This window comes from Pelobates fuscus, chromosome 2, assembly GCF_036172605.1.
Source record: "Pelobates fuscus isolate aPelFus1 chromosome 2, aPelFus1.pri, whole genome shotgun sequence".
Classification (NCBI taxonomy): Eukaryota; Metazoa; Chordata; class Amphibia; order Anura; family Pelobatidae; genus Pelobates; species Pelobates fuscus.
The window spans coordinates 28,357,470-28,418,417 of NC_086318.1; the positions used below are offsets into that span (position 1 = coordinate 28,357,470).

A 60,948-nucleotide genomic window follows, 5' to 3' on the forward strand; every position below is an offset into this window, starting at 1 on the left:
TAGGCAGAAATGTTATCTGTGCTTGTAACTTCGCCAACAAATCTCGTCCTAGAAGTTGGACTGGACATTCAGGCATGTAAAGGAACTGATGTTTTACTACGTGGCCTCCCAGTGTACAGAGTCGACTTTTAAGAACCGGTTTAGCAGCACTCCTTCCAGTTGCTCCTATTATGGTGATAGTTCTTCCTGAAGGAGGAGCGACTAGGTTAGTCACCACAGAATGTTCAGCACCAGTGTCGATCATGAAATAACTCCTTTTTCCCCCTATTGCTACATCGACCATAGGCTCCACTCGGCCAAGGGGGATGGAGCCCGGTTGGCATCAATAGTCCTCCATGACAGTGTCAGCCAAACCCACAAAGTCCCTATCTTCTCTGTCTCTGGGTCTCTGCGCTGCTGGGTAATACCTATCCCCATTAACGCTTCCTCTATTATTCCCACCATTTCCTCCAGGGCCTCCTCTTCCTCTCGCTCTGCCTCTTGTTCTATCTCTCTCATGTTGTTCCCTCTGTGGACACTCACTTCTCCAATGCCCTTCTTCCCTACAATACGCGCATTGGTTCCTACTTAAAGGCTCCCTATTCCACTTATTCTCGCTTTTCTCAGTTCCCCTATATACTTCCTTTTCCCTTCTATCTACACCCGCGATAGCTACTGCTAACATATCTGCTTTCCTTCTCATCTTTTGCTCTTCTTTCTTTTTCGTCTCTGTCTCCCTATTCATATATAACTTATTCGCTATCTCCATTAATTGAGTTATAGACATCCCTACAAACCCTTCTAACTTTTGTAACTTTCTCTTTATATCTCCGTAGGCCTGGCTGACAAAGGCAGAGTTAACCATCCGGGAATTTTTAGGAGCCTCTGGATTAAAGGGGGTATACAACCGGTATGCCTCCAATAATCGATCATAAAAGGCACTGGGCGACTCATCACATTTCTGCAATACCTCAGCCGTCTTTGACATATTGATCGCCTTTTTCCCTCCGACTTTCATGCCAGCAATAATGGCGTCCCTGTAAGCTTTTAGATGGGCCATGTCTGTGCCATTGACATTCCAATTCGGATAATGGGCTGCGGCCCATGCTGCCGGGTTGACCTGATTTTGAGTACGGGCCACTTCTTCAAGCGCTTTAATTGCCGCCTGATTTATCCATGTTCTTTCCTCGTTATTGAACAATGTCATAAGCAATTGCTGGCAATCAGCCCAAGTGGGATTATGTGTCTGGATTATGGAGGTAATCAAATCTGTCATGGCTTGAGGTTTATCAGTGTAGGAGGAGTTATGGGTCTTCCAGTTGAATAAATCAGTTGTGGTAAAGGGAACATAAACAAATACGGGATCAGCGTGATGTAACTGGCCCTCACCGTTAATATGTGTCTGCCCGGTGTCAGTCGGAGAGGCATTTGATAATAAGGGTGATAATGAGGGTACCGGTCAGTTGTCGGGTTAGTATGGGGCTTCGTTGAGGGATGTCAGTTATGGGTTCCGGTCGAGGGGTAGTAAGACGAGGGGAAGGGGACGCTTTTTCTCAACTGAAGGGAAGATCAGTAAGTAGAATATTCCGGGCCTGGCTGGGAGGAGCCTGACCAGGAACTAGAAATGACGCCAAATCTGGATAGGTGGGGTTAATAGGGGTAGGTACCGGAAGGGGAGGGTTTAAAACAAGTGGGCTAGACTCTGAGCTAGAGGAGGGGGTAGGTGGAGACAACGGAGCAAGGGGAGTAGTGTTACCAACAGCACTTCCTCTTCCACTTCCTGTAGAGGAGGAGTAAGGGGGCGGCATGGGGATCTCTGACTCAGGGGGCGTGTCCAGAATGGGCGTGATCACGGCCTTAGTGGACAACCGAGTTCTGGCCACCATGAGGCGACATTGCTCCTTGTGGCATACCCTGATCCATTTTGGCAAGTCATTTACGGCCCGCTTCCAACAATCAATATACGGAAACTGGCCGTAAAGTTCAGGCCTACCCGATACAGCCATGTGTATGCGCTGCACCAGATTAGTATCAAAACTACCACGTGGTGGCCATGCAGTCACCAAAGTAGGCCATTCCCTACTACATAAAGTAGTCAGGCGTGTTGGAGACATCTTTACTCCAAAATCATGTACATTATATCCCTTCTTAAAGTTTTTTAACATACATTCTAAGGGATCAATAATCTTTGAATCCGACGCACCCATACTTAGCAACGGAGCGTCGTCTCCAACAGAAGCAAACAAACACACTTCCAACAGTCACACTCGTTCCCCTTGGCAACAGCACCACGTGGTACAGTTACTAGGCCAAACGCACACAACAAAACATACAGGGAATTCCCGTACACACACAGCTGTTACACCAGTCACTAAATAACTAATACTGTACCTTTTGGCGAAACTATACAATCACCCACGTTATAATTCTCAATACTTAAATTACCCATCCATAACACACCCTAGTAACATTGTCTTTACAAACAGTAGTTATAGTACGGTTAGCATTGGTTAGAGTACAATTTTAAAGTCACAGTTCAATTAGTAGTGGTTATGGTGTTAACATACAACATAAACGACAGTTATTAGTAGTTATTTACAGTATCAGTAATTATAATACATGGTTATGGTACCGTGCGCTATGATACAGTTACACACTATTCACACTCTCGCTAGACGACAGAGCTCACGCTATCTAGCAAGATATACACTCTACTACAATAATCTATAACACATTTACAATTTCCCAACTAATCTATTGGCCAGTACCTCGATGGACTACCTAAAACTATTTACATCCGTTTTGGTTAGCCGTCGCTGCCCAAGCACCACATATAGTGCACCTACCAAGCGTAAATCTGCCAAAATACAAACCCCGGACCCGCGTCAGGAGTACTCTTCAGACGAAGAGCAGGGCCCTGCCCAGTCCATGATGAGTGGCAAGCTGACGCTTCTGAATCGGACTATGACACATGGGGCTCGGACGAGAAGTCTGTCTCTGCTTTCATGCTGGAGACCCTCCTGGGTGCGGCCCAGACAGGAGGTATCGAGGACACTGTGAACGCAGAACCTCCTCTTGACTCAGACACCATTTTGGACCCCTCAGGTCAGGCGATGTTCGACCCCCGCAACATACAACATCCCAGATCGGGTGACTGGTCACCTCCAGAACACCTTTCCAGGTTCATGCACCTGTGGCTCCGCAAACCTCTGGAGAAAGAGGTCCGCAGCCGACTCAGGTCTGAATGCCCACGCCCTTCCCTGCTGGATAAGGTCGCTCAGATCCCAGAATTTGACAAGGTTATGACAACCTTCATGATGCGCAGCGGAAGAGACCCTCTGTGAGGAACTGACTCTGCTGGGTTTCCAACCCTGGTTTACATGCTGCTAAACCTCTTCCTTACCAGTACACCAGCCTGCCTTTTGCAAATGTACCTGAGATCTGGTAACCTTGACTCTACAGCATTGGTATCAGTGACAAGTCTCTTCAGCTGTGTCTGGTCATGTGTCTGGTTCTTGGCCTATAAAAGCCACTTCCTGTCTCTGTACCTTTGCCAGATTATTGTGGTTCCTGTACTCTCTAATCAAGCTTGTTCCTGTTTCTCCTACCTGTTGCTGATTTTGGACCGTTTTGACTTTGCTGCTTCTCCTTCCCACTGACCTCGGCTTGCCTCACTACGATTATCATCTCTCTGTTCCAGTCTCCCATCTCTGCTTAAGACCAGAAGGCCACTCAAGGCTCAGGGGCTCAACCACCTGGGTAACGAGTGGCTACCTCTGGCAGAAAACATTGCTGATCTGGCTACTGGACTCCAAAACTTTGTAACATCAATATCATTACACCCTCGCAGAGGGGTAGAGAAAGGCCTATGGGGTGCCCAAGATAATCTGCTGGATTCCGTAGGCCCCCTGGCTCGCATTATGTATCTGGCGGATGATGCGTACGCCAAAGCCGACTCCTTCTCCACCGAGGACATCAGGGAATGGGCACACGACGTCCGTGAGTGGGCACAACGTTGTTTTTTTTCATCGGAAACACCAATGTTACACTCTCTCTTCGGAGAGACGAAAAGCAGCGTTGTACCATATTAACGGTAAATTGGCAGACCCTGGTACAAAGGAGATTGGGCCCCAGGCACAAGGGAAACTTTTCGGTGAACCGTTCCTCAAGGAACTAAACAAACACGTTAACGTCTTCACCTCCCTTAATAAAGCGCAGTCCTCAATGTGCAGAGTTTTCAGGAGCAACCCTATCAGAGGGGGTTTTGGAAGGGCTGTCCGGCAACGGGGCCGTGCCGCCAGCCGATTTTGGCCTTCAGGCCCCCATACTCAACCAACACCATTTTACCCAACAAGAGACTACTGGCAGCGACCCTTTTCCAGAGGCTCGGATAGAGGCCATGGACCCCGCGGTCGCGGAACTTCCCGCCTTGCTGCAGGTAAGGACCCATATTCCTCCGTTGTTACCATGCACCCGCACTGCGGGCCGTATTTCACTTTTTTTTTCCAGAATTGGGCCGCCCTATGCACAGACACATGGATCCTACAAACAGTACAGGGATATATCATAGACCTAGTGGGGACCCCATTTCAGGAACGCAGACTACGCCAACATACTCACCTGGCAGTATCCCTACTGGGATCTCTGGGCTTCGTGGTGAATCAACAGAAATCGGAGCAGACCCCTGCCCAGACGATACAATTCCTCGGCTTCGAGATCAACTCGACAACATGCACTCTGAGACTACCAGCCCTGAAGATCGCAGCCATTCGCAAGGAGATTCGCAGAATTCTCCGTCTTGACTCCATCCCTCTATGCAACCTGGCCAGGATTGTGGGACTCCTCTCTGCTTCCATTCAAGCCATATTTCCGGGTCCCCTCTACTACAGGGCCATGCAACGTCTCAAGGCGAAATACCTACGCCACAGACCTACCTACGACCAACCCGTCCCGGTGACGACGAAGGTTCGCGAAGAGCTATCATGGTGGCTGGACAGCATGCAAGCCTGGAACGGCAAGGCCATTTTCGGAGACACCCCAGATTTCGTTCTGGAATCAGACGCCAGCTTGTGGGGATGGGGTGCCACCAACGGAACCATCTCCACGGGAGGAACATGGACGGCGCAGGAGCTCTCCTTGCACATCAATTGCCTCGAACTCCTGGTGGGATCCTTCGCGATCCGCAGTCTAGTCCGGGACAGATCCAACTGCTGCATCCTCCTACGGATGGACAATGTCTCCGCAGTCCAGTACATCAATCGCCTGGGAGGCGCTCGCTCACGCCTGCTGTCGGATATCATGAGGGACATCTTCGACTATTGCTTCCCTCGCAACATCACGCTGTAAGCGGAATACTTACCGGGAGAAATCAACCTCACAGCCGACTGGTTCTCTCGCCACTGGAGATACATCAGCGACTGGAAGCTAAACTCGAGAATCTTCAGGGCCCTGGCAGCCCGAAGGGGTCCCTTTCATCTGGATCTGTTTGCCTCTCGCAACAATCACCAGACCCCGGAGTTCTTCAGCTGGCTCCCGGACCCGGGGAGCAAGGCGACAGATGCATTTCTCCAACAATGGCCGGTGACAGGAGCCTACGCCTTTCCCCTATTCTCCATGATTGCGAGAACACTACACCAGATGCGGACGCAACAGATCAAACTGGTTCTCATAACACCCTTGTGGCAGAGCCAACCATGGTTCCCGGACCTCCTGGCCTCCTCCTACATGCATCCTCTCCTCCTACCATCCTTCCCGGACCTGCTCACGGATCCCAAAGGGTATCTCCACCTGCTCCTCCTGGAAGACCACCACTCCTGGTGGCTTGGTCTCTTTCCGGGGTTCCTGGCGAGTCAGCGGACTATCGCAGACTGCTAGGGACCTCTTATGGGACTCATGGGCCCCGGGAACTAGACGCTGTTACCTTTCAGCTTGGGCCTCCTGGTCTACTTGGTGCATGGAATGGGACTCCGATCCATTTACAGCACCTATTCCCATGATTCTTAGTTTTCTTTCCTCCTTGTTCTCATCTGGACGCTCTTACCGTTCTATCAACGTCATTCGCTCGGCGATTTCGGCAGCCCATACCTCCACCGCCCCCCGGCCCCCAGATACCCTCACCTATGGGATGTGGGACTGGTTCTCCGTTTTTTCAGGTATTGGCTTCCGAATGACCGCCTCTCCCTACGCCAACTATCCGCTAAGTTCGCTTTTCTACTTTGTCTAGTGTCTTTCCGACGGGTTTTGGATGTTCGGGCCTTCGATGTTGACGCCTTCGAGGTGGCCCCTGAAGGGATCACTTTCCACATTTCTCGTCGCACTAAGTCGGGTTCGACGTCGGTCTTTTACCCCTTTTTTTCCAGACGACCCGCAGCTCTGTGTCGTGTCCACCCTCCACAGGTATGTTTCCGTTACCTCCTCACTCCGTCCCTCTACGTCGGGTCAACTCCTAGTCTCCTACGTGCGCCCTCACGCCCCAGTCTCGGTCACCACACTGGCCCGATGGATCTGCTGGATCCTTTCCCTCGCAGGTATAAACCCCGCTTTCGGCGCCCACTCCAGCCTTCCTGGCAGGGGCGTCCCTTTCGGTTATTCTCCGAACGGCGGACTGGTCCAGGGAATCTACTTTCCGTACCTTTTATTTTCGCACTCCCCCTTCGGCGGGGACGTCTCTCCTTCAGCGTTAAAATTGCAAAATAGGAAGCCTCCTGTCATGTTATAAGATTGAAGATTATGCTAACTTTAGTGTACTAATAATCTTAATTTTAATAAGGACAGGAGGCGAGTATTTTCCCTCCCTTCTGTTCCCTACCCTGACTCCTCGGGGGAGTGGATCTCAAGGTGACGGATATGGGGTTTTATTCTAGTAGTCTCTCCATTATCAGGAAATATTCGGAATCTCTTACATCTCTCACCCTATTATTGCCACCTAGGCGCTCAGTTTTGTTGTACTACATGATTGCACCTAACACACATTTAGTCACTGGCCAGTTTACACTCGGTTTGTAATGATTTAACTTGCATCATTCTGTTAAGGCCCACAGGCGTGAACAGTTACGGTTCATTACCTAACCTATTTTATACTGTCCTTTCAGTGTAACCCTTTTCAGGACCTCCACTGGTTGCTGGTTTGTTAACCTCACGACTCCGTAGGATGGGATGAAGGCTTCGTTTGGTCTTACCTCCAACCTCGTTTACCAAGACTCTCCTCAAGTTCAGCTCGCCAGAGACCGCAGTTACAGTTTCGTTGAGTTTCTGGATGTTCGAGCTCAGTCTGGATTTGAATGTCGCTACAAGAAAGAGGAAGTGTACAGGCAGCATGACCCTTATATACTATGCTGCTCAATGATCTATTTGTTACTCTTTACGTTTTTTCTTTACTGCTGTGGAGTTTAGTAAAGAGAGTTAATGCAAAATACTCGCCCCCTGTCCTTATTAAAATTAAGATTATTAGTACACTAAAGTTAGCATAATCTTCAATTTTATATATTTGTAGATTAGGTGAATTGTTGCCAAGGTGAGTCTTATACGTTGATCACACTGGAGAGATGTGATAGTGTAACTGTTGGTTCACAACACTAAATATTGTTGTTTTTGTCTTTTTTCATTTGGTTACCAACAAAAATAGCCTCAAGCTGATTTTTGATTTTTATCTTTGAAATCAACAGACTATTTCCAGTTTTCTTTAGATTGCACGCTGCCAAAGTTTGTATACATTTCAGTGACTTAAGGTAATGGTAGCATTCAATCTACTTTTTTTTTCTCTCTCCATCGTCTTTGATTTTGCTGTTTTATTATGCTTTTTATTGTATTTAACACTTTTTAAAGGGAGTATAGGGAAAACAGATAATTTCACATATTTTATATTTCCTTGGGTCAAGGTTGGGTGAACAATAGAATGATAATGATTATGCTGTGTTGTTTTTTTAATTTATACTCTCAAGGTGGGGTGAGTGACAATATATAATTTTGCATTTTCTATTTGCTCTATTTGGTTATCCTCAAGGGGTTAAATATTTATGGTTTTCGTAAGGTTATAGTAAATAATGTTATACTGTTATGAGGATGTATTCCTTAGTACATATTAATACTGGTTGCATTTTGCTCATATTTGTGTTTGCAATGTTTTAGATGATCACTTGTGAATCCAGATGGTAATACTGAGACAAGGATGATAATCAAACCACTAGTGATTTGCATAATGTAACACTGCGCACTTTCTGTGCTAAGAATCTTTTAATTTCCGGAAGCCAAGGGCCTATCGAAAACGTATTAAACGTCCTCAAGGGCTCAAACACAAACCCACTCCAGCTATACAACTTTCAATAAACGTGCACAAACACCTTCACTCAGATCCCCACTCCAAACAATAAACTGTGTTTCTCCCTTGTGTGGTCTCTTTAATACACTGTGTAAGTGAACAGCAAATTAACTGCTGTTGGTGTGAAAATACACCAGGTGTCATGGTGGGCAGAGGTCAGGGGCCTAACAGCTCAAAGTAAGCAAGGCCAGGGTTAAATTATAAATATATGTGGTTGTCAAGTCATTTGTGTCTCAGTAAAACACATACCGGTAATCATTTAAACCACGCATAATAAAAATACTGTATTTCTTTGAGAGGGCTCATTTTCTTTTTGAGTCATTCGCCCTCTAGGTGGGGACTGTATGAAATTGCTATGCCAAACTGCAATATTGTATATAACTTTCTGTGTATGTGACTGGTTTACAAGTTGGGGTCATTTCCTTGATAACAGTGTGATAAGGATCAAAGCTTTCAATTGCATTTTACAACATCCAGCTAAAACAAAAGCTTACATCCCTCCAGCAGTTCTCCTGCCAACCTGTTTTAACATCTAGGTGTAGCCATGGAAGTGTGTGTGTTTTCCCAAGCAATTCTGTCCAATGTACCAAGAAATCTAACCAACTGGTCACTTCTTTCACATTGTTACAGTATAGCTGGAGGGAAGTGATCAAAGGAAAAGACTTGTGTAAAGACAGAACTCTCTGGAGAAAGAGGGCAGGATAAACCACTTTTGGGAGGGAAAAGGAATTCTGGGACTTGTAGTTTATCACTCCAAGAATCAGTCTTTAAAAGGACAACATCCAAGGAAGGCTCTCTCTCTCTGTGTCTCTTTGGAGAGGACAGCGCAGCAAGCAGGGCCATGGTGAACTGATAGAGTCTGTCCCAGATTACTACCAAGATGAAGGCGCAAGGGGAAGACCTCCATTTAAATGATTAAGTATTGCCCTTTTATTGTGAATCTTTTGATTATGTACTGGATATAATGTATAATGTGTATATCCTTTTAAAATCTAACAGTATCATAAATTAATATTTACAATACATTTTATTATACACTTGTGTTTGTGTCTTATTTGTCACACATTCCCTAAAAGAATATTCTTGTAAGAGGGTCATAATTTCTTACACATCTATGCATCCCCGCATCTCTTAGCCCATCTAATATACATCTCTAATATACATCTCTCTCCCACAGTCTGATTTTTAAACATACCCAGTCTAGCAAAGAACTCAGAGCTCATTCTGCTGTTCCATGGCCATTTGCAACAGGTAGCCTTCTGGAAGACTATTCCTTATGTCCTTGCAAATGATGTGGAGTCTAACCCTGGTCCCCCAGCTAATTCTAGTCCTAATCTCCCCACTAAAAAAGGCCTCTCTTTTGTGAACTGCAACATCCGTAGCTTACTCCCTAAACTGAATGCACTGCAAGCCTGGTGTTCCCATTACAAACCAAAAATCATTGTACTCTCAGAATCATGGTTAAGGACTAAAATACCAGACAACCCCATTGCAATGCAGGGTTATGCATGTTTTAAAAATGACAGAGCAAAAAGAGGAGGAGGCGGCATTGTTATTTATGTTGACAATTCCATAAAGTTTACCCCTTAGAAAACTTTTTAGCCCTTCTGCCACATTTGATTTCTTTTCTGGCACAATTGAGAACCCGTGCAGTAAATCAATCACTGTTGCAGGAATCTTCCGCCCACCTAGCTCCCCTGTGCATTCCCTATCTGACATAGCCCATCTACTTAGTAAAACCATAGCTCAAAACCCAAAAAGTGAACTGTTGGTCTTTGGAGATTTTAATATTGATTGGCTGAATCCTAAAAATAATAGTTTTTGCACGCTGTTTAAGACTTTGCAGCTAACGCAATTAATCTCCTCCCCAACTTGCATAAACATTAAAAGCCATAACCATACCCTGCTCAATTGGATTCTTTCCACTTCTACTGATAGAATCCAGGAGGCTGGAGTTCTCCCAAACAGTTTCAGTGATCACTGTTTAGTGTAATTGCATGCGCAAAATAAAGGCTGTTAAATCCTCTCCCAAGGTTAAAATCACCAGATCTTCAAAAAAAATTTAATCTTTAAACCTTTCTTAATGACATCAAGAACCTCCTATGGCACAGATTAAACATTATCCCAGATCTAAACTGTGCTGTTGAATTCTTTCAGTCTGAAGTCATAGAAATTTTGAATTTGCATGCCCCACTGCGTAAGGTGAGAGTAAAAGGAGCACATATATACTGTATCACAGCTGACCTCATCCAAATGTACCAGTTTCTGCAGTGGCGTAGCGTGGGTTGTCAGCACCCGGGGCAAGGCAAGTAATTTGCGCCCCCTAACCCGTGGATTTTTAGACACACACACACTAACAGACATACACACACACACACACACTAATAGACATACACACACACACACTAACAGACACACACACACACACACTAACAGACACACACACACGCATACACTAACAGACACACACACACACACACACACACACTAACAGACACACACACACGCATACACTAACAGACACACACACACACACAAACAGACACACACACACACACTAACAGACACACACACACACACACTAACAGACACACACACTAACAGACACACGCACACACACACTAACAGACACACACACATACACTAACAGACACACACACACACACACACACACACTAACAGACACACTAACAGACACACACACACACACACACTAACAGACACATACACACACTAACAGACACATACACACACTAACAGACATACATACACACACACTAACAGACATACACACACACTCACATTTTTAACACATATTTTTTTTTAATGTATCCCCCCCCCCCCCCAGCATCCTTACCTTTGGAAATGCTGGGGGGAGAGGGGGTTCTCTTCCTCCCTGGTGGTCCAGTGGCTGCTGGGCAGGCGGCATTGGCGGGCGGCAGGCTGGCGAGGGAGCACTTCCCCTGAGCTGTCTGCTCAGCTCCCTCGCGCGTCGCAGAGTGAGGCTGGGAGCCGGAATATGACGTCATATTCCGGCTCCCAGCCTCATTCTGCGGCGCGCGAGGGAGCTGAGCAGACAGCTCAGAGGAAGTGCTCCCTCGCCGGCCGCCCACCAATGCCGCCCGCCCAGCCTAGCAGCCTGCCGGCATGTCTGTTAGCCGCAAGGCTAACAAGACATTTGCCTTGGGCATTTGGGGGCGGCTTTTTTTGCCGCCCCCTGGAAAATGCCGCCCAAGGCAAATGAAATGTTTGCCTCGCGACTAATACGCCCCTGGCGCCCCCCCAAATGTTGCGCCCGGTGCGGCCGGCCCCCCCTGCACCCCCCACGCTATGCCTCTGAGTTTCTGGATCCTTTGTGGTCAAAGTTCAAGCGTTCTGGCTCTATGAATGATCACTGTGCATATAGACAATGACAAAATATATGCACAAAACAAACAAAATTGGCCAAGGCTCAATATTTCAGTGGAAATCTGAACAATAACCTATCAAACCCTAGAAACATTTGGAAAGCCATAAACAAATTACAAACTTCCCAATCCACTCCCAACCCTCCACTGTCAAAGTGGATAACCAAACTCTGCAACTTCCCTTAGATGTAGCAAATGTCTTTAACAATTATTTTGTCGGATGCTCTACTGCCCTGATTGCCAAGCTAATAAATGACACGCATCCGGAAACTACAACTGTGGATCAGGGCCCACTAAATTTGCAAAAGGCCCAATATAGACAAGTTCATTTTTAGACCTGTACATATTAGTGTCATTAAACACCTTAATAATCTAAACATGAAAAAACAGTCTGGACCTGATCAAAGCCCAGCAAAGCTGTCGCAACCCTAATTAATGAATCCTTGGTGTCTGGATACATACCCAAAAGCGGTGACACTACTTTGGTTTCTAACTATCGCCCAATATCATTACTCCCGATATTGTCAAAAATCTTAGAAAAATGTGTCCATACACAACTATGTGAGTACTATCAACAATCAAACTATCTCACCCCTGATCAATCGGGCTTTCGCCAGAATCACTCCACTACAACTGTCATCTTAAAAGTTTGCAATGAGGGGGCGTGCCTAACTTCCGACGAGAGCAGTCGCATGGAATAGGAGCTCCGCTGTTGACCCGACCACGAGCTACTAATTACCAGCACCTACCGACTAATTGGAGATATATCGACTACCCCACTGTCTCTACAGCGTTATAGAGCATAAAAATGCCTCCACCTAAGCAACTGAAGCTATCTGACATGGCAAAAACGAAAAAATCGGAGCGCCGGAAAGAAATTCAAGATGGCGAAGAGGTGTCTAACTTCTCCGACGGACTATCAGACCAAGAGTCCGGGCCCACAATTTACACTGATGCTCCAGTTACTGAGCGCAGCCTCCACAAAATGCTGCAGGAGCTCAGAGCCACAATAAACGCTGACTTTCATAAGATTGACAGTGAGCTGAGAAAAGAAATATCGAATATTGGCGACAGGACTAACCACCTGGAGAATAAGACCGACGAACTATGTGTGGCGCACAATGAAATGGTGGACAAAGTCCAAAAACTCTCTGAGGACAACATAATATTGAAAGACAAACTTGCAGACATGGAGGATAGGTCACAAAGACAAAATGTTCGTTTTAGAGACATCCCAGATGATGTTACACGAGAAACACTACCGGCCCATATCCTATCTATTTGTAAGACTCTGGTTCCAGGCTTACCTGACTCCGCTTGGGCCTACGACCGCATGCATAGGCTTCCGCGGCCTGCTCGCCTATCGGCTGATGTCCCTAAGGATGTTATCGTTAGATTCCACTATTTTGCGCACAAATAAACCCTGATGGCAGCGGCGAGGAAAGCCCAATCTATTCCGGAACCTCATCAAAATATCGCACTCTTTGCAGACTTATCAGCCGCCACGATGGAGAAAAGGAGGGGATTTATTTCAATCACCAAAACCCTACGGAACAACAATGTGGCATACAAATGGGGATATCCCACCAAGTTGATCGTTTGGCGCCAGGGTCGTACCCATGTCGTCGCGGATCCAACTGAAGGAATGAAAATGATTACCGACTGGGGCCTATGGTCCGGAGCACCTAATCGAGATAAGGCTTTGAATAATACCCCTCCGAGACAGATGCAAACGGACTGGCAAATGGCGAACTCACCAACTGGCAATCCTTGATCTCCTTTGGGTTGTACTCACCTATCCATCGGACAATTTGATAAGTATCGTATAAAATCGGGATCGTAATGGGTTTTGGCCCTGTATCTCTAAGTTGTTCAGTATCAGAGGCTTATACTGCTAAACGCTTGGTTTCTTTTTTAGTTATGTTACAGGGACATACCGATGCTGCAATTGCTTTTATTTTATTTTTTTGTTTATATTTGTTACATAATTGGCGTTCCTTGATCTCCTTGGGTTGTGCTTACCTCTCCATCGGTCAATTTGATAAGTATCGTATGTAATCGGGATCGTAAGGGGCTTTAGCCCTGTATCTCTATGTTGTTCAGTATCGGATGCTTATACTACTAACTGCTTTGGTTTATATCTTAGTTATGTTATCGTGACATACCGATGCTGCAAATGTTTTTTGGTTTTTTTAGTTTATATTTGTTATATAATTGATAATGACCGGTACTTTCTCCCATCCCCATGGCAGAGTTTACTCGCTACTGTACTCCAGTTATAGGATAGTGTACGGAGTTACTCCCCTTTGCTGGTCTCATTATTAGGATTTATTAAGTTAAATTCATGCCACGATGAAACTGATGGCTGAAGGGTAAGCCCTTGAGGCCCGGAGGTTAACAGGATATTTGTCGTGTGCTACGACATCTCACATGAGTATAGAAATAATTTCCTATAACGGACAAGGCAAGTAGTAAGAGTATGCTGTCACGTGAATAGTAATGGGATTATAACCAGAGGTCTCCTGTGTATATTGGGTTCGGTGCGCTTAGCAGAATCTGGGAGGTAGCGGATGTTACCGTTGCCACCCGGTTGTGATTTCTCACCCCCACAGATATACACATTCTATACTCCACTTTCAATGCTCATTTGCATACAATGCTGTGCCACTTGAATACTGCCGTTAATTATAACGTTAGCTTTCATCTCTGACCTTGGGACGTGCCCTTTGTGTGTGACCCATCAGAGGTTTACCCACCTCACATATTGTATCATGCATAATCAAACGGGAGAGTTCTCCCATTACAAGTGTCACTGGCAAGAGTGACGTATAACTAATGGCGCATGTCGGGTATATCTCTTACCGTTATTTAGATCCCTTGCGGAGAACGCCTGACTCCTTGTAATTATGTTATTTGCTAGTTTTTACCAATATTACGTTTACAGGTATAATTTCAAATCTGTCGTTCAATTTCTAGCCTCTACGTTGTTTTACCTAGCGAGACTTAAAAATAAGCTGCAGGGACGTGCACCTCCACTACAGTGACTCCCGTGCCTGACAGCGATTCTCCGCTGCTGCTCTATGCAGTGCACTCCCACGGTATTTGCATAATTATACTATGCAATTGCAAGCTTTCCCGGTAGTAACCACTATTGTTAAAGCATTATCCCACCCAATACTCTCAGATAATTGTATAGAGTGTAGAATTTGCCCTCTATGAATATGATTGTACACTGACGTTTAAGTGACAATGGTCGGGAGGAGCCCCATAAACCCTCCCCAAGTCATCTAGGGTTATGCTTTGTCATACCCCTAAGAGGACAGTTTTTGTGTACCCCAAAAAGGGTTCCTATTTTATATACTTTTGTTATTGTTATTGTTATTATTGTTATTCCACAGGTTTTTGTCTCCCTCCCATTCTCAGCTTCCCCCTTACTAGTGCTATTCGTATGGACCTCATAGCTCTCTTTTCGCATCAGTGCTCAATAGGGCTTCCAGCTTTCCCTCTCATAGGTGTTGGCATATCACACTCAACCATCCCATTAGGATGCATAGCCCTGGTCTGGCCACGGCAGGATTTGGCCAGTGGAATCATACTCCACTGCGACAGTTCAGGCACCGTAATGATCACGCGATCATTTATTAACATGAACTAATGTCGCCTCAGACATTAAAAATCCTGGCTCTCAATGCCAAAGGCCTAAATAGCCCCTACAAACGCAAGCAACTACTAAAAGACTAAAGAGGAGGCTGCTATTGTCTGTATCCAAGAGACACATTTTGCTACACATAATCCTCCTCAGATCCGCTCTCCAAAATATACAGTAGCATATCATGCATACTCCCCAAACAAATCAAAAGGAGTAGCAATTTTCTTTCACAAAGACTGGGTCTTCACAGCCCAAACGCAATACGTCGACCCAGACGGGCGGCTACTAATTCTCGTGGGCGACCTAAACGGCATTCAGGTGACAATAGTGTCGCTTTACGCACCCAATGAGGCTCAATTCTCATTTCTCAATAAAGCAATAAAAAAAATAAACTCTATTAAAAGAGGTCATGTAATTATATGTGGTGACTGTAATTGCACACTCTCGCCTTCTCTAGATGTCAAGCGCTTTAACAATAAACACCCCAGCAAAATTTCCATCCATAATAGTAAACTGTTTTCCAATCTTCTTCATGAACAGGATCTGTATGATACTTGGAGGAATTTATTTCCCAATGCACGAGATTACACTTACTTTTCCCAAGTCCATCTGACGTATACACGTATAGACCTATGCCTGGTTGACAAAAAAACCCTTCCCCACCTTAAAGACCAATCTATCGGGCTTCGGACCTGGTCCGATCATGCCCCTATACTGATTACTCTAACAGTACCATACCCCACCACAGGAAGGGGCAAATGGCGCTTAAATGAATCTCTCCTCGACAATAATCACAACATTCAACTTATATCCACAGAACTTGACAACTACTTTGCAACTAATGCAACAATAGATACTACAGTAGAAACCCAATGGTTAGCACACAAAGCGGTGGTAAGGGGCAATTTCATTAAATTAGGCTCACTAACAAAGAAAAGTTATATATCAAAAAAAGCCACGCTCCAGACTACACTCCAAACGCTAGAAGACTCTAACAAACGATCCCTGACTAAGTCAATTTCACGACAAATCACTAAAATACAAAATGAAATTCACCTTCTTCAAACACAACAATATACCATACAAGCACGTAAAACCCAACAGACCTTCTACATCTCAGGGAACAAGGCTGGCAAGCTGCTGGCAGCTCAGCTTAAGACAAAATACTTACAAACTAAAATCCCGTACATTTATTCAAAGGACAATGTCAAAATATTTAATCCGACCAATATTGTAGATGAACTAGCCCACTTCTATGAAGAACTTTACAATCTCCACAATAATGTGAACACACCTACTCCAACTCCCTCAGATATCTCACGATACCTTTCTCAAATTGCTCTCCCCCAGATTTCGGAACATAACATTAGTCTGTTAGATACCCCTTTTACAGAACAGGAAGTGGCCTCTACAATTGAATCCCTGCCCAAACATAAGGCACCGGGGCCTGATGGCCTCTCGAACTACTATTATATCAAACTAGCTCCGCAACTAATCCCACATCTTACAAAACTGTTTAATAAGATTAGAAAGGTTGGTAAATTCCCGCCAGAAATGTTAGAAGCCTACATTATCACATTACCCAAACCAAACAAATCTCCAACAATGTGTGGCAACCTCAGGCCGATTTCACTACTTAATGCTGACGTCAAATTATACGCTAAATTACTTGCTAATAGACTCCGACCTTTGCTAACCGATTTGGTCTCAGAAGAACAGGCTGGTTTTGTCCCCAGCAAACAAGTTGGGGACAACACAAGATATTGCATGGACCTAATTGATTGGGCTAACCTAAACGATAACTCGGGAGTCATGTTGGCACTAGACGCAGAAAAGGCCTTCGATCGCTTAAATTGGGATTACATGTCAAATACTCTATCGGCCTTTGGTTTCTCCAAATCCTTCATTACCGGCATCTTAGCCCTCTATTTCACCCCTTCCGCTAGAGTGTTCAACTCGGGCTTCACATCTAGGAGCTTCCAGATTTCTAATGGCACGAGGCAAGGGTGTCCCCTATCACCATTGATTTTCATTTTATGCTTGGAGCCTCTAGTCAGAACGATAAAAGCTGACAAAGAATTGCCTGGTTTACTTACTCCGGCTGGAGAAAAAAAGATAGCACTCTTCGCAGACGATGTTATCCTCTTTCTAGCCAACCCTTCTAATTCCATCCCCCACCTGTTACACGTATTGACTACGTATGGAGGTGTCTCCTATTATAGAAATAACATTAGCAAAACTCAGATTCTCCCCATTAGACTTAACAAAAAATTACTAAAAGAATTAGAAACATCATACCCTTTCACATGGCAATCCAAAGCAATTTCATATCTGGGAATAAAACTGACACCTACAAGGTCTCTAACCATAAAGGTTAATCAGAAAGCAGTCCTATCCAAAATTTCTAGGCAGATGGAGTCTTGGGACAAACTCTTCACATCTTGGTTCGGACGAATTAGTGCTATTAAGATGATGATTCTGCCACATATACTCTATCTGTTTAGAACGTTACCTATTGCTCTACCGAACTCCCTCATTAAACGTTTCCAGAGGGTCATAAATGCGTACATTTGGAAGATAAAGCCTCCAAGAGTTTCTTTCAGCTCTCTATGGCACTCGTTCAACAAAGGTGGCCTTAATGTCCCCAATATCCTCTTTTATTACAAAGCAACTCTAATGTCACAAGGTCTAGGTCTCATGACAGGAAAACACAAACCGATCTGGGCGGAACTAGAATCCGCCTGTGGAGGCACACAATCCCTCTCGGACCTCCTCTGGACGTCCCTCATATTGTCCACACCTTCCACTCTTCCGGCCTCCAAATTCCTAACACGTTCATGGTCCTCTTGGAGCACAACTTTGTGGTCTAAATCAGAAGCGCTATACCTCGCTCCCATTTCAGCCCTTTCCACCTTATCTCCTAATCTACAAACGTCTATATGGGCGTCCAAGGGAATAACTCATGTCTACAAATTATTTCACAAGGAGGGTGTGATCCCATTCCCTATACTGCAGAATAAATATAATTTGCCACCTAGGGATATGTGCCTATACCTACGCATCAAACATATCCTGCTTTCCCGATCCATTGGGTATATTGACCGTTTTTAGTCATGTCGGCACACAATGGTACAGTGCAAAAATACTTTGTCCCTCTTGTAGGTTTCTATCTTTATGTTATCAAGAATTCATGAACCATCATGAACCCACCAAGCTACCGTATATGGTAAAATGGGAATCTTCGCTAGGGATAAACCCGACGCCCGAAGAATGGGAACAAACTCTCAGGTATACTAAGAAATCCTCGAATTGTGTTACAATCTGGGAAACCTACTTTAAGATGGTAATGAGATGGTATTTAGTGCCAGGTAGGATTCACAAAATATACAAGACCTCCTCTCCTGATTGTTGGCGATGCATGGCGGGTCTGGGATCTATTGAGCATATATTTTGGTATTGCCCAAACCTGAAAGGTTTCTGGCAACTTATCCAGAAAACTATCTATACGCTCTGCAAGATTACTCTACCACTACTATTATGGGTGTGGAATACGAACAAATTGGTGTACACGTTAATTTAGGGCAATTCACTTCGAAACTCCACTCCACTTACATGTGATCCTACTACTTTGAACGCACAACAACTCTCAGTGCAGTGAGAACACTCATGACGTGTGCAGGAACAGTTATATTAGCGTGAGTAACTTTGGATAAATTTTAGCGCGTGAGGTACCTGAATCACTGATCATAGAGTCCATGTCTTACAGCTTACTATACTTATAGCTTACTATACTTATAACTTACTATACATATTGGCATACCATGACGTGACATTCCCCGGTGCCCTATACGGTTATTGCAATTTTATGTTTTTTTTTTCTCTCTTTGATATTTGTATAATGTCTCTTAACATGTTGTTAAGCTATACAATAGAGTACACATGCATTCTTGTATGTACTGCAGGAACGTGTGCACCAGCACTCTTCTTAAATACTTCTTTACGTGTATATGTACAACTGCATGGAAATAAGAGGGAAAACCCTACTAAGTTGAATACCACCAAATATGTGTCTTATTGTATCCTGTAGTTGCAAATATATGTGCTGTATTATGTATATACATTGTATAACTCCCTTCTGTTTTTATGATAAAATCAAAAAAAAAAGTTTGCAATGATATCCAAACTGGCATGGAACAACCTAACTGGAGCTATTTTCCTTGATTTTGCAAAGGCCTTTTACACAGTAGACCACAACATTCTACTGCAGAAACTCAAAAACTCAGGTTTTGGTGATTGTTCACTAACCTGGTTTCGATCGTATGTATCGGATCGCTTGCAATATATGTCCATTTCTGACAGCGACTCCCTCCCTCTCCAAGTCACAGGTGGTGTTCCGCAAGGTTCCATTCTCAGCCCCCTACTATTTACATTATTTATAAATTATCTGCCTAAAGTCTGCAACTCCTCAAATGTACACATGTACGCAGGCGACACAGTAATCTATGCAAACAAATCCGATCTACCGCAGCTTGTGGCTGTGCTCCAAGACCAGTTTACAGAGGTAGAAAAGTGTATCGCAAAAAACAAACTCTTCCTAAACACTGACAAAACTGCCACAATGATCTTTGGAACACTATATAAATTACACAAATTACACAATTCCCACCTATCCATCAAAACAAATTCAAATAGCACACTGACCGCAGTCCATTCTTTCAAATACTTGGGTATGTTGTTAGACCCCAATCTATCTTTTGGCCTGCACATAGAAAACCTTGCATCTAAACTTTATCCAAAACTAGGTGCCCTGTACTGAAACAAATCCTGCCTAAGCCCTACACTAAAGGAAAAGATTGCTCAGCAAATGCTGATGCCAATCATTGATTATGGGGATGTAGTATATGCATCTGCACCGCAATCCCACATTAATAAACTCAATACATTGTATAACTCATTCTGCCAATTTGTGCTACAGACGCACCCTTCATCTTTCCAGCCTTGTGTTTTCTGGGAAACTCCCACCCTACCTGAGCAAAATGCTCTCCTCAGCTGTTCCCACCTCCTATAACCACCGGTCCAGTACCAGCACTTTTTTATTTTATTTTTTTTATTTTTTTTATAGGGATTATCTGATTGTGTATGGTAGTGTCCTGGACCTTAGAGCCAATGTGATTGTGTATTTATTTCTACTGTGGTTTACTCTCAGGTTCAGGGGTTTCCCCTTTGCATGGGGACTCATAAAAGGCTAGTTGTGGCTACTATTAAAGTGAGATTTGTTTTACCCTCATTAAGTCTAGGCTCATGTTTGGGTGATTGGAGAGCTATATTCACACTCTGGGATTGCTATAATCACTACACTCCCTTGGATCACAAGGCTTGCTCTTATAAGAGCTGCCTGCTTCGCTCTCTGGACTAGGAGAGGTCTACCCACTGGAAGCTGGATCCTGGTCTTGGGTCCAGGGTTCGTGGAGGACTGCGAGACCCTAACCAAGCTGCAGCGGTTTGTGGGGTTTACGGTGGCTATAATGTTCCAGTGCAGTGCTTATGGTGCTCGCAAGTACTAGGAAGCAGCGATTGACAGAGGTACCCGGTCGGGGTGCACGACGGTCCATCACAGTTTGGATTAGGTTTATGAAATTTTGAATTTTTAATCACAGAATTTGTTGTCCAGTTTACTACAATGGACACATTATTGGTATGTCCTAGTTCATTATATGGATAGATTTAGATTGGTGCATATAAAGGGCACATTTATCAATCATTGGCCTTGATTTAATGCTTCTGGATAAGCTATTGAAATGATCACAATCCACTAGAAAAAGTTTAAAATATTTATCTACAGACGTCTCCATTAAAGTTTTTGGTAATGTTTGTAGATAAATGGTTTGAAAAAAAACTTACATGGTAATCATTTGAAAATCTTATTCAATAGAATAAAATCAAGTGAAATAAAAACCAAAACGGTGAATATGGAATGTGTTCTGGCGCTATTAGAGGGTACATGCAGCAAAACCCAGTGCCCGAAATAATAATAAAGAAGACACAGTGATAAAGCAATAAAAACCATCATTACGCCATCAAAAATGATGTATTTATGTAAGAACGTACTCTGAAAGTAGGAAGCGGTGGGAGAGCGTGCCATCTCCAATTTCCAGATACCCAGTTTAAAAGACGAGTAGTTAACAGAGAAATGTATGCACCAGGAGGAAGGCTATTTGGACCGAAAAGCATTGTGCAATTGAACTCTGTGTCTGGCTTGTGCCACCTTTTATTTTATTTTTATTTATTTACTACCCTTTAACCCCTTAAGGACACATGACATGTGTGACATGTCATGATTCCCTTTTATTCAAGAAGATTGGTCCTTAATGGGTTAAAGTGGATTAACTAATACTTACCTGAAGTACCTGCATTACTCCATGGACGTGGAGAGGGGTGAAGGGATGAAGCAAAATGGAGGAGTATACTTTTCAACACCTGTACAGTCAGAGCCAGCTTTATATGGCTCTGTATATAAAGCTGTCTCTGACTGTACATAACAGCAGCTAAACATCCATGCTATCAGAATTCTGTTTGTCTCTTTGAAGTTGTAACTCAATATTCATGTGTATAATTCCTTAAATGCAGAAAAGCCTTTCACAGTGTGTTTGGGTGATATTTACTGCACTTCTCATTTATTTTGCATGTTTTAAAGAATTAAATCAAGGCCATTGCTTGGTCTAAATAACTAAATAAAATGATATGTAGACAGATTGATTCACAAGAAATACTACATGAAATGTTACATGGCTGTTTTGGAGCTAAATTTTGCCCCTCCCCAGTATAGTACATATGACAAGACAAATATGAGGTGCTCTGCAAACTTGTGTATTTGTGTATTATACCCATTATATGTAACAGAATCTTACAGTTCAAACTCTAAAAAGCTTCTAACTTCCAAAAGATTTGCAATTGCTAGAAATATTTCATTGGACTATTTATCTTCATTTTTCTATAAAAACAAAAAACAAAAAACAACACACAAAAAAACAAACACACACAAGCTGGGTATTTGTATTTTCACTTTTCCAAATTGGTCTTCAGAAATCTTCTAAATCAGCCCACTGCAAGAAAGAGCAATAGGTTAGGTGAGGAATCGTGTTACAGGAAAGAGCAGTTATATCCAAAATATAAAATGTAGATCTAAAGATAGCAAAGCATCATGGGAAAGTCAGTTCTACTACCAGTCTAGAAACATTCTGGAACACAATAGAGAACTGATATATATCTTTCTTCTATAATATCAACACCATGAGCTCTAGTAGTACCATTTTAAAGCTTTTAAGAAATCACAAAAAATGAGGCCAAATGCTTCCAGAACACTGAGACTGCATTATTATTTTCTCTTACTATGTGCCTCAATCATTGTGTATCTTTTATATTACATGATTATGCTAGGTTTACGATTAGAATTTCTTTAATCTTTGGGCTGCACTGGGAGATACATGTCCTGGTCTGCTCAAGACTGATTATAGTTACAGTCCTTGTTGCTCTTTCGAGCTACCACCATTTTAATTCAACTATCTACCAATAATGGTATGTTGCAGAGGGACTGGAGATAACTGGAGAGATACAACCACACTGTTTCCTTATTTATAGCTTCATTACTGCTGTATCATTGTTGTGGAAGGGCTTAATAAAAATGGTGGCAGCTGCAGATAACTCAATACATTGTATAACGCGTTCTGCCGATTTGTGCTACAATGTAATTACAGGACTCTCCATTGTGACATGCTAAAATAACTAAACTGGCTGTCGCTGGAATCCAGACGCACCCTTCATCTTTCCAGCCTTGTGTTTAAGAGCTTTTCTGGGAATCTCCCATTCTACCTGAACACAATGCTTTCCCCAGCTGTTCCCACTTCCTATAACCTCCGATCCAGTACCAACACTTTACTTAGTCTACCTCAATACAAAAAGAGAGCAGCCCGATCCTCCTCCTCCTACCGAGCACCGCAATTGTGGAACGACCTCCCGCACAATTTAAAATCATCCCTAAGCTTAAAGTCCTTTAAGAGATCCCTCTCTAGGTACCTCAAAACAGAATGCGCCTGTCATGGTTGATTATATATTTCCTACCTGTTCTATGTTAAATTTTGTATTTATTGTGTATTAATATTGTTTTTGTATTTTATTGTACCCTAATGTAACAATGCAATGATTTGTGGACCCAGGAAATACTTGAAAACGAGAGAAATCTCATTGTATCTTTCCTGGTAAAATATTTTATAAATAAAAAAAAAAAATAATAATAATACTAGCTTGTGCCAGGAGCATAACACCCTATAATCTCAGCCAGATTAAATACTAGAATCCCAGTACCGCACAGGGTCTGTTAACCTATGTATTTTGGAAGGTAATGCCCAGATCATATCCCCATGCAGTACAAGGCTGATCCACCCAAAGAAATAAGCAATACTTATAAAAACTATAGATACGTGCATGAGAAAAAATGTTTTGTTTATTCTTGAAATTCAGTCCGTCCAACCCTTGGAAAATACTGAATAAGGCAAACTGAAATCCACCCACAAATTCACCCTATAGGGAATGGATAAAGGGGGCAGTTGCACACAGCATGCTCGCGGAAAGAGCGATCTGTCTTCCAGGTTCCTTCCTCCTTCCCTTCCCCCTAATGAAGAGTCTTTGGGCTGGTAAAGGAGATCGTTGATCTCCCCGACGGCCCAAGAGGGCCAACAGCAAGAAAGCAGGGCTGCCTCTCCATGAGTTGGCAGGGGAGATCAAATCATCTCCCCTGTTGGCCTGGGAACATGGGCATCACAGTGCACATCCCCAATGCTTGTGGGGCCCCCAGGAAATACGCCCATTTCAGTGGCTTAGTAGATCATTTTACAAATTTAATCCTCATCAAATCAAGTGGATCCAAAATTTGATTCATGGCAGAGATTAGGAAACTCAGACCCTACCAAAATGCTAAATCTGTGGAATTATGAAAATTTGAAAATTTGAGTCATTCCAAAATGAGTTACAGGTCTAAAGCAAAGCTCATATAAAAAAAGGGAATTTAGCTTCCTTAATTGCAAATAATGTCCAAAAATGTCATACTGTAAGAAAAAAAAAATCAAACTGAATGGCTTGTCCACCCTCCTTTTCTTTCATTATGTAAAGTCCCCACCTGCCACCCATGGATGGAAGCTGGGGGGACACTAAGTCCTCACCATGATTTTTATTATTAAGGTCCCCACCTGCCACTAATGCCTGGATAGGTGGAGAATGTTAGGTTCTCGCTCTTCAATATTATTAGGGTCTCCACCAGCCACTAACGCGTGGAGGCCAATGGGTGGACACAAGATCATTACCCTTTTACTATTGTAGTTTTGGCTTTCACCAAATTAACTGTTCACATGCCATTATTTACTTTAAAGTCCCACACCTAATGCCCACGAGTGGGAGATGAAGGGGACACTGTAATCCCATGTTATTTAAGATGCATCGTCCGTCTTTCTAGCAACTTGGCAGAAACCAAGCCTGGATTTGAAGTGTCTAGTGGCATTAGGATCGGTTAAAATCCTGACTTAATTCAGGTCTGGGAGCCTTAATTGTTAAATCCCCACATTATTGAATAGCGTAGGTGTCTCATGGTTCTGCTAATGTGCCAATTACTCATCCTTCGAATAATCATATTCACTGCATAACAAAGTATAGTTATTTTTTCACCAAACTGATGCTCTACTTCGGTCCTCCCGCCCCTCCACCTCCACAGGTCCAGTAGGGGACGTAGAATCTGTAGATGTTGGTCCGGAGCGGATATCCTCTTTCTCCTCCTTCTTAGGGATTCACTCAGATATAGGGAAAAATAGAGAGCAAAAAATAGTGCAATACGTCTGATAAAGAGATACAACAGTCTAAAAGCTGGTATAGAACTCACATGTGGAGGAGCTGTAACTCGCTCTAGTATGAAAGGCGTGCAGCGGTACAATCCCCGCTTATGGGATGGAAAAAGCTTTTTCCATATTGATAAAGCCGTATTGGCGAAACGCGTTTGTGGAATTTTATTGTGTATTTTATTATATTAAAGATTATTTGGTCACTTTTTTTTATTGGTACCATCTATCTTTTTAAATACACTGTTTTTTACCTGTTTGTTACCTGGCATCACTTTGGACCCCAAGTAATCCCTAGGTGGGGATAATACCACCAGCGTTATTATCAAGGAGCAGTTGGTCTGCTCCATTCTTGTGAGTATTATTTTTATTTCTATTTTATCCATGGATTTTACCCAGTGAGCACTATTTGCTGTCTCCTTTTTTTTTTTTATATTTGCCTCCTGAATACATCACTGACGGAGGAACCTCCCGTATATCCCATAAGCGGGGATTGTACCGCTGCACGCCTTTCATACTAGAGTGAGTTACAGCTCCTCCACATGTGAGTTCTATACCAGCTTTTAGACTGTTGTATCTCTTTATCAGACGTATTGCACTATTTTTTGCTCTCTATTTTTCCATATATCTGAGTGAATCCCTAAGAAGGAGGAGAAAGAGGATATCCGCTCCGGACCAACATCTACAGATTCTACGTCCCCTACTGGACCTGTTCCAGATAAGACTTTCTTTCCTTTTTTTACTTGGACTATTTATACATTGACGTTTTGTGGCGCAGCCCTTCCCCCGATTTCTTGTATAATGCTGCTCCAACCTACCTATCCTCCCTATTACACAAGTATGTGGCGTCAAGGCCTTTGCGCTCTGCCAAAGACCTATGTCTATCCTCTGTCCATACTCCCACCTCTAATGCTCGCCTCCAAGATTTCTCCAGGGCTGCACCTCTTCTGTGGAACTCCGTTCCCTTCTCCGTAAGACTTTCACCCAGTCTCTACTCATTCAAAAATAATTAAAAACTCACTCCTTGAAGAAAGCATACCAATTAAACTGTTTTTATCCCTCACCCCCCATGACTCCTCTCCTGCAACTGTCAATTACCTACTAAGTCCTCAGTGAATACTTTTCTAACAACCTACTTCATGTCACTATACCCCACTCCCTCTAGAATGTACGTTCATTGAGAAGGGCCCTCCACCCCCTCTGTTGCTGGACATCCAGTTGTCTGGTTACAATGACATGTCTGTTAGTCCACCCATTGTACAGCGCTACAGAATCTGGTGGCACTATATAAATAAAATAGAAAAAATATACATGTCAAAAGATAGATTGTAACATACCCACTAAATAAGCTGCTAAAAACATGAAATAAATGCATTGTAATGAAATTTTTTTTGTTATTTCATATCAGTTCCTTACCAAATGTATATTGTAACTTGAATCCACGTGCATTCTTCAAGCCATCACTATGAAAAGTTATTATAACTACATTTTGCGTAGATACCACAGCAGAAGAAGGTACAGCAAACCCACAGAAACTGCCCAGAACAGGACCATTGAAGTAGGGTCCATCAAATATCTTCACATAGTCACAGACGCAGGAACAAGTAAATTTGCAATATTCTATATTAAGCTCAGAAAATGTCATAGATACCTAAAAGATAAAGTCAAAATCTTCGTTACAAGAGAATATTTCTAGAGTTGCCTTTGATTTGTGACAAACTCAACATAAACTCCTTACATTCCAACCTATGTACCGATTGACTGTGAGTCATTATAACATTATAAAACCACAGGTTATATTTTTTAGCAATGTACATTTTTTTTATTATTATTTATTTCCACTTCACTATATTTTCCACCTCAGAAAGTAAGTTTGGTACAGATCATCTAAATGTATTTTACCAGCGTATATTTCTTTACAAAAGATTAAAAAACATAAGACACACAGATAATTTATGTAAATAATAGAGTATGGGATTTAAATTGTGTTGAAGGGACACTATAGGCACCCAAACCACTTTATCTCATTGAATTGGTCTTGGTGCAGTGCTGCTGTCCCCTTAACTCTGCAATCTAAAACATTGCAGTTTCAGAGAAGACAGTCACTAGATGTGCTTATTGGTCTCTTACTGTCAGGGTACCTGTGGTCTCTACCTCCGAAAGAGGTAGAGACTTAGCTGTTCCTCCATCCAGACGGTCTGATGGCTCCCTTCCCCGCGGTCTATCCGGTCATGCTAGGCCGGCCGCGAGGGAGTGACTGCCTTTTACAGCATCTAGGCAGGAAGTAGTCATCAGGACACTCCCCCGGAACGACCTGTCAGTCAATTGCTGCAGGACCAATCAGGACGCCTCGGAGGCGTGGTTACTGCTCTGAACAGGGTATTTAACAGAGCTTCTTTCATTAGCTCATTGCCCTGTCGTGGTTCTAGCTTGTTCTAGTCACTCAGTGCTTGTGTATTCTATTATCCCTTTTGGTTTTGACCCGGCTTGTTTACCTTACTCTGCGTATCTCTGTTACCCTTGATTCGGCTTGTCTCTCGCTTACCTGTCTTCTGTTACCCTCGACCTCGGCTTGTCTTTGACCATTCTATACTGTACTACTTACGTTAGTCCGGCCATTCTAAGGTCCGGTATACGTATCTGGCTACTGTTTGTACTCTGCGTGTTGGATCCCTGTCCCGATCCTGACACTTACAGAGTTTAACTCTGTAAAATGACAAAGCATGAGGACATCTAAGCATGAGGACAATTATTCAATGTTTTCCTACGAGGAAGCTCTAATACTCACAACTCTCACCACCCATGCGCATTCCACCATCAGTATGAGGTTGTGATTGGAGGAGAGCAACAAAAAAAAAGTCGCAAGAGAGTGCTGAAAATGGACAACAGCTCAATTAGCCGGCCATTCGGTGGATCCCCACTCAGTTCTCAAGCTGGTTTTAGCTCATCTTGTTAATATTGGCTATACAATATATCTGGGGTTGCTGTATCTCGTGCAGAGAGCCAGCCTGTATTTTGGAGCTGTTCTGCCCTTTGGGGTGGAAACAGTCTGAGATGCATGGCCTGGTTCTCTCTGTAATGGCAAAGATGAGCTAAAACCAGCTTGAGAACTGAGCGGGGATCCACCGAAGTGCAGGCTAATTGAGCTGTTGCCGTTCTCAGCTCTCCTGCGACTTGTTTTTGTGATAGGAGACCTAGCCAGCACTGAGCTAAGTGAAGAAAATATATATATATATATATATATATATATATATATATATATATATATATATATAATCCTTTCGTGACCAGAGGTGGAGGACCTAGTAAGTTAGAGACAGGGCACATTATAGAGGTTTGTATTCCTAATGCTCTAGTGTTCCTTTACAACAATTGAGTTGGAATGTGAGTGCTAACACAGTAAAGGAGTTTAAGCATTCATGGGATAGGCATAAGGCTATCCTAACTATAAGATAAGGCCAGGGACTAATGAAAGTATTTAGAAAACTGGGCAGACTAGATGGGCCGAATGGTTCTTATCTGCCGTCACATTCTATGTTTCTATGTTTCTTCTATGCTTTAAACCATCTGTGTAATAACTGTTAATTTAACAGAAAACACTATCATCTTTTGATCATGTCTTTTACAGATCATAACATGGTTACATGGTTTGAAATCAAGACTTGGAAACCTTGATAACCTACGAGTTTCGGACTTTATATATTTTTATTGTCATTTGATCGCTACCGTAAATTATTTTATATTACCTTACTTTTTGATGATACAACATTTTATAAATTATGTTTGTTGATATATGCTTCTTCAAATGGAAGTGATTGTAGTGTCTGCAGTACCCCGTTGCTGTCCTTCCATTCAGCATTAACCATTTTTAATGTTTTAATTCTAAACAAGAGTCTACCATAAGTTATTCTCTCTGTGTTGCTTTTACTAATGAGGAAGCATTCAATTAAATGAAATGGTTATAGAGCCTACCATGTCCCTTTAAAATGTAAACAAAAAGATATATTGTGTATACTCTGCCTCAAAATCATACATACATAAACCTTCAGGGAGTACAATGTTGCAAACTTCAGGATAGCAAAAACAAAAGAGACAATAATAGTGCAGTACAAGCGCAAATTATGGTAAAGCACAAATTATGCTGATCGTAGCTATAGAAAAAAACACTCACATTTAATAGAGCTATATTAGAGCTCTGCTGTATTGCGCGTGGACGGTACAATCCCTGTCTAAGGATATATGGTGGTATAGGTAGTGCTGGTCCTCCAGGTGGAAAAAGCCTCTGGACAGGTGAAACACGTCAAGTGGGACTCTTATCTTATTTTAAATACCTTTATTGTTCATATGTTTTTTTATAATAAATAGTTACTTTTTATATAACTATTTGTTTTTTAGCCTTACTACCTGGCACCATCAATATCCTGAGGTGGTGATTATACCACCCATGCTGTTCCAACTAGAGCAAGTCTTGCTCTATAAAATGTAAGTACATTTCCTCTTATTCATTTGATATAATAGTACTTGCTACACCATTGGAGTTCTTTCTGATTTTTTACTTCCATATATACCACATATATCTGCATTTCCACGTGGAGGACCAGCACTACCTATACCACCATATATCCTTAAACGGGGATTGTACCGTCCACGTGCAATACATCAGAGCTCTAATATAGCTCTATTAAATGTGAGTGGTTTTCCTATAGCTAAGATCAGCATAATTTGCACTTTGACATATTGTACTGCACTATTATTGTCTCTTTTTTTGTTATTCTGAGGTTTGCAACATTGTACTCCCTGAAGGTTTATGTATGTATGATTTTTGAGGCGCAGTATACGCCATATATCTTTTTTTTTCTAAATCACACAAGGTTTTGGGAATCCTGGTATTGTATGCCGCAGCCCCTATTAACTCATTGCACTAAAGTGAGCGCCTATAACTTTCTGTTTTTCTGTATCACTTTAAAATGTATAGGTGGAGCTTAATGTCCTTAATATTATCTCACCTTTTTACCAGATGGTGCTCTTATAGTATAAACAGCATCTGCATTATGGGGATATGAATTAGGATATGATGGCGAATTCACATTTCCATTATCATTGAAGAAAGTATCTCCATCAGTAACTGCAGAAGAAAAGAATTGAACACATGTATTAACAATAAAATTGATCATTTTAAATTGTGTCAATCAATGTGTGGATGGGTGCGTAACTGATCAAGGAACTCTTTATAAATATACAAATTGTCACCACCTTATTAATCCAGCCTGTACATGATTTACCCTCCATGAGATACTCTATTGGCTCATTTACAACTTTGGCCTCAGTTTAATGTTTTTGGATAAGCTTTTCAAATTATTATTTTTTTGGTATATTGATATATTTTTTTTGTAATATTTTTATAATTTTCAAAGTGTATCAAAAATATTAATATTATATTTGAAAAGCTTAAAGGGAAACTATAGTGCAAAAAAACCCTTTTGTTTTCTGGCTCTATAGCTCTCCTATAGTGCCCTTCCCCCACCCTCAACGGTGCAAACCGAGTTTAAAACACCATCTGTCACTTATCTGATTCCAGGGCTGATGCTCCTCAGCCCTGGTTCAGGTTCTGCTCCCACTCCTATGCCGATGTCAATCGGTGGTGGGGACCTAATGCTCATGCAGCGCAATGGCCATGCTCACCTTAGGACTTTCCCCATAGAAAAGCATTGTATAATGAGTGAGCTGCATCTGGCAGAACCCAAGTCAAACTTTTCTAAAATAGGATTTACCTGTTTTATAGAAAGCCTTAAATTTGCTTTGAGAAAGTTCAAGATTGCTCACAAACTCCATCAACAGGCTCTTTTGAGAAGAAATTAAAAGAGGGATTATTGTAGACCCACAGGTCTTGTCCTGAAGAACCTTTGCTTCACGACTGTCACCATTGTAAAATTTCAAGTAAGAGTCACTGCACCCAGAGGATTGTGGGATATTGAGTTCATAGATTTCCAGAAAAACCTAAGTTAAGAATATTCAATGTGAAGAGCTCAATTAAATCAATGTATATGGTAGAAATTAACATGAAAATACATGCATATGAAAGATGACATAAGTAGAATCTATTTTTAATGTAAAGAGATATTTCATACTGTTATTCTCTGTTGTATAATTCTGGGCTTTAGTTATTACATCTATTTGAAAGCTATCCATAGGAATTAACACATACTTTAATTTCATTAAAAATATAAATGTTGGTCTGCCTTTATCACAAGTAATAACAGAAAAAGTGATAAAAGCCAGTGCAACAACTATGAGAGCCAATGGTATATTCTTCTAGATATAAACCAATTTAGCGCACGTCTGACACTAATTTATTTTTCTTCATAATTATAGCAAGCTGTAGGGGTTATGGTGCTATGCATGCACCTAACAAACAAGTTTTGTTTGGTATAGGTATATTTTGGTCACTGACAGAGATGGAATTCTTGCCGTATTAAGACTTCTTCTTAGGACCTCTCCTGGATGCCTTCACACTTTGACTCATAGGACTATAGGACCGTAGGAGTACCTTCATTAACTAGGTAGTTGATACTAGAATTATCCACCATTCTAGCTAGACTAGGGGCTTCCTCGGAGCTGCAACTAGCATATTACCAGGCTCCACTCCAGTTATACCTCGTTATGACAGTCTCACTGATATTAGCCTAAGCTAGTTGGACCTCCTAGTAGGTAGCTTATTGATCGGTTACCTTTTGCTAGTATAAAACCTAATTTGTAACAGCATAACTACAAGGTGATTATTGTGGTACCTCAATCTAACTTGCTTATTATTGCTCTTTTGATCACCAGTTATAGCTCAAATGGCATTGTGTATCTTTAGAGCACAATAGATTTTAGCATTCACCATATAATCTTATTTTTTTTTTTATGCTCCATATAACTAAGTGCTACAATATTTACAGCACTTTATATTAGCAAGCAGACTACTTTCAGGACCTGCAGATTTTAATCGCACATTTTTGACTAGCTGGGATATACCAATAGGGGCGTTTTTCCTCCATCGCTTTTCCCCCGTACACTAAAAACTCCGATTGTTACTCTAATCAATTTGGGATTTGCTGCTATGAATTGCCCCATATATCTAGAGTGCTTTCTCATTCTCCTACCTATAAGTGGAGAGGAGGTTGATCAGAGGCAGAGCCAGCACAAGTCAAACACAGGCATGGCCAATCAACATCTCATAATAGAGATTAATTGAATTAATGAATCTCTGTGAGCAAAGTCCAGTGTCTGCATGCAGAGGGAGGAGACACTGAATGTTGTGATGCTTACTTTGCAGCACACACCCAGGAAGCACATCTAGCAGCCATCTGGGGAGTGGCCAGTGAAGTTATCCCTAGGCTGTAATCAGGGGCGTATTAGCCGCGAGGCAAACAAGGCATTTGCCTTGGGCGGCATTTTCTAGGGGGCGGCAAAAAAAGCCGCCCCCCAAATGCCCAAGGCAAATGTCTTGTTAGCCTTGCGGCTAACAGACATGCTGGGCTGCTGCTGGGCGGTCGGGCGGCGCTCTTGGGCGGCTGGCGAGGGAGCACTTCATCTGAGCTGTCTGCTCAGCTCCCTCGCGCGCCGCAGAGTGAGGCTGGGAGCCGGAATATGACGTCATATTCCGGCTCCGCCTCCCAGCCTCACTGTGCGGCGCGCGAGGGAGCTGAGCAGACAGCTCAGATGAAGTGCTCCCTCGCCAGCCGCCCAAGAGCGCCGCCCGACCGCCCAGCAGCAGCCCAGCAGCCACTGGACCACCAGGGAAAAAAGATGCCCCCCCCCAGCATTCCCAAAGGTAAGGAGGCTGGGGGGGGGTTGAAGTAAAAAAAAATAAAAAAAAGTGTTAATGTGAGTGAGTGAGTGTGAGTGTGTGTCTGTTAGTGAGTGTGAGTGTGTGTGTGTGTGTGTGTGTGTCTGTTAGTGAGTGTGTGTGTCTGTTAGTGAGTGTGAGTGTGTGTGTGTCTGTTAGTGTGTGTGTCTGTTAGTGTGTGTGTCAGTGTGTTTGCCTGTGAGTGTGTGTGTGTCAGTGTGTTTGCCTGTGAGTGTGTGTGTGTGTGTGTCTGACTGTGTGTGTGTGTATGTTAGTGAGTGTGCGTGTCTGTTAGTGCGTGTCTGTTAGTGCGTGTCTGTTAGTGCATGTCTGTTAGTGCATGTCTGTTAGTGCGTGTCTGTTAGTGCGTGTCTGTTAGTGCGTGTCTGTTAGTGCGTGTCTGTTACTGAGTGTGAGTGTGTCTGTTACTGAGTGTGAGTGTGTCTGTTAGTGTGTTTGCCTGTGAGTGTGTGTGTGTGTCTGACTGTGTGTGTGTGTATGTTAGTGAGTGTGTGTGTCTGCTAGTTTGTGTCTGCTAGTGACTGAGTGTGTGTCTGTTAGTGCGTGTCTGTTAGTGCATGTCTGTTAGTGCGTGTCTGTTAGTGCGTGTCTGTTACTGAGTGTGAGTGTGTCTGTTACTGAGTGTGAGTGTGTCTGTTACTGAGTGTGAGTGTGTCTGTTACTGAGTGTGAGTGTGTCTGTTAGCGAGTGTATGCGTATCTGTCATTGGGTGGGGGTGGCGTGGGGGGGGGGGGGGGGCTGAGTTTTGTCCTGCCTAGGGCAGCACAAAACCAGGATACACCACTGGCTGTAATGTAAACACTGCATTTTCATTGAAAATACAGAGCTTACAGCAAAAAAGCCTGAAGGGTAGGATTCTACTCACCAGAACAAATACAATAAGCTGTAGTTGTCCTGGTGATCCTATTATCCCTTTAAAGTGTTCAATTTAAGAGGCTTTCCCTGTATCAATCATTGTCTTGTATTAATTGCTTTTCTCAATGTCATGGCTTCTTTTCTATAATTATATGCAAAACAGAGATATACTAGAATTTTAATATGCATTTCTAAATTTGCTTCAGATATGTATGTTCTGGTAAAGTGATTTTTAATAATTCATTATCAGCCCTTTTATATACTAAGCATGTTTTAAGGTTTAATGCATTTTTGACATTTAAACTAGAAAGCAATTTGGCATCTAATCCATAAGGTATCTTTCCCAAATTGCATCCAAATGCCTAATAATTGGAATGTCCACGATTAGGAGATCAAAACTCAAATTGTGACTGGGAAAATTGTATTCAATTTGTTTGATATTAACCTTTTGGTTCAGATACTGTGGAGTTTGAAAACCCCAGACACAGATTTTATCATTTCCAAATTTGAAGTCGGCAGAAGAGAAAGTGCCGGAAGTAAACCTTGTAAATTTTGTCCGACAGAGATCTGAAAAACAGAAAATTTGGATTTTGTTTGAAAAACTGATATAAATGTCATATTGTCAGAATTTCACCAATAAACAAAAGCTATTTCCACTTACCTTGGCACATGACATTACCATATTTAGTTCTGTTGCCAGCTATATAAACAGTATACCTTTTAAAAAAAAAATAAAAAAAAATCTTACTGCAATTATATATTAAATTTATTTTCTTTACATCCAGATGACTCATCCAATTTGTCCTTCCAATTTCCACTTTAGGGTCAGGTTTTGGGACTATAGTATCTCCACCAGTAATTGTGAAAGCTTTTCTGTAAAGAAAGAGGTGACATTATATTGTAAAAATGCAGGAAATAGAATAGATCATTATAACAAAGCTCATCACATGGAAAGGCAGTGGGACATTAGAGAGGTCAATGCGTGGCTGAAGTCTTGGAGCAGGAAGGAGGGTTTGGGGTTTTTAGAGCACTGGGCTGACTTTGCGCGTGGGTAGTAGTGATGGGTTGCACCTAAGCAGGAGAGGGTCTGCAGTGCTGGGGGATAGGATGGCTAGAAGGTTGGAGGAGATTTTCAACTAGTAGTAGAGGGGAGGGCCATCTACAAAATAGAGATAGGACAGAAAGGAGATGGGCTTTAGCTCAGTATAAGGGGGGTGGAGACGGGGGGAGGGGCAAGCTCGGAACAGAGAAGGTATGTAATGTTGATAATTCACTAAAAGTACAAGTGACTCATGATATTAAATGTATGCTTACTTATGCAAGGAGCAAGTGTTATTTAGGAAGGATAGGAAAAACAAGAAGGGTGGTGGGGTAGGTTTGTATGTCAACCATGAGTTAAAGCCAAATCTTAAGCAAGTGGAATGTGATGAGGAAAATGTGGAAGCTTTATGGGTAAATATCTGCTTGAGGGAAAAGAAGGGAAATCAACTAATGGTTGGGATATGTTATAAACCACCTAATGTTAATAATGACGAGGAACAACAGCTGTTTGAGCAAATTGAGAAAGCTGCAAATCTGGGTAACACTTTAATTATTGGAGATTTTAATTACCCGGACATAAATTGGGACAGAAGGACTAGTAGCTCAGCAAAGGGAAATTACGTTTTTAAACTTGCTAAATGACGCCTTCATGTCACAACTTGTACAAGCACCAACTAGAAAGGACGCTTGTCTGGACCTGGTTTTAACAAACAACGTTGATCTTTCGACCAACATTCAAGTGGGTGAGCACTTGGGAAATAGTGATCACAATATAGTGTCCTTTGAAATAAACTCAAAATAACAAAAGCACATTTCTCTAAGTTAAGGGCAGCTTTACAATAGATTAATTGGCATAAACTCTTTAGTGAAAAGAACACTGAGGATAAATGGAACAACTTCCAACAAATATTAGAAAAGTACATTTTACGTATGTACCATTGGGTAATAAATATAAAAGAAACACATTAAAACCAATGTGGCTTAGTAGAGAAGTAAAACAAGAGATTAACAATAAGAAAAGGGCATTTAAAGCATTTAAAATCGGACAAATCAGATGCATCCTATAAAAGTTATAAGGAAGCCAATAATGCATGCGAAAAGGCGATGAGATTTGCTAAACTTCAAAATGAAAAAAATTATAGCCAAAGAGAGCAAACCAACACTACACTGACACACACTGCATCCACTACACTGACACACACTCTGTATCCACTACACTGACACACACACACTGCATACACTACACTGACACACACACTGCATACACTACACTGACACACACACTGCATACACTAGTGCAACACACACACTGAATACACTACACTGACACACACACGCACTGCATACACTAGTACAACACACGCACTGCATACACTACACTGACACACACTGCATACACTAGTACAACACACACACTGCATACACTACACTGACACACACTGCATACACTAGTACAACACACACACTGCATACACTACACTGATACACACTGCATTCATTACACTGACACACATACTGCATACACTTGTACAACACACACACTGCATACACTAATAAAACACACTCTGCATACACTACCCTGACACACACACACTGCATACACTAGTACAACACACACTCTGCATTCACTACACACTAACACACTCTCTGCATTCACTACACTAACACACACTCTGCATTCACTACACTAACACACACACTCTGCATTCACTACACTGATACACTCTCTGCATTCACTACACTGATACACACTGCATTCACTACACTGATACACACTCTGCATTCACTACACTGATACACACTCTGCAGTCACTACACACTAACACACTCTGCATTCACTACACTAACACACACTGCATTCATTACACACTAACACATACTCTGCATTTACTATACTGACACACACTCTGCATTCACTACACTGACACACACTCTGCATTCACTACACTGACACACACTCTGCATTAACTATACACACAGCATCCACTACACAAACATCCTGTATTCACAGTACACACACCACATCCACCACACATTGAAACACTCTGCATTCACTAAACACATTGCATATAGTACACACTCTGTGTTCACTATACACACTGCATCCGCTACACAAACTCTGCATTCACTGCACAAACAGTATCTAATACATACAAACACTACATCCATTACACACATTCTAATTCACTTCCACTATACACACCACATTCAGTCCTGCATCATTGTCAGCGGACTAGGTAGGGCGTGGGCGGGCAGGGGGGGTTACAGCACTGTAACTTCACAAAATAGTGTCTAGTTCATACATTGGGCATATTGTTTTACCCAGAAGGTGTAACAGAGTAAAATTTGGGGATTGTTATGACAGTGGTACATATCAAGTGTAAGAAATACGAAAAAAATGCAACATATGTAAACATGCAATTTTTTCCCCCCTCACCACAAGCATTAACATAAATTGGTGAAAAAATGGTGATAAGTTAAGGCACAATATACACCATTTTAGATACCCTGTTGTGTCTGCTTTATCAAATGAAAGCCCTTTGTGGGGTTATTTGAACCGTCACACTGCTATAATACCCTAAAATGAGACATAGGCCCGTCAAATCCATCAAGAAGAATTCTAACTATAGAAACTGAAATAGCCTTGTCTCTTATATGGCATTGTAGCTTTACAGAGAAGTGCCAAAGGCATACAATGGGGGTATCGTTATACTCAGCAGATATAGCTGAACACAATTCTGTGCAGGGATAGCACACTCCAGATTTACGAAATACACATTACAAAAACTTTGTTATGTGTATATGCCAAAATAGAGAAAAAACATACATTTACCTCAATATTTAGCAGAGATTGGTGATGAAATGGTTACATAAAAAGTGTCAAACTAACCTTAGGAAAATAGCCTGTGATGTCTACTTTATATAAATATATACTTTTGTGTGGCAATTTTGTTTTCTGTGGTGGCTACTAAACCTACAAATAAACATACCAACTTGTAAAATTGTTTCACATTAAAAGTTTATTTTAGTCCTTGTATTTTGTGACCTGTAACTTTCAAAATAAGATGAAATCCTATACATAGTATGTATTATATAAATCAAGACACATAAATGAATTTATTTTGAATTACTATTTCTAAGCTGGACACATTATGGTCACGCTATTATTGCCAAAACTGTGAAAAAATATATTTTTAGTTTTTTTCCCCCATTATGTGGCATTTGTTTTAAAATTAATGAGAATGTATCTATGTATATGTGACAACAAATTAAAACCCTTTTTGCCCTCTGAAAAACGGTATATAATATGTGTTGTAATAAATGACAGATGCAAATTGAGTTTGAACACAACAAAATTTTAATTCTTTATTTTTGAGTGCATGAAGAATGATACACATGTGCTGGTAATGCCACAATAGCAGATACCGGCCACTTGAGAATAACATAACTATGGTATGAAATAGGACTGCACAGATTCTTCTTGTATAAACAGGCTTAAGTTTGGGTAAAACGTTGACTGAAAAATTCTGCAAACAAATATGAATATCAGTTAACTTTGATAATCCGCTTAACAGGTTACCATTGAGATTAAAGGCAGTGATATGTCTGACTGTCTGTAATACACGTGTTCGCCCTGGCGCCTGTTGTTGTTGCTGCATCGTTTATGATACATTTCATAGTGTAAGGAATGTTTGTTGGGTATTAACTAAAATGGTTAGCAGATATTAACGTACTGCTTGTCTGATTAAGTAGGTGGTTGAGACTGTGTAAGTGAGCCTGAGAAGAGGCATGTACATGTTTAAGATTAGCTAGTTGTTTTAGCTTATTGTATTGGGTGGTTTCTCAATAGCCAGTGTAGAGACAGAGTATTTTGAGTTGATACTTAGGTAAAATGTTGAGTATATCATAAGTGCGGTGAGTACCGGTCTGACAGTGTATGGAGGGATCCTCTCGAGTCTGTCCCCTTTCTCCATATCCTCACTTGTCTTCTTTTGCATTTAAGTGCCCTCTGAGTCTCCGTGCTACGGCCTGTGTGCAGTTCCCCCTTCGTTCCGTCTGCCCCACTTCCCCCTTGCGATCTGACTGTTCTCTAGTTGGGAGGCGTATGATCCCTTTCTGGTCTCCCTTTTGTCCCGTGTGCCCTGCCCGTCTGTGCCTCGTGTGTGTGGTAATTAAGAGGTGCCTCTATTGCCCCTCCAGGGTCGCGAGCTGCCTAGGGAGGGGGTTGGGGGTGCAGGGTGCCCAGGTGTGCGTGCGCTTGGTTGCCTCAGCTGCTCTGTGTAGTTGTCCGTACTCCCCTGAACCCATCCATTTGAATAATAGTTAGGTGTGCCTCCCTTATTGGGTAGGTAGTCTCCTCCTCTGAGGGTCTAATCTTGGCTAGTCAGTAAGCCTGCTGTTGTGTGGGTAGTGAAGTGTACCAAGGCACTATAATAACGTAACATAAATTGGTGAACAGTAAATAAATGAAAGTAGCTAATCAACTAAAATGCAGACATTATACATCACCAAGGTCACGAGACCAACGTGGGCCTCAGCAGCGCTTCGCCTCTACCCTGTAGGAGATGAGTGATAAACACACTCTCGCTCTGTCAGTTCAATGGGGGTTGTTGCTGTCACCGTTTTCCCTGCTTCTTTTCCGCCCTGGTGCTGCTCTCCTGTTCTACTTCTTCGCCGGTCACGCCCAGGGTCCTTTTGCTCTCCTGCTCCGAGGGTAATGTCTGCAGTTGCTGTAGTCTTGGAAGAATGTTGTGGGGTCTTCCTCCACCGATAACGATAGGACAGTGTCTTTGTGAGTCACCACCAGTGTGCCCGCTGCCCCCCTGCAGTATCGGATGCCTCGGTCTCTTAACTGGTGTCACGGTTCTCACCGCGACATCCAGACTGCCAGATGAGGTCGCCCCAGAAGTGTTCAATAAGGAATTTGAACCTGGGTACTTTTTAGTCCTGGGCCTGCTGTTTCTCCTCTGAGCCACCATACAGCCTGAAGTTTGTATCTTGCCTTGTATCCAGCACTGGGGGCTGGACGTTATTCTGTGGCTGTTCCAACATTCTCAGCATACCTGTAGCTGATGGCCTCATTAGCCAGGTATAAAACACTGCCTCTCCCAGAAGGCAGTGTCAGTTCCTTGACTCTGGTGATCGGTTTGCAGTTTCCTGTTCTCCAGTTTGCTCTTGACTCCGGCTTGTGTTTTCGTTTATTCTGACTTCTGGCTTCCTCTGACCCTTGGCTTCCCACGACTATTCTCCTGGTTTATCCATTCCTGTACCGCAACTCAGTATTATCCTGCACAGCCCCCGTGCACCGACTCACAGGCCAGGTGAATTCTTGCCTGACCACCTCGGCCTGTGTTTTCTTGTAAGGGTGAGCATACATCTCTGCCTGCCGGACTCCCAACCCAGGTAAGCCCTGACAACTGTCTGGTAATGGGCATAAGTTTCCGCCTCTCGTGAATGGGAGGTCGTCAAAGATTCTGATATTGTGGTTATCCAATTTGGTGGTGGGCGATTTTCTGGAGTGATATGTCCCGAGTGATGGCAATAATGTCCCTAGAGGCATCTGCCGGGGCGGTCGGGGCTTTTCGAATCCTGAAGGCTGCCATGATCGGCCATGCCTCTCCGTCTCTCTTCGTCCCCATGGTCTCTGCGACTGTTTGTGTATTCCAGTAAGGCTTCCGGGCCTACCTCCTCTGGGGCTCCTCTAATGCGCGCATTTCTCTTTCGCTGGCGTGCTTTCATCAATGTGACCGTGTGGGTTTAGGCTTTGTAGTCGGTGTGACAATGTTTCTCTATTTGTTCTGGTTTCTGTAAGTTCTGAGTCTCTCTCTCTCTCTCTCTCTCTCTCTCTCTCTCTCTCTCTCGTTTGTTGACTGCATTCAGGCGCGTTGTGATGTTTGTCATCTCCGCTTGTACTCCAGCCAGGTCAGATTTCCATACTTCCCGCAGGTCCAGCAACAGTCTTTTGATGTCGCCTTTTGTAGATGGCGAGTTGTCAGAGTTGGATTTCCTCCTGCCGGTAACACTGCAGTTGCCCGCTGTTGCAGTGGATGTGATCTATTTGGATTTTGCCAAGGCATTTGATACAGTTCCACACAATAGATTAGTGTTCAAACTCAAGGAAATCAGTCTAGATAAAAATGTTTGTTCTTGGGTAGAACATTGGCTTAAAAATAGAGTACAAAGAGTTGTCATTAATGGTAGATTTTCAAGCTGGACAGAGGTGGCAAGCGGTGTCCCTCAGGGGTCTGTTCTGGGACCCCTTCTATTTAACATGTTTATAAATGATCTTGTAGAAAGCATTGACAATAATGTTTCAGTGTTTGCAGATAACACAAAACTCTGTAAAATAATACAATGTGAGCAAGATATTACTTTGCTGCAGAGGGATTTAGATAGACTTGGGGACTGGGCACTCAAATGGCAGATTAAATTTAATGCTGAAAAATGCAATGTTATGCACTTCGGCGTAAAGTATACACAAGCAACCAGGCCCGGACTGGCCCTCGGGCATACCGGGCAAATGCCCGGTGGGCTGCGATGGGCGAGGCCGGCAGGGAGATCACAGGATCTCCCCTGCCAGCCCCTGCAGGGCCAGCGCTACCCGAGCACCGGCCCTGCTGTGTGCCTCCATAGGCCGGTGGGGAGATCAAAGACCTCCCTCACCAGCCCAGAGACAATTCTAAGCGGCCGCCGGCTGAGGAGTGTGGGAGGGAGGAGAGGCAACGCTCAGATCTCGCAAGAGTGAACTCTAGCCTGCAGGGGCTAGAGTTTACTCTCACCACTGGACCACCAGGGAAGGAAGCATAGTCCCCCTCCTCAGGGCAGAACGGCTCCCATCATGGCAGAACGGCTAAAGGCTAAAGGTAAGAAGGGAGGGGGGAATATAAATTGTTTTTAATTATTAATAAAAATATATATATTTTAATTTAAATACAAAATACATTCACTCACACACACAACCCCCAAACACACACAGCACCCCCAGACATACACAACTTACAAACACACACAGCACCCACAGACACACACAGCACCCCCAGAAACACACAGCACCCCAGACACACACAGCACCCTCAGAAACACAAAGCAACCAAGCACACACAGCACCCCCAGACACACAGCACCCCCAAACACACACAGCACCCCCAAACACACACAGCACACCCAAACACACACAGCACACCCAAACACACACAGCACACCCAAACACACACAGCACACCCAAACACACACAGCACATCCAGACACACACAGCACACCCAGACACACACAGAACCTCCAGACACACACAGAACCCCCAGACACACACAGCACCTAGACACACACACACAGCACCCTCAGATGCACCCAGAACCCTCAGACACACACAACACACACAGCACCCTCAGACACACACAGCACCCTCAGACACACACAACACCCCAGACACACACAACACCCCAGACACACACAACACCCCAGACACACACAACACCCCAGACACACACAACACCCCAGACACACACAGCACCCCCAGACACACACAGCACCCCCATACACATACAGCAACCCCAGACACACACAACCCCAAACACACACAGCACCCACAGACACACACAGCACACACAGACACACAGCACCCCCAAACACACACAGTACCCCCAAACACACACACAGTACCCCCAAACACACAGCACCCCCAGACACACACAGCACCCCCAGACACACACAGCACCCCCAGACACACAGCACCCCCAGACACACACAGCACCCTCAGACACACACAGCACCCTCAGACACACACAGCACCCTCAGACACACACAGCACCCCCAGACACACACAGCACCCCCAGACACACACAGCACCCCCAGACACACAGCACCCTCAGAAACACACAGCACCCTCAGAAACACAAAGCACCCCCAGACACACACAGCACCCCCAGACACACACAGTACCCCCAAACACACACAAAGCACCCAAACACACACAAAGCACCCCCAGACACACAGCACCCTCAGAAACACAGCACCAAGCACACACAGCACCCCCAGACACACACAGCACACCCAAACACACACAGCACACCCAAACACACACATCACCCCCAGACACACACATCACCCCCAGGCACACATATCACCCCCAGACACACACATCACCCCCAGACACACACAGCACCCCCAGACACACACAGCACCCCCAGACACACACAGCACCCCCAGACACACACAGCACCTAGACACACACACACAGCACCCAGACGCACCCATCACCCTCAGACACACACAACACCCACAGCACCCTCAGACACACACAGCACCCTCAGACACACACAGCACCCTTAGACACACACAGCACACTCAGACACACACAGCACCCCCAGACACACACAGCACCCCCAGACACACACAGCACCCCCAGACACACACAGTACCCCCAGACACACACAGTACCCCCAAACACACACAGTACCCCCAAACACACACAGTACCCCCAAACACACACAGTACCCCCAAACACACACAGCACCCCCAGACACACACAGCACCCCCAGACACACACAAAGCACCCAGACACACTCAGCACCCCCAGACACACTCAGCACCCCCAGACACACTCAGCACCCCCAGACACACACACCCAAACACACACACAGCACCCAAACACACACAAAGCACCCAAACACACACAAAGCACCCAGACACACTCAGCATCCCCAGACACACACAACACCCACAGCACCACTAGACACACACAGCACCCTCAGGCACACACAGCGCACCCTCAAACACAGCACCCTTGCTCACAAACACACACATATATATATATATATATATATTAACCCTCAGTGAGTTAACAAAGAAAATTAGAAACCTAGAATGTGACGGCAGATCAAAACACCCTCACACACAGCACCCCTCTTACATACACACACACTGCGCCCCTCACTCATACAATATGTCCAAATATATATATATATATATATATATATATATATATACACACACACTACAGCACCCCTCACAATGCACCACTACACACATTACGCTCCAGATACACACTAGATCCCTTACCCTATATGCACTTTTAATCCTCTATACACACACACACACACACACACACACAAAATCTCCTATACACACTCTGGGTCCTTTACACACTAGAACTTCTACACACACACTGCATTCCTTGTCAGCAAACACATACAACATTCTCTAAACACACCCTCTCTACAACCCCTACACACACTACGTCACCTATACACACACACACTACAGCCCGTATACAAACACTCGCTACATCCCCTAGAACACTATGCCCTCTATACACACACTCTCTACAGCCCCTAGCCACACATATTACACCACAAACACAAATTAAATTGACCTATTTACACAATACACACCACACTGTACACACACGCAATCCCACAAGCAGGCTCCAAACACATGCACCATACGCTTTCCTTGTCCTTTTGTCCTCTGGTATCCCACTTGTGGAGACACCAGAGACAATTTAAAAGCAAACACAGTGCAAGCATGTTATTAAATTTGATTGCGCTGCGCAGAACAAATTCAGGGCCTTTTTTTAATGCCAGAGCTCTTCAGCACGGCTCTGCACATTGAACCAACATGCTCACTTTGAGATGGGGCGTGCTTGTAATTAGTGATGACAAAACACACCCTCTCTGGCCCCGCCCCCTTAGGGGGCCGCTCTGATTGAAAAATGCCCGGGCCTAATTTTTTTCCCATTGCCGGCCCTGCAAGCAATGTATACCCTTAATGGAAGCAAATTAGGGATAACAACACATGAAAAGGACTTGGGAACTGTTATAGACAACAAAATATGCAACAATGTGCAATGTTAATCAATTTTGGGCACTCGTTCTAAAGAATGATATTATGACACTAGAAAAATTGCAGAGGCGGGCTACAAAATTAATAAAAGGAATGGAAGAAAGGTTAAAGGGAATCTCCAGTGCCAGGAAAACAATCAGTTTTCCTGGCACTGCAGGATTCCTCTCCCTCCCACCCCCCAATCCCCAGTTGCTGAAGGGGTGAAAACCCCTTCAGTGACTTACCTGAGGCAGCGACATGTCCCACGTCGCTGCCTGCTCCTCCCCTGCCGCTCCACCTTCTGCCTACGTCGGCCGGTGGGCAAGACTGATCCCGCCCACCGGCCGAGGAGACCTAATGCGCATGCGCGGCAATGCTGCGCATGCGCATTAGTTCACCCCATAGGAAAGCATTAAAAGCGATTTCCAATGCTTTCCTATGGGGAATTGAGCGACGCTGGAGGTCCTCACACAGCGTGAGGACGTCCAGCGACGCTCTAGCACAGAAAACCTGTGCTATAGAGCAGGAAGTTCCCTCTAGTGGCTGTCTAATGGCTGTCTAAAAAAACTGCAATAATTACACTTGCAGGGTTAAGGGTAGTGGGAGTTGGCACCCAGACCACTCCAATGGGCAGAAGTGGTCTGGGTGCCTACAGTGTCCCTTTAACAAATTTAAACCTATTTAGTTTAGAAAAATGTTGCCTGAGAGGGGATATGATAACATTATACAAATATATTCGGGGCCAATACAAACCATTGTGTGGAAATCTATTTACAAAACGGACTTTACATAGGACACAAGGTCATGCGTTTAGACTGGAAGAAAGAAGATTTCATCTAAGGCAAAGTAAAGTTTTTTTTTTTACTGTAAGTACAATAAGGATGTGGAATTCTCTGCCTGAAGAAGTGGTTTTATCAGAGTCCATACAGATGTTCAAACAACTACTAGATGCATACTTGCAAAAACAGAATATTCAAGGATATAATCTTTCAATGTAGGATAATAACTGCTTGATCCAAGGATAAATCTGACTGCCATTCTGGGGTCAAGAAATAGATTTTTTTCTTAGTTTGTTGCAAAATTGGAAGTGCTTCAAACTGGGGTTTTCCCATCTTTTGGATCAACAGCAAAAAAACAAATGTGAGGAAGGCTGAACTTGATGGACGCAAATCTCTTTTCAGCTATGTAACTATGTAAGTAACTATGTCATTATGTAACATCTCTATTTTAGAGCTCAACCTACCGTGGATAATGCATGACCGAGTCATAATCATACGGAAGGTCCAAATTGTTTGTAACACTCAGTTCAAAGTTGTAAAACCTTCCTGCACAAAAATATAGGTGTAAGTCATATAAACAGTTATAATACTCATTGCAAGGAAGTTACAAGACTTAGAGATTGGTTTTGTTCTGAACTGCAATTCATAAAATCGGGGCAATCTAATCGAATTTATGAATTTGAAATTGAATTAAACCCAGATTCACAAATTTAAAAAAAACAAGTACAAAAGGTGAGCTGTTATAGTTTATTTGGAATTCCATGTGCTGTGCTTGCTGCCAGTTAACATTAACTTTGTACCACTCATTTACAGTTTTAGAGTTGATTTGATATATATTTCTTTTTTTTTTATTAAAGGGACACCATTTTCATTCATTTTCAGGCATTCCAAAATTTTGGGGGGCTTCACAAAATTTTGCAGTAAAAATATATATATATTTTTTTTTTAAGAAATTCTTTAGATCCAATTTTTTTTTTTTTTTGCTTAATCACTTCAATCAAAGTCTAGAAACTAATATACTAAAATCTGAATTTGAGTCGCTTGGATGAATACAGAGCTCATAGTTCAATAGTATAGTTGTAGACACCAGACATATGAAGTGAAAATCATCTAATATCAACAAAACAATAAAGTACTGCACACTTTAAAAACCTACACCGTGTCATTCCATACAATTTGCACACAACTTAATATTCAAGGATATAATCTCTTAGTGTTACAAAGAGAAATGTTAAAACGTTTAAAGTGACTGTGACAAACACTGCTTTCCACATATGTTTGCCATGGACTCCTGGAGCAGAGTGGAACTGGCCTCCTGACTCATCGACTATGGGCCAGGCAAGCGACTGTAAAGACCCTGAGTATTTTATTTCCCATAGTCCCCCTGGTTCGTCACTTTCCCTTCGTGCGACTGGAACCAAAAGCTAGCTCTCTGGCCGCCGTTTGCATGGATCCACGAACAGTCTTCAGCGGCACTTAGCCACGAATGCCCTGGAACTAAAACCACCATGAAGACTTTGCGGTTCCTGGTTGGTCCACAGCGGCACTTAGCTGCGATTCTAGTGAACTATTTTTGGCTAGGGAACCGTGCGGTTTCCAGGCAACTTGGTCCGGTGTTTTGGACCACTTTGAAAATGGCCAAGAGAGTGCTTTTTGGATTGAAGGTCCCTGAGATGCTGCCTGAGAGCCAGGCAGAACACCCTATAGTTCGTTTGCCAGAGCCCCCGAAAGTTGACCGGCAAAAGCACTGAACTGAAACTGTTTTGTGCATAGGACCACGTGTGCGGCCGGTAAGAACTTTAACGTGGTGGCGATTCCACTGTACTGCATGGATATGAGTGCTATTTGGACAACTTGGGCTCTCAGATCAGGGGATGTATAATTTGTGTGGTTATGTATTTTTATTATGTTTTGGGGTGTTTTATGATTTTGTGTATATTTCCCTGTATCTGAGAGATAATCAAATGAATGTCCTTTAGACTCAATTATCTTTCAACTACAGGAATAAAGAGGAGGAGTTTACATGTGGACATGAAGGGAAAAAATGGATTGCGGGTGTGTATTAGTTAATGTAATTTATGCTGTGCATTGTGTATAAAAGTAGGCCACTTGGCCCTAATAAAACCAGTCTTACTACACCCTTCATCAAGTCGTGGCTGATGTTTGGGAACACAGAGCTATATCACACTTTCACTCTGCAGGACTAAGGAGACTACTCAATGGATATACTCATCCGGAGTATAGGGGATCCGTTACAGTGACAATGTGCAAAACCTATTTAATGTGACAGTTCTCCAATACAGACTTATACATCAAACATTATATAAATTAGTCTTTTGTGGATCACTGGCAGTTTAAAAGCGTTTTACCCATTTTTACTTTTAAAAGTTTTAACATTTGCTCATTGTGACACTTTAAATTAATAAGTTGTGTATATTGTATGGAATTGCACTGTGTATGTTAAAGCACAGCGCTGCATTTTTTGGGGAGCTAATATTCAAAGTCTAGAACCTATTGGCTACTGCAAAGGTAGTCTATCGTTTAAAGCACTGTTTCCAAACCAGTCATCAGACCCACTAAAAGTCCAGGTTATGTCAGTATCTCCATTGGAAAAAGCCAGGAAATGCACAAATCATGGATTGTTGGTGGACCATGAGGAGTGGTTTGGGAACCACTGGTTTACAGAATATGAAGTTAGAAGGTAAATAGGGTCCATGGCATCCTCTCACAGCAAATTTGAACTGGTCTTCTCATGGATTTTGATTTGTTAATTGCTTACCTGGACAAATGTTTTTTTTGAGGATATTTACATATGCATCCCTGTCACTCCTATTCTGTTCATGGTAAAATCCCAGCGCATGAATCATTTCATGTTGAACTGTTCCGCTGCTTATGCAGTTTGGTTGCTCTAGGCTTATAGTCTGTTTTCCACCAACTTTCCCAAGAACTGACCAGCACCTAAAAAAAACAATAGCATACATATGTTTGTTGAATGTTAGCATATTAGATCAAAAAACAATTAGGTTATTAAACCCTTTAAGTATTCATGGCAATCTTTTATGTCCTTATGTTCTGGTCCATAAATACAACATCGGCCTTCAGCACGGAATGTTCTGCTTTTTTTAGCCGTGATTGCATGACACAACCTTTTTTGTTAAATGAGTAATTTTTTTTCATTTTGGAAATTAATTAAAAAGAAAAAAAAAATGTTATGACTTTTGTTATTATGCTAACACTACCATTGTTCCAAGGGGTGGAAAATAAAGAAAAATAAATTATTGTATGTCTAAAGCTATACTAAAGAAACAAAACATTTTGTTTAATTGAAACATTATACAATAAATATAACTTTATTAATATAGCTCTGTCATAAGAACATTTCTGTTTATCCATAAGAAGCTATGTAAAAACTGTCTATTTCATAATCAGATAATTTTAAATCCTTTCATCTATGGAAACTGAACCAAATATGTATTGTTCTAGATGCCAATTAATTTAGTATATATGGGGCAGAGTGGGTTAGCAACATCGATATTCAAACAATATACAATTTCCATGACACAATGAAAATCTGGGACCAATTCAACAAATAATAAATTCTTATACGAGCTACTGATACTGGCTTCTGGCATCAAATTACTCTTTTTTTCTAGAAATATCTCAACTCAAATGGTTGCAAATTATGACATAATGCCCAAATCTCCCACTCTACCAAAGCTGCAGAAGCCAAATGCTGATTCTGACAGTCATTCGTTGACTCTGAGCATCAGCTGAGCACTCTTGGCCAGTGAATGAACTTCTGTGCAAAGAATGTACAAGATTAACATAAGCCGACCCAGCTGATGATGCTGCCAGAGATGAAGTTACAGCTCAGGCAGCAATCTAAAGAATGTCATTATGTGCACACAGGGCCGGCCTTAGGCATTTGGGCGCCCTGTGCAAAAAATCTTCACAGCGCCCCCCCTTCCCGTCCCCCCCCTCCCCCACTCCTTACCCCTTCCCACACACCCTGTCACACACACACGCAGACAGTCCCACACACACACGCGCAGACAGTCTCACACACGCGCAGACAGTCTCACACACACACACAGGCAAACAGACACACACACAGGCAGACAGCCACACACACACAGTCAGACACACACACACACACACACACTCACTAACAGACAAACACACTCACAGACACACACTAACAGACACAGACACACACTAACATACACACACACACACACACACACTAACATACACAGACACACACTAACAGACACACACTAACATGCACAGACACACACTAACATACACACACACACAGACACACACTAACAGACACAGACACACACTAACAGACACAGACACACACTAACATACACACACACTAACAGACACAGACACACACTAAAATACACACACACTAACAGACACAGACACACACTAACATACACACACACACACACACACACACACTAACAGACACACACACTCACCCACATTAACAAATTTTTAAAAATTTATTTAGACACCCCCCCCAGCCTCCTTACCTTTGGGAATGCTGGGGGGGGGTCTCTTCCTCCCTGGTGGTCCAGTGGCTGCTGGGCTGGGCGGGCGGCGCTGGCGGGCGGTTGGCGAGGGAGCACTTCCTCTGAGCTGTTTGCTCAGCTCCCTCGCGCGCCGCAGAGTGAGGCTGGGAGCCGGAATATGACGTCATATTCCGGCTCCCAGCCTCACTCTGCGGCACGCGAGGGAGCTGAGCATACAGCTCAGAGGAAGTGCTTCCTTGCCAGCCGCCCGCCAGCGCCGCCCAACCGCCCAGCAGCCCGGCATGTCTGTTAGCCGCAAGGCTAACAAGGCATTTGCCTTGGGCATTTGGGGGCGGCTTTTTTTGCCGCCCCCTGGAAAATGCCACCCAAGGCAAATGCCTTGTTAGCATTGCGGCTAACAGACATGCCGTGTGAGCTATGCGGCCGCAGGGCGCCCCCTGCACCATGGCGCCCTGTGCGGCCGCTCAGCTCGCACACCCCTAAGGCCGGCCCTGTGTGCACAATGCTGCACTTATACAGGGCTTTTCACAAAAGTCCACACCAAATCTTATAGCTGCAATTCACACTGCAAAATCGCTAGTCAAAAACCCTTGGCAGCACAAGGATTAATCATGCAGCAACTAGCCAGTGTTTGATAGCCAGCCAGCTCATTACAAATGTAAATTAAAATATAAAAATCCTATGGGGTTCAATAAAACCCACATATAGCTATAATGAAGGTATTTTACCTCTTTATGTCCCCATTGTTCATATAGTAACTCGGCAGCCATTGCTGGCAAGTTGCTATAAAAGAGATATTCCCCAAATGCACCCTTCTGGGGATACTTAACATTTAAAGGGAGGGACCTAGTGTCTCTTCCCCTGGTACCCACCCTTGTCCTAATATGAATTAGAGGGGGAACTAGTGTCCTCTTTCCTAGCCCCAGCCATGCCAGGGGTGGGAGTCCTTCTAAGCTTTATAAAGGTGGGGGCACCTAGTGTCCCTGTAACATATTCATCCTCACCTTGCGGACAGCGGCCATGCATCTGCATGACTTACACTTGCGCTCTGTTAATGGCCGCTGGCCACTGCGGATCCACGACTAATTATACCCTCACGTGATTAACAACATCGGCGTGCACGTGACGTCACGCAAGCACCGCGCGCGCACGTTTTGGGGTCAAAGAGCGATCCCGGTCAATCAGAAAGGTAAAGAAGGTATAAAATCCTAAAATTACCTTTTCTCTTTGCCCTGTTGTGGTTTCCCTAGTGGTTGTCCAAGAGCGCCTTCCTGATTCAAGTTTATTCTGTTTTTTGACTTTGGCTTTGTTTTTGACTTCCCTGTACTCTGGTATCCCTGACCTCTGGCTTTCCTTTATCGTTGTGTCCCTTTCTCTGTCCCCTGATCTGGGCTATTATCCTGACTAGTCTTTGGTACGTTAGTCCGGCCTTTCTAAGGGCCAGTAATACGTTACCTATTAGTCATCTGTGTAATACAATTCTACATGCTGGATCATCTAGTAATCCTGACAGTCCCCTCCATCAGCACCTACTCATGCTGATGGGTGGGGGCCCTAATTATTATAAAGAATATGGGGGGCATGATCCACCTTCCTATTTTACAGTAAATTCCCCCTTGTGACTAGGGATAACCAATCTCTTAGCCACCCACTAAAATAAAGTCCCTACCTACCTCTCTAACCTAATAATAGTGTGGACGGTGTCATGAAATTTAAAACCTCTAATAAAAAATTATTCTTACCATCAGAAGTCTTTTTTATCGTCTAACCCATAATTCCCAATGCTACAAATAAAGGCCTATCTAAAAAAAAAACAAAAGACACATGAATAGTCACCCTAGCAAAAAAAAATATATATCAATCTTCACATATGGTGGGTTCACTGCAGAATGAGTATTTCTAGTGGGGAAAGCCCTTTCATAAGCTTACCACCTTATAACCACTATCACTAAGCGAAGTGTGAGAACATTTCCCATACTTTGCAATATGACTATGAGTGGTCTGATAGGTTGGTTAGTTAACATACCAATCAGATAGCTCTTACAGCCAAGTGTCGAGAGAAGTAAGACTTGGTTGTCAAAGCTGCCACATAATTAACCCTCATGCTTCTGAGGGTTTTAAACTATTTGACTGTGACTGCTAGCAATGCCAACAGCAAATAGGACTTCAAATGATCAATTCACTTGCACATGAGCATCTGGCTGGATATATTCAGTTTATCATCAGCCCCCCTGTGGTTATTGATAATTCTGCTATACTGGTGCTGTAAATTGCTTCAGATGTGGAAATCACTGATTTTTCAAACTCACCTGAACTAATTTTACAGAATAGGTGTGACAACAGCCTAATCCTAACTGCATTTGGCGTTAGTAAATCTAAAAATTGCCAATACCGTCAGAATGCACCATGATCACGTCAAAACATTGTAGGATAACATACCTTCATGATCCATTCATTCAGACTATGAATATTCATTAGTGAAATAGTTTATGTGAACTTAACCAACTCTCGTTAAACTATCCAGTTTTTCTTCTTATCTTACCAAATAGGACTTTCCTACCTTTGATTTCAACTTACCCTTTTCCAGGATCTATGCTGATATAATCTTTTTCTGTTGTTCTATCAACAAAACTCACACAGGTGAGGATTTGAAACTGGTTGAGACCTTCTTTCATTGTTAAAATTTCTTTCTCTGCTAAGAATAGAAGGGAGAAGAGAGTTCCTGATATTAATGTAAAAAAAAAGCAGCAACAAAACTAGCAAGTTGTTAACAAATGGGAATAGCTTACAGTATTCAGTGGAAAACAAAAGAGGCACAATAACCTTCCCAGGTTTGGTTTGTGGCCAGAAGCAATTTGAACAGACCATGGCACCACGAGAAGGTGCAGGGCGAGGTGCGATGTCACCTTCAAGTAGTTGGTCAATGATGCCTGAAATGAAACATTGTTGATTAGCTATATAACTCAGACCAACTACAGTCTACTGTGAGTCATACTACATCTGAGAAGACATATGCCCCCCCCCTTTTTTTTTTTTTTTTTAAAAAGTTGTCTATGTAAGTGCTTTTTATTTCTTGCACTTTATTATATCACTTGGTCACTTTGTTAATACACTATATAGTGTATAAAGTTTTTACATTTGTAAAACTATTTTGTATAAGTATATGCACATCGATGTATGCACTAATCACTTAAAGGCACAGCACACTTTTTTCTTTTCTATTGATATAACTCAGACCAACTACAGTCTACTGTAAAACTTGAACCCACCTGTTATGCCTCCCCCGGTAGGAGAGGGGTTACTGACATATAGTTCCTTCCCTTACCGAATGCAGAGGTAGCTACTGAGCGCTCCAAACTGCCGAACAGCAATCACACGAATCAGTCAGTCTCCCAAATAGTCGAACAAGCATAATCCATACAAATAATCCCCCCAATGACGAGATAAAGCTCCGTATTGAGGATCAGCAGGAATCTGTTTTATTGAGGGCTACCTGCCCGGTATTTATGCAAGTCTCCCACCTGGTGGAAACTCCCCTAGGGGACCAGATGGGAGACTGTGACAAGGACATTACAACAACCAATCACAGTGTTACACGTGTACACATGGCCCTTTAATTACCCAAGACCCTCTGCTCTGCCCGGGAGATAATTGTGAAGTAATTCAATTATCTCCCTGGACAGAGACTAAACGCCATTTTAAATTACTATAACAAAATGCATAAAAATATATAAATTTACAATAACTGGACATAATACAGGGATTCAACGTGTCTCCAGATAGCTGGTATCTGAGCGCACAAAAGTACCGAATAGCGCTCAGATCCTATGCACACAGTCCAATCGCCGTGGAGTCAAAGTGTTCACATAGTCTGTTCTCCATACAAATAGACTCCATGGGATGGCTATCTGGGGTATGGCTTATTCGCGGACAAAATACTGAATACTGGGATCTTCTGGAGTTCTCTACCGAAGGAGAAGGGAGGTCGGCGGCTTCAGCGGTGTTCGGGCCAAAAAGTGTCCGTTTTGAGTTCCATGGGTTTACCGTCGAACACCACTGAGCATTTGTGGATTTAAAATGGCCGCGACCTCGTGTTTGGGATACGAATGGGGGCCACCCAGCTACAGGCATCAATGAAATGGTGTCTGCGGTTAACCTCAACGTTCGATTGAGGCCAAGAGGTTAACCAGCAGCACACTTCTCTACTAGGTGGCCGGCCGTTCGGGAATTTAATTTGGTAGTAAAAAGGGTTATGGTATAGAGTCCACATGAACGGGAAATCATGAATTAAACCAGCGAATGAACGATAAGTCTCTGTAAGTTCAAGACAGAGAGATCTGTCACACCACCTAATCCTAAAAATTTAATACTGAATGATAATGACAAAATTCTATTTTTATCTTAGATGAATCTGTACGAATTGGGAAAGCTTAGCCGAGGTACACAGTGCTCTTAGCATATCACTGAAACTATTTCTTGCTCCGTAACCACTTCAAAGGCTGTAGTGATTACAGCATATATATATGAGAAAACAGGGAAAAGAGTCAGCGTTAAGCTGCCACAGAGAAATAAAAGGGGAGCTCCCTCTAATCCCTTTGTAGTAAATAGAATGCAAAAATAACACAAAACAGAAAAAAGGGTGCGCCTAGATTAAATAAAGATATAAATATAAGTCCAGGAAACTTAACGTAAGTCCAGAATGATACAATCCTCGTGAATATGGAAGGCACTTGAAAATGGAGTAGGTCTTTATGGATATGTGCTTGTAGTTCAGTAGAACATATGAAGGAAAAAGACAAAAACAGGACTCCAATGGTACAGTATGTCGACAATATAAATAATAAAATAGTAGTAACTAGTATTACTCACACTTTACAGAGCTAAAATCCAGCTCTGATATTGAATGCGTGAAGTGGAATAATCCCCACTCAAGGATGTGTGAAGTGCCGCTGATTGGCATGTATGTCGGGTGAATCAGAGATCCAACGTTGGTACAATCCAGCCGAAAAGTAAAAAGGAATAAAATATAGTGCTCTCTGTTTTATGAATAAAACAATATTAAGAGATAAAAATGTACTCACGATATATAGAGCAGGCTATACTGCTCGATGTAATCGTATGGGTGGTATAATCCCCACCTATGGATTCTTTATGCTTCTTTCTTAAGTGCTGAATATCAGTGTAGCCAGGTAAAAATAAAAATAAAATATAAAATGTAAAATAATAAAAAGGAATATGGCAGTCAGAATTTATAGTGCCAAAATGGTTCCTTTATTACAATATATATGTATTAAAAAACAATATCTAAACGTGTTTCGCCTAAAAAGGCTTCTTCAAGTAGATAATAATAAGAAAGACATGACCTGACATACAATTTCCCACCATAATGACGTCATTATGATCTCATTAACATAGTGCATACAATAAAAGGTATTTACAAGCATAGTAATAAGAAGCAGTAAAATGGCCGTATTCACTTATTATTTTATACTGCTTCTTATTACTATGCTTGTAAATACCTTTTATTGCATGCACTATGTTAATGAGATCATAATGACGTCATTATGGTGGGAAATTCAAATGCTATCAGTATTATTGTACCCTATATAAATTCGTGTATGTCAGGTCATGTCTGTCTTATTATTATCTACTTGAAGAAGCCTTTTTAGACGAAACGCGTTTAGATATTGGTTTTTAATACATATATATTATAATAAAGGAACCATTTTGGCACTATAAATTCTGACTGCCATATTCCTTTTTATTATTTTACATTTTATTTTTATTTTTACCTGGCTACACTGATATTCAGCACTTAAGAAAGAAGCATAAAGAATCCATAGGTGGTGATTATACCACCCATACGCTTACATCGAGCAGTATAGCCTGCTCTATATATCGTGAGTACATTTTTATCTCTTAATATTGTTTTATTCATAAAACAGAGAGCACTATATTTTATTCCTTTTTACTTTTCGGCTGGATTGTACCAACGTTGGACCTCTGATTCACCCGACATACCTGCCAATCAGCGCCACTTCACACATCCTTGAGTGGGGATTATTCCACTTCACGCATTCAATATCAGAGCTGGATTTTAGCTCTGTAAAGTGTGAGTAATACTAATTACTACTATTTTATTATTTTATATTGTCGACATACTGTACCATTGGAGTCCTGGTTTTGTCTTGTTCCTTCATATGTTCTACTGAACTACAAGCACATATCCATAAAGAATAGCAAATTGGATTTAGGGAGGTGCAACAGAAAATAAATAATGAACAGATTATACTTATATTCAGTGAATCCTGATTTCGACCTAGAATTCAAGAAAAAAGCATAGTATAATACTGTTACACTTAAAAAGCAGAGTGAAAACAGAGGTAATGGGTCACTCACGATCTGCAGAGCCTTAGGAAGCAGGCTCTGACTGTAAAAGCATGTGAATAATGAGCTTATTCAAGCTATCTCCACCGGTTCTTGGTGATAAGGCACTTTCTCTCCCCACAAAGGACAACAGCAGAATAAAATAAAGTAAAAAAGTTTTACTGGTTAAAAAACAATAAGAGCAAATTCTAGGTCGAAATCAGGATTCACTGAATATAAGTATAATCTGTTCATTATTTATTTTCTGTTGCACCTCCCTAAATCCAATTTGCTATTTTCTATGTATGTCTATTGTGCTTTTTTGGTGATTCTGTAGCACTTGGGAGTAGCTGCATCTTCTCTGAATAGCGCCAATCCACCCATTTATTTTTCCTGGTTTACCAGGAATTATATCTTTGTTTCTTTTTACATATCCATAAAGACCTACTCCATTTTCAAGTGCCTTCCATATTCACGAGAATTGTATCATTCTGGACTTAAGTTATATTTATATCTTTATTTAATCTAGGCGCACCCTTTTTTCTGTTTTGTGTTACAGAAAACCAAGAGGGCTGCACTCACCTTAACATGCATACATTATAGGGTGCTGCTGGGGCCAAAATATATAAAATCCAGAATCCAGCGCACTCGCTTATTCACTAAACAATGATTTCAAATCTAGGCTGCTACTAGGATAGGACCTGCCGAATATGGGGTAATTTGACGTAGTTGGCAGGCTTATGCAATGTATGGTCATATAATGTAACTAAACCCCCATCATATTTTGCCTAGGTGAGGTGTTTTTAAATAAAACTATTACAATTTCTAAGATTACCTCACGGGACAAAAATGACAAAAATGAACACATCTAAAACTGCAGAAAATATAGAAGCATGCCATCAAAGGGGTCAAGAGCAGGCCCAGACTGGCCATCAGGCACACCGGGCAAATGCCCGGTGGGCCGCAGTGGCCATGGGCCGAGGCCGGCAGGGGAGGTCACAGGATCTCCTCTGCCGATCTATGCAGGGCCAGCACTATCCGAGCGCCAGCCCCGCTGTTTGCCATGAAGGGCCGGTGGGGAGATCAAAGATCTCCCTCACCGGCCCACTTGGACAGACATGCGGCACATGCGGCTGGGGAGGGAGAGAACCCGGCGGAGCTCTATCATGGCAACGACCGGATCTCGCGAGAGTGAACTCTAGCCTGCAGGCTAGAGTTCACTTACCACTGGACCACCAGGGATTTTGTGCGAGTGCCAGTCCCCCCCCCCCCCCCTCTCCCAGGTACCAGCTTGCCGGTCCCCCCCTCCCAGGCTAAAGGTAAGAAGGGAGGGGGGGACATAATGCCTCCTTTTTTTAATTTTATGTTGTTGTTTTTTTCACACAACACAGCACTCTCACACACAGCACTCTCACACCCATCACACACAGCACTTTCACACAACACAGCACTCTCACACAACACAGCAATCACACCCATCACACACACAGCACTCTCACACCCAGCACACACAGCACTTTCACACAACACAGCACTCTCAAACAACACATCACTCTCACACACATCACACACAGCCCTCTCACACATAGCACTCTCACACCCATCACACACAGCACTCTCACACCCATCATAAACAGCACCCTCACACACATCATAAACAGCACCCTCACACACATCACACACAGCCCCGACACATCACACACAGCAACCCTCAAACACAGCATCCATCATACACATACTGCACCCTTCACATACACACTACATCCCTCACAGACACCCACTGCACCCCTCACACATACAGACTGCACCAAACACACACACACACACACACACAATACTTCCGAACATATTTATATTTATATTATATATATATATATATATATATATATTATATATATATATATATATATATATATATATATATATATATATATACTACAGCACGCCTCACACACACATACTGCACTCCTAAACATATTATGTTCCAGACACACACTAGATCCCTTACCCAACTCTGGATCATATACACACTAGATCCCTTTATACACTCTGAATCTGTTATATACACACACTCACTAGATCTCCTACACATTTTGGGTCCTTCAAACACACACACACACACACTGCACCACCTACACACACACTACATTCCTAAAATACACACTCTGGATCCCTTATAAACACACTAGATTCATTGTAAACAAACACATAATACACCCTTAAACACACACTCTCTACAACCCCTACAAACACTACATCACCTATATACACACACACACACACACGCACACACTATAGCCTGTATGCACACACTTACTACATCCCCCTATACACACATTCTCTACAGCCCCTAGCCACATATGCATTACATTACACCAAAAACACAACACGACTAAAACCGACCTAATTACACAATACCACACCACAATCAGCTCACTCTACACACATGCAATCCCACAAGCAGGCTCCAAACACATGCACAATACTCTTTCCTGGCACTTTTGTCTCCTGGTATCCATTTATAGAGACACCCGAGACAAGTTGCAAGGAAACACAGTGCAAGCATGTTATTAAAATTGCTTGCACTGTGCAGAACAAATACAGGGCTTTTTTTTGTCATGCTAGAGCTCTTTAGCAGAGTTCTGCGCATGGTCTGCCCTGGAAGAGCATTGAACGAACATGCTCACTTTGAGAGGGGGCGTGTTTGTCATTGGTGATGACGAAACACACCCTCTCTGCCCCGCCCCCTTCTTAGTGGGCCGCTGTGATAAAAAAATGGCGCGACAAATTTTTCTCCCAGTCCGGCCCTGGTCTGGAGTATAAACCATGAGATCATGGTTTCTTGAGAAAGTAAATTTTTCTTACCTAAATGTTGGGTATGGGTTCATTGACCTGGTATACTGCTCTCAAATTTAGACTTGTGTTATTCATGTGTGCTGTTTTATGTGTTATTGTATAGCCCATGTCACTGGATACATATTGTTATCTGTCCTTTTAACATCATTTGAAATAAATATATTTTTATTGCTTATTGTAACATCGTCTGAAGGAGTGCTCTGTAGGAAACCATTTTGGACAGGTTAGACTTCCTACCATTTCTTATTTTTCATTTATTTCCTATCCCATGATTCAGTGTTATGAATATTTTGTATTTCAAGATTTTTATAAATTGCCATAAGATTAAGTGTCACACAGTGTCAAGTGCTTATATAGAAAAGTAAAATTCTTATTACAATTGTATTCATATTTTTTTAAATTATTTTTTTAAATATAGAAAGCAGCTACACACTAGTATACTTCACCCAAGTAAAAGGTGATACCCACAGCAATATTTTTTGTTAAAATACATTGTCTGCCCGATGACATAACATGCAGAACTTAAAACACACATACATATACATACACACACACACACACACACACTGTATGTCTCTCCTTCTCCTTTTCATTTTAAAATCACATTAGTTACAAGTCAATTAAAGATCGTTTCTTAAATTCTCACGTTCGTTACTCGTTAATATTGTTCCAAACGATGTATCATCTGAGGAAACAGAGGCAGGTTGAAATCACATGGAAAATAAAATTTTTATGATTTGTCTCACATTTTATGGCTTGAAATCCCTCAACAAAATGAAAGGATTGTAGTTTAACTAGCAAATGTATACAGGCCTCGAGATTTAATATTTTTCAGTCGGCTTTTAAAATGATTCAATACTGTTGGATAAACTTTTAAAATAATTGTTATGAAATATTAAAATATCAAAATATTATAATCTAAAAATATTTCAAGATATCAAAATGTTAAAATATTGAAATATTTTTCAAAACATTAAATTATTTGAAAAGTGAATCCAAAAAGAATAAATTAAGGCTATAATCTAAGAAAAGCAAGTGAAATTCTAACTTAAACAAGAAATTCTAACCACATTATATGTTAATTAATAAGTAGTTAATAACATAATGCTTACCATAAGTTGTGATATTAAGGACCTGTAGAAAACAAATACAAGTTATTGTTATCTGCATCCAGACAACATAATATTCAGTCATGTCCAGTCCCACCAAAGCCATTCTGCTTTTTCACACAGATAGGTAGAAATTTCTAATGGGCATAAAGAGTTGAGTTTCTGAAAAGTATAAACGTACCTGTACAGGTAAAGCCAGGGAAATGGTCCAACCAGCTGCAAACAGCACTAGTACCTTGGTTAGTTCCATACTAACTACATAAACAACTCTATCTCTCTCTGTTATTTCTAGCTTAAACACTAGCTATAAAGGACAGACCTACATATACTCAAGGAAGAGAGGCTTAGAACCAAAACTCCCTGATGTAGCGACTCCCACTCCCATACACACATTGTGATAAGAAATTACAACTCTAGCAATGCTATAGATGTTACATTTTACACAAAATAGATATAGCGAAAAGGGTATTATAAAAGTAGGTCATTGTACTCCT

General features: G+C 42.4%; 1 protein-coding gene across 2 annotated transcripts; it reads right to left on the bottom strand.

Moving 5' to 3' along the window:
- Positions 1-22,331: 22,331 nt before the first annotated feature.
- LOC134586497 (high choriolytic enzyme 1-like) lies at positions 22,332-60,733 on the bottom strand. 2 transcript variants are annotated; one of them, XM_063442040.1, is made up of 13 exons: positions 60,636-60,733; positions 60,458-60,479; positions 59,992-60,030; positions 52,913-53,053; positions 52,701-52,818; positions 48,359-48,537; positions 46,044-46,125; positions 34,689-34,813; positions 34,386-34,507; positions 31,005-31,230; positions 30,240-30,358; positions 26,650-26,884; positions 22,332-22,455 (listed from the first exon to the last, which is right to left on the bottom strand). In XM_063442040.1, the coding sequence occupies exons 1-13, from the start codon at positions 60,702-60,704 to the stop codon at positions 22,448-22,450; spliced, it is 1,485 nt and encodes a 494-aa protein (XP_063298110.1). In that variant the 5' UTR covers positions 60,705-60,733; the 3' UTR covers positions 22,332-22,447. The 2 variants fall into 2 exon arrangements, with proteins under 2 accessions (XP_063298110.1, XP_063298111.1); XM_063442041.1 differs by lacking the exon at positions 26,650-26,884.
- Between the last annotated feature and the right edge of the window lie 215 nt (positions 60,734-60,948).

Excerpts from the sequence above, each read along its gene's own strand:
- LOC134586497 (XM_063442040.1), bottom strand. The coding sequence starts at position 60,704 with ATGGAACTAACCAAGGTACTAGTGCTGTTTGCAGCTGGTTGGACCATT. Across the intron at positions 48,538-52,700 it reads AGCATAGATCCTGGAAAAGG|GTGCTGGTCAGTTCTTGGGA; the intron begins GTAAGTTGAAAT and ends TGTTTTTTTTAG. Across the intron at positions 34,814-46,043 it reads TCGGTCATGCATTATCCACG|AAAAGCTTTCACAATTACTG; the intron begins GTAGGTTGAGCT and ends CTTTCTTTACAG.